Below are 72,089 nucleotides of genomic sequence, written 5' to 3'. Positions count from 1 at the left end.
TGACCTTGGGCAGTATTACAGGACAACCACGGGGTTGGGTCCAGCTGTTCAAGAAATGACTGGACGTGGCACTTAGCACTGTGGTTTAGTTGGCAAGGTGTTTGGTCAAAAGTTGAACTCAGAGGATGATCTTGGAGATCTTTTCCAGCCTTAATGATTCTATAATTAGGAGTTGTCAAGAAATTTCTTTTACCTAATAAAAATGTAACGACATTGAATGTCTTATGAAGGAAATAATTTGTGATACTGAAAAGTACCCAAATTCAATACATACACATCAGTAGAGTATGTTTTTCATCAGAAGAGTCCCTCAACATAATTTGTCACACTGTAGTAAAAGCACAACCTGAAAAGAATGAAATAACTGCTGAATCCAAGAATATTTGTAGAGTTAATTAAGTTAACATCATTATTAAATTCAAGGAAATCAGAGTAGCATTAGATGCTGTTGAAAATAATACAGAAGAAAATATATTCTGCTTATACTGTTGTCAATAGGAGTTTTTTTCCCTTTTCTGAGCAGGTTCTAAATTTCATTTTCATATTTCCAGTTTGTTTAATTATCACTGAGGTCCTAATTCTTCTTACCATGGAGTTTCCTTAATTCACATCTATGCATCTGTGAAGAATAAATCTCCAGATATACAAAATAGTTATGCTTTGAGGGCGGAAAGTATTGTGATTCATGCTCTGACTTGGATTAAAAGAGATCATGTGGTTCCTCCTTGAATCAAACACAAAGGCATACTCCTTTGTATGAAGTATGTGTATGAAGGCATACTTCTTTGAATCATCTTGAATCGAATGAAGTAAATTTCCACATAAAATTAAAAAACTGAGAAGAAAACACATTTTATAAAATAGGCAGACCACTCATCTATGAACATCTATTTGACATGTGTAAGACTTCAAAAGGACTTTTCATGTCTGAAGTAAGAAAATAATAGCACCATGCAGGACCTTTTATTAATAATTTAAGGTTCTAATTTTCCAACAATATTTATTAAATAACCTGAAGGTCTGTCCTATATCTGTTTTTATAACAAATCTTTATTGGTCAGAAGTGTGTGTTTTCACCTCCATTATGGAATTGGGATACTCCATGATGGAACTATCATAATGATTCCTTCTCCTTTGTGATGTGGGTTATCACCTAAGATGGTTTTTTCATAAACAAGACCACTTTATGCTAGATAACGAATAAATACAGAACAAAAAGACAATGCTTATCCCTCAGTATTGCACTCCAAGCATGGCAGGTTCACTAACTCCTCTCTCCTGTAATTAAATGTGGGCATCCAGCTGTCACGCTTGCCTGATCCTGGTACATCAGCAGCTGCCCTGCAAAAGCTCTGATGTACGGTCACGGCATTTTCAGAGTAGGGTGCTGCTCCCTGCAGCCCTGCATAGCTCCCTTCTTCAAAGTTTGTTTAAGCAAGGTGAGAGGATTCAAATCTAAATACCAGCTGTGTTTTATTTGTAATGAGTGTACTTCACAATGGAAATGTAAATCTGCAACCAAGGTCAGAATGCACTCTGTAGGACAACTTGTTCTTTCATAACCCAGACTTCATGATTTTTGCTGAAAAGCTTTTTAATGTAAAGGTGGAAGCATGATAAATGTTTTTCCATGACAATTACAGCTCTGATAAACTGTATAAAACAGGATAGTTGATTGGTGTTCTGATTAGACAGCTGGAATCATAGCCATGAACAAATCTAGTCACAATGTTCTTAAATTCTGCATTCCATATGAATTCAAATTCCTTCAGTAATGCAAGTACAAAGTGTTGAAATTCTATTGTGGTGTAATTGGGGACTGCAAGGACTGTTCTGTGGCTGACCTAAAACTATTATCTGTGATTTATAAATAAAGTGTAATGATTCCTATTTTTAATAATCATGTTTGTTTCTTCTATTAACCATGATAGTATGAACACATTCATGCTTGTTCATTAGATAACAAATAAAACAGAAATATAAAAGGAAGATGGCTAAGAAAGAACTTTGCATACTATTCACAGTGCTGTATCTTTCTAAAATTTGTTGTGCCTCTGATTCTGTGAGCTCTTGCAAGCACGTTTAACTTAGAACAGAAGCAAGGGACAGAGGATGACTGATGGTTATGAAAATAACCCTGTGACTAAGATCCCTTGATTTTGCAAAGACAGCAAAGACACAAGCGGAGAGAGGTATCTACACTTCATATCACCTTTGGGCACCCTACATAGTCTCATTTTTCTTATACTAGAAAACACTAAATTAAAAAATATCCTGAACCAAGATGGTTTTTGGAGCACCAAATGTGTTTGCTTTTCCAACCTCAATGAGTTTCAGTGAACTTTTTCAAGGAGTCTAGAGCTTCCCATTAAACAGTAAAAACCTCTTAATGTCATATTTCTTAATATGAGTATTTCTGAAATACAGTTCTTGTCATAGATTATTGCATGAGACAAAGGATTTTTCTTCACCTGCCCCCTCATTTGCTTCTTTCATGGCTAGAATGACCTGCATAATAAATTAAACCTGCAAATGCTAGGAAACATTTAAACATTTATTTTTAAATACTACACTGATAGTGGTCTGTAGTATATTCCTAACTGGCTAAACATTTAGAAAGCTTGCCTAGATGGATTAGGTTATTACCCACCTCAGAGGGAATTTTATTTCTATGGCAAATTTTAGGATTTTTACAGACAGTCTATTTAGTATAACATTTTTATTTGTTCCTTGTTTTTTGTTGTTTCTAATGAGAGAGAGGAATTTTTGATCTACTATGAATTTCCAGATTTTAGCCATCATGATTTAAACCATGTCCAACTGAACCAGTTTTGAGTGAAGCTGCATCTTAACATTGCTATAAGCCTCAACTGAGTTCAGAGTTTTCTATAAAGCTGAAATTCAGCCTTACATATATGAAACTCAGCATGTCTTCCCCACATGTTTAGCACTTTAAAATTCTGAATTATTTTTTTCAGAATTTACATATAAAGAATTAAATTGAATAATGGATTGTAAGGAACTAAAAATGAGTCAGAATTTTGGCATCTGTGTAAGCAAGTTCTTTGTCGAGAATAATCCAAACAATGGGACAAAGTAATCCTTTAAGGGTCATTACAAAAACTATTTGAGATTTTGTATCCCAGCTGTATTTGAAGACACTGTTAGAGTTGCTGTACCTTTTTAATTGGAAAGACTGGAAGAGGTAAACAACTCAGATGGCTTTTAAAAGGAGCTGTGGGACCAGGCTAAATAATGGCGATTCGTCCTAGAAGAGTGAGAAAGTCCTGCCGGTTTTTGTGATGGGAGATAAGGATGCGACCAGACAGCCAAGCTACCTGGCTATCAGATTTCATGTTACATCCCTGCCTGTGCTAAAGCTCCCGTGGCTGCAGACCAGCTCTTGTTTCTGACGGACACCGGGGGGCAGCAGCAGATTGCTTCTGAGCTGGTTAAGCCTAAGTGCTTTTCTTTAGTACGGCGTTACATTTATTAAACGTTCAGAATTGTTCAATTTGCAACTAGACCCTAACAGACTCAATCACATCCCACCCTGTTAGCTTTGTTTCCTGTACATACGTGGCTATGTAACACATAATTACACCAAAAGGCCTTAGCAGAATCTTCAACATGTGATGAGAAAATGTGAGCTTGGATGAGAAAATTGGTCAGTCAGTATTTCCACACAGTTTTTGGCTTCTGCAACAAGACTGTTAAGAAAAGTGTTTTTTGTCTGCTGAGAAAAGAACAGAAACCCTCAAATATGTTTGTTCCCCATAATTGTGTTATAAAACACACTGTGGCCATTGCTAACATGAGACAGGAAAGCAGAAGTGTAAGTCTGATATTCTATGTCAACTTGTCTAATCTTGCCATTTTCCTGCAAGCTAACACATTGTAAAGAAAGGAAAAGCAAAATAAAAGTTTATTTGGGTGGACAGCAGCTTATAGATTGTTCAGTGTTTGATTTTGATTTTGAATCTTTGGACAAACTACATAAAGAAACAAGTTTTAAGAAAACTGTTAGCATCCCCACACCCAGACCCTCAAACCATAGTAAATCTGCCTATTTCTGCCTTCAGAAACTGAGGTGAAGGTAAATATGTTCCCATGCCACCCTAGTTGCAAAGTCAGAAAATAAATGGGACTAATTTATCACTCTTGAGTGCATACTTTGATGTAGTCTGTAATTTCATGTTTGTGTACTTTTTTCTTCTCAATATCTTTGCTTTTTTCAGTGCACAGAATAAACATTACACATCTCACAGTGAAGGAAAACAATGGGAAACCAGAAATACCATTGTACAAAACCATAACATCTTCTATTGAGGTAATAAGAAACTTCTCTGTACAGACCTTCATGCTGGAATTAATGGAGTAATGCTGTGATATTTTGCCAGCCTGTTTGGACAAACCTTAAAGGAAGTCACTCCCGTGGCTTTTAGTGTCAAGTAAATAACAAGCCTGCAGAAACAGGCTTGCTTTGAGGTGCCTTTCTCCTTCATGACTCAAAATGTTGTGAAGAGGGAGACTAAGAACACAGATAAATTAGATAAACCTTAAATCATGGAATAATTCGTATGGGAAAAGACTCAAGATAATTAAGTCAAATTGTAAACCTAACCATGCCAAGTCCACCCCTAAACCATGTGCCTAAGTGTCACATCTACACATGATTTAAATACCCCTAGGGATGGTGACTCAACCACACCTCTGGTGAGCCTGTTCCAACGTTTTACAAGCCTTATGGTGAAGACATCTTTCCTGTTATCCTATCAAAACCTCTCCTGGCCTATCTTGAGGCCATTTCCCCATGTCTTATTGCTTGTCACTGGGACTGGAGGCTGACCCCCGCCTGGCTATAATCTGCTTTCAAGCCGTTGTAGGGAGCAATAAAATCACGCCTGAGCTCCTTTTCTCCAGACTAAACAAACTCAGCTCTCTCAGCTGCTCCTCATATGACTTGTGCTCCAGACCTTTCACCAGCTCCCATTTCCCTTCTCTGGACTCGCTCCAGCACCTCAATGTCCTTTCCTGAACCGCACACAGGATTTAAACTGCAGCAGTTGCTTGGTGCAGCCCCACCACAGCCAGGTTCAGGGGGACAATCCCTGCCCTGCTCCTGCTGGCCACACCATTGCTGGTACAGGCCAGGGTGCCATTGGCCTTCTTGGGCACAGCTGGCTCATGTTCACCATCTCAACCTGGACTTGCAGGTTCTTTCCCACTGGGCACCTTTCCAGGCACTCTACCTGAAGCCTGTAGTTTTCCATGGGGTTTTTGTCACCCAAGGACAGGGCTCTTTGCAAAATTTCCAGCTATGTCCCAAACCTAAGCCTTCTAAAGAGAATGTTTGCCAGAAGGTTGTAGAATTTTGAAGCTTGGACAAAACACTATAGCCTGCATCAGTGGAGAGACATATTACTTGTAAAACTGAAGTTACAATGTTTTCCTTTGTTAGAATTGTAAGACATGTTACAGTGAGAAGTAATAATTGATCTAACACTACTAGATCTGCCTGAAATATTTATGCGTGTGTGTTTGCAAATGTTCATTGAAAGAAGCAAACATTTCAGATACTGTAGATTTAATCATCATGATGATTTTTAACTTGTTTCTATATAGCTACAATCCTCAAGTGACAGGTCAAGACCTTCAAGCAAGTCATGAGGTGCAAGGGTATAGAGGACAGAAGGCAGCAGAAGGAACAGTTCATGTGCCTGTGAGGTGTCCAGAAACTCAGCTTTTTTGAGGTGGGAAAGTGAGAAAAGACCATAGTGATCGATAGCTAGCATTTGTCAGCCAAGGACCTGACTTTCATTACTGGCAATACCTCAATTATTCCCTTTTTCATGGCTGGCAATCACTCCCTGACAGTCATCCACCCTTTCACAGCACAGTGCTCTGGACAAGCCAGGTTCCTAGCATGACTTCATAGATTGTGCCACGGACAGAGCTTGCAAAGAGTTTAACCACTAATGGAACACACTGACCCATATTAATATCCCAAAACTGCCCATACTAAAAAAAAAAAAAAAGAGAAAATGACATTACTTTCGAATTCCCAAATTCCATTAAACAAAGCTTAGAAGACTTATGTCTGGTGACACTTTAAAAATTGTTGTAATATATGTTTCTACATTTATTGGCACACCAAGAGACTCAGACAAAAATTCAAAAGATCGTGATGTGGCTTTTGAAAAGACACTAACAAAAACTGCAAATTCCATGTTATATCAAATTTACTTTAGAGTTTGAAGAATCTTACTCTGCTCTTCAAACATTTTCCCATGGCAGTAGGTGATAAAAGAGTTTTTCCAGCCTTTCACCAACAGAACGGTAGGTGTACATATTTTTGACATGTTTAACAGCATTTAATCTTAACTTTAAATTATATAAAAGATCTCACTCTGAAAGTAAACTAACAATGATACTGTTTGAGGAACGAATGAAGACTTTTATCCTTTGAAGCACCAAATACAGTAACCTTTAATTTGTCGTTTCATGTTTTGTTGTACTATTGCTTTCAATGGTTGTTACATTAACTGCACATTTAATACTTACATATTTCTTATGCCAAAAAGCCTATTGAAGGACGATAATGTTAAAAATATTATATCTTATTCTATGAGAATAAAAATTCTGCAGCATTTCAAAGTAATATATATTACCATCCTTATGGAGGCAGCACAGATTTACATTTAAAGCAGTACTAAAAATTTCTTCTATCAGAGTTCTGACTTTAACTTTTTTTTTTGGAGGACAATGAAATATTTTCTGTTACTTGAATAAATACTTGCAGAAGATTATTTTCCTTATGTCAGGTCTTATGTACCAGTGTAATAACTCTCTTGAAGAAATTGTTTTGTCTTCAATTTGTTTCATCCCATTGTCTGGAGTACAAACTGCTCAAGCCAGTTAACTGACTTTTCAAAGAAAAATAATTTTAAAATCACAGCTGTATCCTACTTGTTTCCAAAGAAATGCTTCTTAATTGTGCATCTCACAGTATTGTGTCTCAGCCCAAAAATAAGAATGGATTATTTATGGAGGTTTACATGCTAAAAAAGTTACATTTTCCAGGGATAACGTTGAAGAAAGTATAAAAATATGCATTCTGCTCAGTGCTTGAATTTGAACTTGAAGCTGAATTAATTGGTAAATCCTTCATTCATGAGCTCACTTTACTTCAAATTTTTGAATCAAATAATTCTTGAGTCTCAATTATGATAGTCTTAAAAAAAAATCATCATTTATCTGCTATCATGTGCTGAACTAGCGCTTTTAGCAGAGGTCTAATTAAAAGATTGTGATAGACAGTGTGGAAATTTAAACGGGAAGTCATAGTAACATCAGGGTAATTGATTATTACTCGTACCTTCTCTGAAGGATGAAAACTCTGTATAATGGTACAGAAAGGATCTCAAAGACCCTAGAGGTGTTGTCATTCATTATTTCATTAGCCTTAAGAAAGCAATATACAATATAATCCCTTATTTTGCCAAGACCAAAAAATGTACCCAAAGTTATCCAGCTGTATTAGTCATCTTTTTATACTTCATGATAGCAAAAATATTTCCATCCAACTAAATGTAACCTGTGAGTGTCCCCTACACTTGGAGCTAGGTTATTTTCTTAGGGGCAAAAATATATGTTTTAGTAAAGAACATGAGCAGAAAAATAGTATGTTAGATGTAGGCCCTTAAGTTTTATGTTGATCTCAGAGGAAACAGTAAGAAACCCATCGAGTAATTCAGGTTTATATAATATATGCATGAAGGTTACTAAGCCTAGTTTTTAAAATTATTTTTTGTCCAATGCAATGCTGCAAGTGCAAACAGAGCTTTCCACTTTCTAGTCACAATTTTCCTTGAAACTTCACAGACTTTGAAACTCATATATATTATTTTGAATTGTGAGATGTTTCCTAATCACAGAGACTGTTTAGGGTGTTATTTTTATTTGACTGAAATAATGCACATCAGCCACCACTTTCATCGTAATTCAGATCATGATACACAGAGATATTTTCTGCTACCACAGCTGAGTTGTGTCTTGAGTGCCTGAGGTGCGATGCTAATAACATGTTTATCTTATGGTGTGTTGGGGAAAAAATACCAAAAGAAAATAAGGCAGGAAGTAGATGAGAATGTCATGTGGTCAACAGAGTCTGTGGGATGAACAGATCAGAGCAGCCCTGTGAGAAGGACTTGGGATTGCTGTGAGAGAGGCTGGACATGACCCAGCCATGGGCACTCCCAGCCCAGAGAGCCAAACGTGTCCTGGGCTGCAACCAAAGCAGTGTGGGCAGCAGGGGAGGGAGGGGATTCTGCCCCTCTGATCTGCTCTGTGAGACCCCACCTGGAACCCTGCATCCAGCTCTGGGGTCCCAGCACAGGAAGGACATGGAACTGCTGGAGGGAGTCCAGAGGAGGGAGCCCAGAGGCCACCAAGAGGATTTATTAGAGGTGGTGTACTTCTCCCGTAAGGAAAGGCTGAGAAAATTTGGATTGTTCAGCCTGGAAAACAGAAGGCTTCAGGTTGACCTTGCTGTAGCCTTTTGGTCACTTTTGAAGGGAGCTCCAAGAAAGATGGAGAGAGACTATTTACAAAACCATGCAGTGCTCTTAAACAGTGCAGTCAGTAAGCTTCCCATATGCTTACCATTAATTTTTAAATCTCATCGTTAATAAAAAAAAATCAGAATTAATTTTTATTTCATCACACACAAACAACAGGCAGAACCATTTCATCAGACACAAAATAAAATAGAAATAAAATAGAAAATAAATAGAAAATAGAAATATAAAGATGACTCTGTATTCCATCTGGCCAGGCAGAGTGCAAGGCATTTGCACAAGAATGGCATTTTTGGAATCCCAGCAAAAGACTGACTTTTCTATCTTTCCTTCTCCAGAAATGTGTGTTTTAAAACATATGCCTAAAGAGTCTGAGACATGAATTCAATCCCATATTTCTTCTCAATAAACAACGGAAATGATGTACCATGCATCAAATTTATTGAACTTAATTTTATGTCACCTCTTTGGAAATTATAGGTTTGATACTGTTGTTTTCGTCTCAGAATTACGATAAATTTAATAAATCAAGGACAACATAGCAAGGGATATAAACAAAAATCTGCAAAATATCACCTTGCATGAACAAAGCTGATGAAATTCTTATTCTCAAACTGATGTAAAAATGTGAAAGCAGTTATTGCTTAAGTAGTAAGAAGAAAATGCAAGTCCCAAAATTTACATGTATGTTCTACCTCCTCATTCCCCTCAAAAGTGAAGCGAGCCAATGCATTCTCTCTCATCACTCTGAAGCACCAATTCTAATCTGGCTCACAATTAGAGAAAACAAAATTTAGAACTAGTTCCAGCTGACCCAAGTAAGTTGCTGGCTGAACACTCTATGGGTCGTTCATCCCACTAGAAATCACAAACATGGTGAGCAAAAAAGTTTGCATAGCCCTTTCACAGTATCAGAAGCTTCTACGTTGCATTCACAGTATCAAAAAATCAGCCAATGTCTGAAAGGTTTTCTGTCAGCCTAGGCACCCATGCTGTTATTTTGCTGAAAAATGCATTCTCACATTGCTCATGTAATGTAAAATAAATGCCATGGGAAAATGGAAAATTTTAATGCTGCTCATGATCAGGGGAGTAAACAACCACTGTAATAGCCATGGTTACAGGAAGCAACCTAGACTTAGTAGGTCCTTAGTAGGTCTTAGCCTGATAAGTGTAATAATAAGTCATTAATCTTTTAAGAAAGAAGGAAAGTTGAAAAGGGTTCTTTTAGGGGTTAGCCTTAGATTTGCTTCAAAGTTCCCGTGCTTCACCCCATTCACTTACAAAAGCTATCATATAGCAGTCCTGGTTTTGCCCTCTGGCCCTTCTCTTGCCATTTCTTCTTCACAGTTGCCTGAGTGGTGACCATCCCTCTGCCTGTCTTGTGACTACCCACTCAGCAACATCCATCTGCAGTGACCTTTCTCTTCCTGTCTCAAGCCAGACCCGTGGGGGCCACTGAAGCATTGCTGGAACCTGGATTTTACCCACAATTGCTTCACGGGTGCAGCAGTCCAAAACATACACACATCTTTTCAGATAAGAAGTTATCTGATTCAGTGACACTTTGTATGTTGGAATTTTACGTTTCTGTTTCCTACTATATAAGGAAATACAAAAAAGTGTCAGGGGTTTTTTTGTGTTTGGTTTGCATGTGCCATTCTCATACAGATCTCTAGGATGGATCTAGGATAAATCTCAATCTTTCCTACCAGAGTTGTTCCATTTACAGTAACTGACCTAAACTTACACAGAGAGAATTAGAGAAAGAGGGAATAAATAGCCTAGTTTGTGGGTGGTTACCTCAGTTATGGATCACATACTTTTTCTCCCAGAGTACCCATGGAAATAAATATCCTGTCCCATGTTCTGAGTTCCTCAGGTGGTTGGGTATTTTTTCAGGGGATCTGATGGAGGTAAGGGAAACTTCAAAATATATTATTTCCCCTGATGCTGAGGCAATACTTTGGAAATTATTAACATATTTCTTCTACCAATGTCTACACACAGTGTCTGGAAACACTTTTCAATGTGTATTTATTAAAGTTTCTATTTTTATATGACCACTGAGAATGATATGTTAAAGAAAATGTGTTGAGCCTGCATTTTACTCACTGTTTTAATCTATGCTCCTCTATGGAGCTAAGCTGCCTTCAGAGAATGAAGCAGGAGATACGAAAAAGGGGCATTCCTAAGTATGACACATTCCAGGTAGGTCTCTGTACTTCTTGAGAAATAAACTCTAGCAGCAGCTACACTTGTAAAGAAAGCTAATCTGTTAGGATATCCATCTACACGCAATTATAACACAAGAAACACGTTATCTCTGTAGATCTGTCTAAAGTCTGATAGCAAACTTGCCTGAAAGCATTTTTGTCATGGAAAAAAAATTTCTGCAACTGCCATATTTTCAGAACCCAAAATGGATTTTTTTAAGTTTTCATATTTGTAAAGCAATGATATTCTAAGGAAATGGGTTGTCTTTTTTTTTTTTTTTTTGCCATGCAGTTTAACATGCATTGTAACTATTTAATATTTTGTTTTATATAGAATAAGATGTACCAATATAATAGTCATGATATACCTTTGATGAGTGTGGAGGTGATAAGGATATAGGGAGTTCTATTGGGGGAATAGATGACAGTCACAGTCTGACAAGCTGAACAGATGGCAGTCTTCATCACCAGCTTACATTACAAAATCACTTACATTACAAAAGATACTTTTGTAAAAAACAAAAAAAAGAGGTTCACCCTTTCCATTTGACATTACATTTGTTAAATAGTCTTCACTTTGAACTTTTCTTTGCTAAGATCATAGCTGTGGATTCCTGACAACCCTCACCATCCTGCACTGCACAATCTGCAAACAAATGTAACTTTTCTTCTACTACACTGGAATGTAAAATAAGGATTGAATGACTCCAGCCAACTCCCCCCAGCTGATGTACTGGGCATGGTGTTCTATGGTATGGAATATCCCTTCCAACAGTCTTTGACCCACCTTGGAGAAGGACTATACTCCATGGAAAGAACCACTTCTTGTAACAAGAAAAGAAAATGGTGAGAAAGAAGTGGCAGAGACAAATTGTAAAGAGCAGACTACAGCCCTTGTTCCCCATTCTCTCCAAGGTTTTTGTGTGTGTGCATACGTAGGAGTAGAGCAGTCAGGAATGACAAAATGGAGATGAGCCCCCAAAGAAGAGGAAGGTGGGGGGAAGGTGCCTGTAGTCTTGTATTTCTTGTTATCCTACTCTTAATTGGCAATACATTAAATTAATTTTCAGCAAGTTGATATAGTTTTGGCCATGCTGGTAACTGATGACTGATCTCCCTGTCCTTATGTCAACCCATGGTCTATTTCTTGATGTTTCGTTCATCTGTCTTGTCAAATAGGGGGAGTGGGAGACAAGTGGGTAGGAGGTTGGAATGACTGATTAATGCTGTAGTTCCTGTGTCAGTAAGTAGAATATCTATAAAATCCAGAATGTTTTCAGATTTGTTCTTTATAGCAAGTAAAATATGTAGAACATATATTGGATTCAGGCATAATTATCTGATGAAAACTGGAACTCTAACATTGCATGAATCTAAAGCTTCAGTTTTCTCTTAATTATTTTAAGAGAACCTCAAATAATTTTACAAATTTTGGAAGTTTTGCAGAAAAGTAATTAGTTTGGTTTTTTATAACTAAATTGCATTTTAACTCTTTATTGAGTAACTAAAAAGAAAGTGTTGTTTTGAAACATCTTTAAACAACATGCATCCCCAGTGCACACATGACAGTGTCTGTAATGAAAGACACAAAGTGCATTTTCTTGTCAAGTTTCCAAAAAAGCACTACAAAAAATAAAAAGTATTTCTAAGTCAAGGAAAGTAGAAGTAGTGCATCTTATCTCAAAAACTATAAATCTGTCAGTGTATTTAAAGAAAATTAACATAGATTAGAAACCTGGGAAGCATAGTAATTGATGCAAGCTCTTTTCCCACCAATTGATCACTGCTGTTGAAATACAACTGTGTCATTTTTCCTTTATTTTAAAAAATATGGAGATTTCAATTCTATCTGTATTTTCTCAGATTTTGTTCTAGTTTAATTTTTATATTGATTTAAACCTTTTTTATTTTTGAATGGATACCTCTTTGAATGTTTTACACCATCTTCCAGGCACCAAGATCTTATATTTGGTGCTTTGGAGCAATCAATACATTCAATCAATACAGTAAGCTTTCAGTAAGCTTTTCTTGCTTTGGAAATTTATGCTACTCTTCTATGTTACATATCACACATACCTAAGCATTGGATACTTTCTTCTGATTAAACGTTGGACACTTCCATATAGGTATCTTGTTAAAAAAAATGCATATGTCATTTCAATATACAAATGTTAATATTCAAAATTTGAATATTATATGTAGTATAATATTTGATACAGTTTTCTAACTAAAGCACCCATCTCTAAAACAATGATGCACTAATAGAGAGACCAAAAATCCAGGTAATTACTACTTTTGAGAATAGAAGTTTTAATCTATGAGAGTAATCTCATACGTCTTTCCTATCCCCAGTAGAAATCTGAAGTGTTTGCGAGGAATGGAATTCTTAATGACTACTGCTACAGGCCAAGTAGGTCTCTGGTATAGTGATTATATGAATTATAAATATGTGCTTCAGAAAGACATGATTTCAAAATAGAGTAATATCAGTTTTCTTCCTGACAGTCCTTTTGTATGTCTCTCATGGCTAAGGCTTCCTCGTCATGAAACCTTTTGTCTCTCAAGTTTTTCATTTGTTTTTGTGGCTGCACCACATGAAATCAATTCCAAGCAACAGAATAAAATATTTTTGAAAGCAGAAAACAGTCATGAGTTTTATTCTTATTACTTTTATTTTTAAGTATTCTTATTACAACTCTGCTATTTACAAGAAAGTATATTACAATGACAAATAAATGCCAAGTACAGTAGAGAGTTCTGAGAATCAAGGGTCAAAGCTTCTGGGCCTTATATAATCATAAACTTTTCAAAACTCTACAGCAGTTTTTTTTCTCACTCTTCTCATCATTTAAAGGGAGGTAATACTAAGCAACTTCATAGGAATGCTGCAAGTTTTGGTTACCTGATATGCTAAAGAGTTTTAGTATTATTAGAAATGACAAAATGTTGTTATTTCTTAAAAGATTAAGACTTCTACTTTTTTCTTTAAGAATGTATGTCTCTCCAGTAGACTAACTGGCTCCATATGTGAAAAGCCTGTGCAAGAGGCTCTGAAGACAATAGCATAAATCAAGCGTAATGCTAAGGACCATTACAAATAATTCCAAAATTGTTAAGAAATGTGATCTTTTGCTAAGAGGTATTTTCTGTGGTGTGTTTCCACTTAGCACACAGATTGTGTACTACACCCAGACATGCAGCTCTCTTGATGTGCTTTTCCTAAGAAGCCCAGTGCTGAGAGCAGAGCTTTGTTTAGCTAATAGTTGCACCAGTAAATGCTCCACTTCACCTTATGTGGTACATTGCACTAGAAATTTGCTCAGGAATGCATCAACTTGATTTTACAAGAGCAACTCTCTCTAACTTCTTCATAGCTGGAACCTTACACCACATCAGCTATCTTTTATTTCCTTACACCGTTGTTCTTCAGCATTTTTAACTGGTAGATCACCTAACCTTACGTAGCTGCGTGTCTCTACTCTCATGCAGCAAGCAAAAGACCTGAGCACTGCTTGGTGTCATGCATGTAAACAAAGTGTTATTATTGTACTAAAGTGCATTTTATCTCAAAACTAAGAACAAACGAGTGTACAATTCAACAACAACAACAAAACAAACAAACAAAGGTGACAGTTGGTCTGGTATGCAAGGGGATACCCACAGCAATCATTATACCCAACTTTCCTTCAGGGCCCTTGCTGTTTCTCTGATTGCAATATTTTTACAGATTATCTCCTCCTGCCTTATTATTAATCTTTGATTTATAGAAATGGGATAAATAACACTGCACATGTACTAAAGAGCTTCCCATGACGGAAAGAAAATACAGACAGCATCTGGAATCAGGTGGGATCGGGGACAGGGATTTAAGCCTGTTGGAGGGATGGGGGCAAGGGTGACAATTATAAACAATATGAGTTTGCTTAAGAGAAGTCCATACTGGTGTTCTGCAGTCATTGAGTTGTTCAGCTGACAGGACTAAGCCTCCATAGTTTTCAGGACATGTTGGCTTTTGCTTCCACCAAGAGGAAGAATTAGTGTCCTCAGGGGATTTGTAGGCTGAGGTTGCAGACTCTAAATCATATTATAGTTTATACAAAATGCCAGGTTCAGTTCTTGGGATTCTTGAGGACCTTGGAGGAAAGTCAGGTCTCCTGTGACATTAAGTGTACATTGTGACATACAGCATACATCTACTGCGTTAGCAGAGAGAGCAAACATTTGAAATGTCTATGTGGAAAGGGGATCCTTTGAAATTATTTGTGCCAAATGGGTACCAGACTCCCTGATTCTATTTATAGAAGCAACTTGTGTAATTTTGTTCCCTTTTTGCATCCTTTTTTGGAAGGAAAGAAGTCATAAGTGCTATCACTTTGGGTATTGACTACTTCTTCATTTGGTTGAAAAGGGTTACAAATTCCTGGTTTGTTTGCTCCTCTGCATTTCTTGTTGTGGAGGAATGTGAAGAAGAATATTTTGGAAAAAACCCTTGAAAAAGCAGTTTTATTCCTGGAAAAAAGCATTACCATTATTCATTTGTTATTTGAAGATGAAGCAACGTGGAGAAAAGCTGAACTGCTGCGGCATTTATTACATGACGCTCTGTGAAGTGCAAATGGGAAAGGGGAACACGTGCAAAATGTCTGCTCTTTCCTTCTCTTTCATTATATCTGAACAAAATTAGAGAGGACTCAAATTCTATGCAGAAGGGAAAATGCTTCTGAACTGATTCTAAAATACAGACATACTTAAGCAGTTCTAGAACTGCTTTTGTTTTAGTCCTTTCTGAAGCTCAGAAGGCAAGATCCAAGACTGTATATTCAAAGTAACAAAAAACCTCCAAAAGAATGTGAAAGAGAAACAAATATTCATACAAGCGGGAATTCTGAGATTTGATAAAGGTGTAAATACAGCTGCCAGGAAAATAAATGACTCCACTAAATCTTAACATCTTCTATACTGGAGGCATGCATTCTCAACAAAGGTTTTCAGAAAGTGCCATACATAATAGTTTACACCACTAGAATTCACGATTTCCCTGTACATGGAACTTACATAGCTAAACTTACTATGTGTGCTATGAATTTACCCATCAATTTTCATTAATTGCATTGACTCTTTAAAATGCTACTCTGTTAATCACTATCTACTAGTGATAATTTTTGTCTGGTGAGTATTTTAAGAGCTATTTTCTTCCAAGTGAAAGAGAGGTTTCAAAATAATCAGTAATTTAAAGAATAGTATTAAAATTCCTGGGGGAGAAAAAAAGCTGAAGATGTAGTCTTGCAAGGTGTTTATATGTTCATGCACTAGAAAGTGAAAACTGGAGCCAGTTATTTTCTGAATGGGACATTGCCAGGGAAATTGGACTCAAAGGGTGAGCAGTAGTAGCTACTATGACCATTCCTGTTGTGGAAAGCTACCAAACACTGCTTTACAGTGCCTGGGGATAATCTAAATCTGTCATTCAAAGTGAAGTGCTGTAAATGCTTCAACCTGTAGGCCTCTTCAAAGAAATTAAATGTCTGTTATAGTTAGTATTTAATTATTTTAGTAAAAAGGATAAAAGGTGAGAATATAATTCTTCTTATTAATTGGTGACATATGCAATGTGAAGGGTCAGGGACATAGACAAGTCAAAGCCTTAAGAATGGCTTTTCTACTAAATATGAGTTGAAGAAACTTTTGCTTCACACCAGAAAGGCAGAGGAACATTAGTATCATAAAAAGATCTAGTTAAGTGGTTAAGGGTAATGCCAGCTGAAATTTCAATAGAAAAAATATCTGGTACACAGCTGTATACACTGGAATTTTTATATTCACATTTTCTGTTTCTTGAACAAATTCAGGCTTAAGTATTTTTTGCCACCTTGGCATTTTTCGTGCACTTCAAATTGACTGTCCTATATTCTTTAGTTTATCTTTTGCATTGTGTAAGCTTCTGAAAACCATTAAACTGCAGCTATTTGGGGTTGAATGATTGTTATAATATAAAGCAAGCAACACCCACTACAGTTATTGTTGAGCTTTGACTTCCAACCGCCACATGTAGCCAGCAAATTAATCTTAAATGATTTAACTCAGCTTAAATGTTGTAGAATCTATGTTGATAAAGGTCAAGCACCATCTCACTATCTCTGTTTAAGTTTGAAGCACTGCATTTGAGTTTTTAGCACTGGCACCATAACTAACCTGCAGTTTTCTGCTGACAAGGATTCTTCAGCATTTTTTAATAATTTATTTCTTCTACTGAATGTCATAACACAGGGGAGAAGCATACATGTATTTAGTAGAGATACTTTCAAAATATAGAACAATGAAAACTAAAAATGTTCCATAATTGTTGTAAACTGGATCTCACTTGATGAAGCCATGTTTTAATAATGTGGTAATTTTCATTACAATTCTTGTCCTTTGACTACCAACTGATCCCAAGATATAAATCCTAGCACACTGATAAATGAGTGCCTTTGAAATATGGCATCGGTCGACCTCACTTCATTCTGGAGCATCACTGAATGTGTTTTTCCTTTGCAGAGTAAGCAGAGAAACAAGAGCCTAGAAAAACTTTCTTCTAACTCCTTTCTCATCAGAAATCAGTTGAATGACCTTATGTACCTCTAAATAGTGGCTCAATTTTTTTAAGTACAGCTGTGAACCAGCAAGATTTCCCATGTGACCCCTGTCTGCACTGTCCTTGATGCCAACATCCCTCTTCAGACTGAAAGCATATACCATTTTGACATACAATTGGATTCCTGGTACCCTTAATCCCCCTCATTGATTAGTCTGAGACTACTATAATGGGCTAATTTTCAATATTGTCCCATAGACTTGGTACACTGCATATTATTATCTGAATCAATCTTATTCATTTATTGGATCTGTTCATTAATAATAGGAATATTCAGCTAATCCTTGCATTTTATGATTAAATGAATTATTTGTGCCTTTGCAGGAAGTAACCATTATTTTAATTAAATCAATAAAAGGATGGTTGGAATTATTAATATTTTAATAGGATAATGTCTCCACCAGTGACAAAGACAGGAGCATCAAGTACATCCTCAGCAAATTTGCAGATGACAGTGAGTTGTGTGGTGCAATTGCCACTCCTGAGGAATGGGATGCCCTGAAGAGGGACCTGGAGAAGCTCAAGTAGCAAGTCCATGAGAATCTCACAAGGTTTGACAAGACAAGTTTCAAGGTGCTTCCCCTGGGCTGGGGCAAACCCCAGTACCAACACAGGCTGTGGGATGAACAGATGGAGAGAAACCTTGGGGAGAATGACTTGGGAGTGCTGGTGGGTGAGAGGCTGACATGACCCAGCCATGTGATACTTACCTAAATTTGAATAAATTAGTTCAAATGGTTTAATGTACTTAAAAATCAAAAAAAGAAGTAAAGAAGATCCCAAGACTACTTTGAGCAGAAAACATAAATTAATGTCTGTTCCTTGGTGTACTGCTATAAAAATGGAGTAGTAAGTGCAAATCACCATCTCCATTTCACAAAAAATAAAACCTTGATCTTGAATGACAACTGGCTATCACATTTTCATACTTGAAAAGTATTGACAGAAATGATGGAGAGCACATCTTCATAATTGCACTGATAAATCTGAAGCAAATCCATTACAAACCTATGAAATACTCTTGCATCACTCTTACGGCTGTATACAAACTAAACACTTACAAATTTGAAATTTGTTTCCAAAACTGCTAGCAAAAAGGAAGAAATTACCAATATGCTGCAGCCAGAAAATTATCCTTAGCGTCAACCACTCTTGATGAAGATGCCATTTTACATGTCTTTAATTCCATTCTTTCATTCCTCTGCCACTGAGTAGTACAGTTGACAATAACTTACAGGACAGATAAACAGGCACCAACCCCTACCCTGTAGTACTCTCACAGGGTGCTGAAGCTCTCTAAATCCTGGGGCAGAAAGACCTCTGTATCTTTCTTTCACTGAGTGCTCTGGGGCTGAGCTGCTGGCATGACCCCTAGGGAGGTAGTGGTCGTGTCAGAGTGGGTGGAATGCTGGTGGCGGCCAGCACAGTGCTCTCAAGATTGGTGTCTCTTGGTTATCATGTAGGCATGAAATGGATGGCTTTGGTGCAAGGCTGGGAGAGCCATGGGCACAGTGGGAGGGGCTGCTGGCAGCAGCAGAGCGTGGTTGCTTCATTCAGTTGCTCTCCTGTCTTTGACAGCTGAAGCCCTAGACAGGAACACGAGCAGATTTTCCTTCGCTACTCAGCTGAGGTGTGTTGCAATTTTCTGAAGAGATATTTACCTAATTATAAAGAAACATTCTCTCCCATGCCGCTACATCTTACCCAGTATCCTGTGACAGATAGCATCATGGTCCTACAGGCAGCTGGAGCGTCCCCCAGCTGTGAACAGAAGCAACCCTCCAGCATTCACACTGTTCTTTCACAGAGTGAAAATGCTTTTAAACATAGGTTTTCTGACTCAGTAAGGAAACTTAGTTTCCCTGAAGGCTAGTACAGTAGTTTCACGAATACAAGCCGCACGGATTATAAGCCGCACTTCCGGTGCCTCGACAATGTTGCTGTCTTTGTCAATAGATAAGCCGCACCCCGAATATTAGCCGCACTTTCGTTCGTCGCGAGAATCCGTGCGCAGCTTTCACAAATTGGCCAATTAGTAACAGGATCGCGGCATAGCGGGCTTTACTGGCTCGGGGCGGGGCCAGGAAGGCTCGGCCCGCTCATGGTTGCCGATGGGGCCGGGTAGCCCAGCTCAGCGCCACGGCTCGGCGGGGCTGGCCGGGTGGTGCTGCCGCCGCCGCCGCCGGGCTCGCTGGCCCCCCTCTCCTGTCAGCACCGCCCCGCTGCCGCGTTCCCTAGCCCTGCCGGCGGGCTGCCGCCGCCGGGCTCGCTGGCCCCCCTCTCCCGTCAGCACCGCCCCGCTGCCGCGTTCCCTAGCCCTGCCGGCGGCCTGCCGCCGCCCGGCTCACTGGCCGCGCCGCGTTCCCTAGCCCTGCTGGCGGCCTGCCGCCACCCGGTTCGCTGGCCGCGCCGTGTTCCCTAGCCCTGCCGGCGGCCTGCCGCCACCCGGTTCGCTGGCCGCGCCGTGTTCCCTAGCCCTGCCGGCGGGCTGCCGCCGCTGCCGCCTGGCTCGGCGGCCACGCCGCGCCGTGTTCCCTAGCCCTGCCGGCGGCCTGCCGCCGCCGCCGTCCGGCTCGCTGGCCGTGCCGCGTTCCCTAGCCCTGCCGGCGGCCTGCCGCCGCCCGGCTCGCTGGCCGCGCCGCGTTCCCTAGCCCTGCCGGCGGGCCAGCCACTGCCGCCGCTGGCAGGCATGCCGGCCGCGTCGCCGCTGCGTTGTTTACGTAGTCGCCCTGCCGGCGGGCCAGGCACTGCCGCCGCTGGCAGGCATGCCGGCCGCGTCCCCGCTGCGTTGTTTACGTAGTCGCCCTGCCGGCGGGCCAGGCACTGCCGCCGCTGGCAGGCATGCCGGCCGCGTCGCCGCTGCGTTGTTTACGTAGTCGCCCTGCCGGCGGGCCAGGCACTGCCACCGCTGGCAGGCATGCCGGCCGCGTCGCCGCTGCGTTGTTTACGTAGTCGCCCTGCCGGCGGGCCAGGCACTGCCGCCGCTGGCAGGCATGCCGGCCGCCTCGCCGCTGCGTTGTTTACGTAGTCGCCCTGCCGGCGGGCCAGGCACTGCCGCCGCTGCCAGGCATGCCGGCCGCCTCGCCGCTGCGTTGTTTACGTAGTCGCCCTGCCGGCGGGCCAGGCACTGCCGCCGCTGGCAGGCATGCTGGCCGCCTTGCCGCTGCGTTGTTTACGTAGTCGCCCTGCCGGCGGGCCAGGCACTGCCGCCGCTGCCAGGCTCGCCGGCCGCCCCCTCCCATCTGCACCGCCGCCGCGTTTCCTCGCCCTGGCCGGCACTGCATGCCCACGCACCGCCGGACTCCCCCACGCTGCTGGCCCCGATTCTGCTGGGCTTCCCCCGCTGCCAGGCAGCCCCACCCGTCGGCCTTCCTGCTTCTGCCATGCTCCCCTGCACTGCTAGCCCCAGTTCTCCCAGGCTCCCCCGCCCTGCTGGCTCAGGCTCAGCCGCCCGCCCCCCACACTGCAGGCCCCGCCTCTGCCAGGCTTTCCCGCCTCTGCCAGGCTTTCCCACCTCTGCCGGGGCCGGCCGGGCTCCAGCTTGGCTTGGGGCTGCCGCGGGCTCTCACTTCCGTGTTGGCAGCTTTTAGAATTTTGTTAATAGATTAGCCGCCCCGGAATATTAGCCGCACTTCCGGGTTTCCACCAAAATTTTGGTCAAATTGGTGCGGCTTGTATTCGTGAAATTACTGTAAATCTATTCTCCAGCGACCAATAAAGTAAAATGGTATGTGGCTATGGGATTCTTCATTCAAAAAAGACAGAAATCACCATACAAACACCTGGATGTGTGTATATACACATTTCATGATGGAAGCAAAACTGAGTAAGAGTAAGAGCAGGTAAATTTTTGGATACAAAATTAGATTTTGAACAATCCACAATGCTAAACTCCTTAATTGTGTTATAACTGTACTAAATGCATGATCTAAAAAAAAAAAAAAAAATCTGCAAAAGTGATTTATGGTTAATTCTAAGATTAAAGCACAGAGAAGAAAAATATCTTATGTATAAGCAAAAGCTGAATTTTTTATTTATGAGTTAAGTAAATTAGCAGCACAAACAGAAGTTTCATCAGAGCTGAATTACAGTGTACTGCACACATGAAATTGGAAGATATCTGGCAAGTATCATATAAATTAACATAATGTATCTTAGCATTCAACAATCTCTACTCTCCCATAACACTGTTTCCAGTAACTAATGTCATCTTTGAATAATCTGGGGAAAAAAGTATTTTTAAATTAATCAAGTATGTTCAGAATGGTATTAATGAATTCAACTATCTCACCTAAAGAACTTGGAAGACAACAAGTTATCACTGTATATTTATTATGCTCTTTTTGATTTCATACAGTAAATGACAATACTCCTGACAACTTAACTCCCAAGCTAAAAATCTCTTTTGCTGGAGAAAAAGATAAAGTTCAAATATTGAGAGTCACTGAGCCAAAAGTGAAGTAAAAACACCCCACACTTTGTTATATTTTCTTTTCCTTCATCCTAGGCTTTTCACCTGCTGCATCCATTGTTTACACTCCTATTGTAATGACTGACTAACTACAGGTTCAATATAAAGTCAGAAATTCCATTCTCAGAATTTGAACTAAATTAAAACTCTTAATATGGCTAGGGAAGGGAGATGTTAAATCACTTTCAATATCAGAGTTTAGATAAGTTTTAGATAATTTAAAAAGATGCTTGATTTTCTAATATCTCTTACTGGAATTCTCAACATCTGATATCAGAAATAAGTTACTCTTAATTTTCCCTGCATTCCTGTCCTTGGCCAGTTCTCCCCATCCCCTTTTCTGTTTTCTTCCAGTGTCTTTAAAAGATAAATTTCATTTGTTGTCTTTTGTATCAAAAATTGTAGATGGAAATGATTTAATACTAATCTAATTCAATTAAATTCATTAGAACAAGGGTGACCCTTGAGATTCCTATAATCATTCTTAGAGTGTAAAATGGAAGGCATTCTTATAAATATTAATTTAACTGATGTAGGAATTAAAGTGTTCTAAGCATAACAACAACAAATATATGGTACAAGAATATTAATGTACAGTAATTTCACGATTATAAGCCGCACCATTTTCACTAAAATTTTGGTCCGAACCCAAAGTGCGGCTTATAATCAGGTGCGGCTTATATATGGACAAAGAACGAAAAGTTGCTATTTTAGTTTGGAGGACAGGTGTCTGCTGAGAAAGGCAGGAACTTCTCTTTGAAATGGAGAATGTAAACCCCCTCTCTCCAAATTATTATAATTTGGAAATCAAGGGGCTTTCAGGCAAAAATATGGAAATTAGGAATAACAGTTCTTTTCTAGGGAAATCAAAATAGAAATACAGTACTACAAAGAAACAAACTCCAAACCCTGACAAAGTCAGAGTACAACCTGACATCCCACCAGCCAGGGTGTTGGTAGCAGTCCCATTAAATGGTGGCTGCATCCTCCTGCAGTGACAGATGTGATTCAGTTGGAGCAGTGGTCCTGTACAAGGTGCAGTTTCCCTCCGGAGGTCCAGTGGTGATGTGGAGAAATCCGGTTTTCCACTGGAGTCCAGTGGAGAAAGGGGCTCCCTTAGTGTCCCAAAACCTCTGTTTTTATCTTGGTAAGAAATGTTGGGCTCTTCCCCCTGGCTGGAGCAACTTCCAACGGAATGCAGTAATTTTATCAGTCCCACAGTGGGACTCAATGGGCCATTAGCAGACAATAACTCCCTGGAAGAAGGATGGGGTGTGAAAAGATAAAGAACAATGCCTTGCCTGGTTTCAATGGATGGCCCATTAGCAGAATATCTGCCATTGAGATAAGGATCACTGTCCCCACCCTCAACAGATGGTGATAGAACAGATACCTTTTATCACACTCTATATTGTAACATGCGGCTTATAATCAGGTGCGGCTTATGTGTGGACAAAAAACCAAAAAGTTGCTGAAACCCAGAAGTGCGGCTTATACTCAGTGCGGCTTATAATCGTGAAATTACTGTAAGTTTTAAAATAATCACAAACCAGACAACATCAAAAATTAATTTTGTTTTTTTTACTCCCGGTTTGTTTTCACTGGATTTTCGTGCATGCATTTTTTCTTCTGGTTATTGCTATATTTAATAAATTCTCATTTGAGAAACTTCTTTTAAAACTGAATATTAACAAGGATCTAAGAACAACTATTAGAATAATTATTACTTATATTCAATGCAATCATTTAGTATTGACTTCAGGAGAATTCAAACCCAGTTATACCCAGCATCTCTGTGCTAACCAGTTTTCTTTCACAACCTCTGTTCCAAACAGTTCAAACAAAACCTCTTTTCCACACAGTTCATAGATTATGGCACCAATGATATTACTAATTTTTTTCTTCTGTAACTGCTGTATGGTAGCATATAAAATGGTAATGAAGTAGTGCTAGGGACAGCAAAGAAAATAACATTTCAGCCACTTAAATCTATGAACAGGGGCAACACTGCCCGAAACACATCAATAATTTATTCAGATAAACTTACAATAGTTTGCACTGAATGTAGAAATGGTCAAAAAAATCTACAGGTGAACTGAAAACAAAAAGACAATATATTCTAACTTCACAGGATTAAGTTGCTGATTTGAACAAATAAGAAGAAAAAAAAGCTTTTCCTCAAACCAGATGAGAAAATAGTCTTCCTTTGAAACTATATCCCCATCTAGTGGGACTTCGTTTTAATAGTTGATAGGCTTTGACCTTTTCATTACTCTGAGTATTTTTTGTTAGCAAAGACTATCAAAGGAAAGTGGGAGATTCCCAGGTTTTGTCTACACTAGATTTCTCCTTAAAGAATTCTGTCTTTGCTACTTTTATGATTGCCTCATCAATTACAAAGGGTTGGCACGGGAAGGAAGCTATCTACAGTATTACCTGGATGAGCTCTAAAAAAACCTTAGTGCAATGGTGTGTAAAAACATGGTTTATGAGATATTTAGATATTTGATTATAAGTAGAAAAGTAAAATGTAGAAATAATGTTGGTCAATGGTCCTCAGAGTACCTTCAGAATTTCCTTGTCTTCCCTTACTGAAATTAATAAATCACAAGGCGACTCAAGAACATAAAAGAACACCATTGTACTGTAGTGAACATTGGGGACTAGGGTATGATGAATTTGAGCAAAACAGTAATGAATTCTTGCAGTGTTCAGAGTCAAATTGCAGTAGGAACATATTCCACTGGTTGTGCTCTTTGTCTTTAATAACACAAAGAAATTGAAGAGTAAGATGGCTCATTGGTTCTAAACTCTTCTCACTGGGAACTATGACGCATAGGGAAAGGAGAGAGTGAAGGGTGTTTCTGGTCCTTAGTTCTTATAGTTTATCACATTACTGTAACATATAGCTCAGACTCAAGGCAGAAACCATGGCAAGTGCATGGGCTGCAGAATGAGCTGGTCCACCTCTTGCACACACTATTGTGCCATTGACAGAAGCCTTCCTCATGTTTTATTGACCTCTCACTGAGTAAGGCTATCTTAATCAGAGCCCTGCCAAGACAGAGCACTCTCACAAGCTGCAGAGATCACTTTCACAAACTCTGTTGACCCAAACAACATAATCTTCTGCATTCAAATGATTCTGTAGTCTTTGGCATTTATTTGATCAGTAATTATGGTATCGGCATTGACATACAATTTATCACCAATTTTCAAAAGAGCACATCCAGTGAAACTGGATGGGGCAGTTCCACTTTTTTCAGACCAGCCACTGCATGCTTGGAAAGTTGGCCAGATGGTGCGATTGTGGTTTTGTTTCAAAGGCTCTGAGTCTGTAAGACTGTTAAGACTTTAGACTCAAAGCTGAAGAGCAGGTATGCACCAAACTTTCACCTATCCTTGTTCAGAGACAGCATATAAGTATGAAAATAGTGGAAAACACAATCAACCACAGAGGCACTCCTGACAAACACCCCCTTTGTGCAGTCACCAGCTTGGGAGACTTTGTACTGGTTACAAGTCTTAATAGAGTTTTATTCCATAAACTTGTGTAATTATCTTTTAATTCACTTGTAGTTTTTAAACCAAAATATCCTGTAGAAATGAGTTTAATGATTCAGTTAATCAGAGCAGACCTCAATGACCACTGAATTAAGACTTGAGCATGTGTGATAGACAGAACCTCTTCCCCCTCTCATGCTTATGAGGAACTGACAATTACTCCTACTAATGAGGAACTGAAAGCTACTCCTACCTTTGCTTCTTGTGCAAATAAGGTACTAAATAAGGTACTGCATAAAAATTACTCAGGGACTGAGTCAGGGGTTGAGTACCCAGCACCAGAAGAAGCTCAGGGCATTGAATGACTCATTTATTATCCCACATTGAGGGTGGTAGCTTTCTTCCACTTGCACTATCTCTCTTCTCCTTTTCTCCTTCTCTATGTCTTTTTTTATACAAGCAATTTTGCAAAATAAAGCCTGTACTGTTGAACTAGTGATGTTGCACATTCAGTCTCCTTTGCACCTTAATTTGGGCAGAGGACTTCAACATCCATTGAATCATAACACCTGTTGGCCACACTCTTCCTGATGCACCCCAGGATACCCTTGGTCAAATGTAATTTCCCCTTGGTGAATGCAGTTCTTAGGTTTCTAATAACACAACTGTGAGTCGGTATATTTATGACTATTCTGCAATATATAAAAAAATGGAAAAAAATGTACCTGAAAAAGACACACAGACATGTCAGCTTCCAACCTGCAAGAGTTCACTGGCTGTGCCCTTGCTGACTATAAGATCATCTTATACAGGACAACCCAAATGGCAGTAAGAACCATCCAAAGCCTCCTGGGATGAGATGAGATGGGATGGGATGGGATGGGATGGGTTGGGATGGCATGGGATGGCATGGGATGGGATGAATCAGTAGCTCTGAAGCAGCACAGCTCACCCAGCTGTCATAGCACCATCGCCTCACTCACCCACTTGAGTTTCCCAGTGATACCGAAATTGGCCAGATAAAAGCTTTCTAATGCAGTTTTGAGTGCTAGAAAGCAAGAATTTTTTATTGCAGCATGTTGCTCACCTGGGGGATCCTTCATCCATTCATACACACTGATTACATGTTCATTAGCTATCCCCACCTCCTTGACTTTATTTGACATAGTCACACCTGTTATTGGAAGTTCTTAGATGATTATCTGGGATCTGTCTTCAAGATTCAGTGTCCTTTTTAGGTGGCTGTTCCTCTACCCACTGCTTTTAAGGACATTATCTTTGTTTTGCATAACTTCTACTTTGTCAGACTTACAGAGCTGAGCTAGCATCCTTGCTAGCATTTTGCATGACTTCTTTTTCCCTAAGTTACATCCTTTATTTATTTCTCCAAAGCTGAGCAGTTATGTTCTGGGGTTCTTGATAAGAGTAAAGGTTGTTCCCTTCCTATTGAGTGAGTAAAATGCTGTTCTACTGTCCTTATCAGGAGGGGAGAGGTCAATCTGACCTGGTGCTTGTGCTGCCCTTGCTTTATTCTCTCTGTCCCTGCTAGGACATTCCACAGGTTGAAGGCACCAACTTTATTTTGATCCCTGTGTAACACCATAAGCTCTCTGGAACCAGAAGATAAGATGTTGCAGGCACTTTCCTTTATAAATATGAAAACTGAATTGGAAGGGAGATTTCTGTCTCTTTTCTGTATTAAAATAAGACGAAAGATGTGTGACAACAAGCAAATGTCCAAATACAGGTACTGAACTTCTGTAACGTCTTCCATGAATATTATATATGCCAGGACACCAATGAAATTTTAGAAACATATAATTAAAATAATAAAAAATCATATTTCTTTTTACATATAAAGCATTGTGCTCTACATGGCAGTTACCAATTTCTACCTCCAAAAAATACTAATTTCAAGTTCAGAATATTTGAATCTCCTTTTAACCTCACTAAACCAATAGCAGTGAATCCAATCACAGTGCAACTGTACGTCTGCCTACCCCAGGCACATAGTTCCCACTGAATGCCATAGGAGTTGGACATGCTCAGAGACATGCCATACGCAGCTACTTCAACTTGGCTATGACCACAGTTTTACTGTGTATCTCAAACAAGCATGAAAATCCTTGAGACAGCAAGGCTTCTTTTACATGGGCTCTAATGTCCATTAGTCACAGGAAAATCAGCTTTCCTGTCTTTCTTTAAAAAGTGCAAGGTCTGTAGATTTCTATTTCTTGACTACTTACTTGTGTGAGTAACACATATGTGAATTTTTTTCTGAAACCAAAACCATTCAGTGCCTAAAACTAAGGTTGTTAATGATTAATACACGTAAGAGTGCAGGCTTTCATTACAAAAAAGTCCAACCTTTTTAAAAGGTGCTCCAAATAAGATTGGTAAAACCCCTCCATAAAGTAAGATAGCAGCAGCCAAATTTCCCAACAGCCAAGTTGCACAGCTGCTGTACCGCACTGCATAAGGTCATGCTCATCTTGACCCTCTGTACTTCTAAAAGTAGCTGGTAGCATGATTTCCTATCCATGACAGCGTTATCTCCCATACTATGAAAATGACAAATGATGGATTAGGTGCTGTGGTAACTGTTATCCAACACTGTGTCTGGGGTTTAGTCCATGGAGCATCTGCATTGGGAGTGGCTGCTGAGCTCTCTAATGCCCAGAGACCACTGTGATACTCTAGGGCTTGTGAGAGCATTGAAGGAACACTGAGCCACGGGATGCCCGCTCTTGGCAGAGCAGGTCCTTCAGGAGTCAGCATCTTCCCTGGATGGCCCTGGCAGCAGCACATGCCAAAGACAGCAATGGAGATTCTTTTGAAGAACACCAGTTTTCAGCCTCCCAGAAGGCTGCTGAGCCTGTGGATGAAGGCTCTGCAGAGGAGTGGCTGGGCCTGGCCCAGGCAGAGGGCTCAGTGGAGCAAAGTTACCCTGTAGTGGCAGCAGAACAGTCTGGAGAAGGAGAAGCTCCTGCAGCAGAAGGGTGAGAACCAGCCTGCGTCCCTGACATGGTCATGCAGCTCAATGACAAACCCAGCAGGTGAGTACCAAGGACATGATGGGATGGCATGGGAAAGGGGAGCGAGCCTTTCACTTCCTGGGACAGCTGCAGTGCCACATGGCTGCAGTCCCATCATCTCCTGTCACAGCTGCCACCACTGCCAGGTCCCCAGCAGACATTTGCTGGTGGGAGCTAGGCAAACCATACAAATCACGGAATCACAGAACAGTTGGAAACGACCTCTGGAGGTCATTTAGTCTAACTGCCCTGCAAAGTCAGGATCACTTAGAGAAGGTTCCAGAGGAATGTGTACAAATGGATTTGGACTGTCTCCTGAGAGGGAGACTCAATGATCTCTCTGGGCAGTCTGTTCCAAATGCTCTTCCAACCTCAATGTAAAGGACTATTCAAGAATTCCTTCCTATCTCCTTCCTCATCTACCAGGTAGCCAGAGCTGACAGGCCTGGGGGGACAGAGGGCATCCAGAAAATGCAGAAGGTGATGGAGCACACTGAAGCCCATGTCTCTCATGAGCCGGGGACTGTGGCTGAGGAGGAGGAAGACTAGGAATGAAATATTAACAAAGAGCTGTCCTGTGAGATGTCTGAAGAGAACCAAAAATGTCCAGTGCCCTTGAAGAGGTGGGAAAACTACAGCAAAAGCCAGATGTCCTGAGATGTGTTGGAAGACCACAGGCCAGGATCTGGTTCAACATGAAGATGGTGAGGGCACAGCAGCGTTAGGGGAGAGCTAGAAGTGCTACAGAAGGCAAGGGTAAACCAAATTCTTGTTAGAAGATCCCTTGGGGTGAAACACCACTGAATAATCAGTGTTTGTAAATATACACATGTAGGGTTTATAACAGAAAAATTTGGTTGCAAAAGAAAACAGGTATGTAGCAGTTTTGGTTAGTATTATCTCTATTAATATTACAACAACGAAGCATTGCAACATGAAAATGCAACAACATCACCCAAGAACATACCCAGAGGAAAAGAAAGAGAAAGCATAAGAGTGAGAAAAGCAAAAGAAAAAAAAAAAAAGTGTGAAGTTCTCCTTACCCATAGGCCCTTCACCAAGACTTGGTTGCTAGCAATCTCAATCAAAGTGGTGGCGGCAGAGCTGATCTGTTGGGTAGTGGGAGAAGTACCTAAGAACTGGTGAGACTAAATCCTCAGGAAAGTCAACACAAAATCTATTTGGTTTATAGTCAGGTTCAGGTGCGAGCGCCTGAGAAAACACAGCTGCCCAACGCAACAGGGGGGGCCAGTGGCTCGCAGTACCGCCCCTGCCAGGTACAGGCAGGCCCGGGGGCCAATGGCTGCCGGGTTGAGGCGGGGCCTCAGCCAGTAACCGCACAGGGTGAGCTGGGGGCGGAGCCTCGCTGCAAAAAAAAAGTGCCCCTTATAGTCCGGTGCGGCGGTCGTGAAATTACTGTATTTATTCCTTTGCTTTGTTTCCACTTATTTGGATAACAAGCTCCTAATAAGAATTATATATGTAGCTCAGCATGTGAACAAAACTGTTCTAACTTTAAATTCTGTATGCAACAAGGACATAAAACAGTGGTCCGTTGAGTCCAAATCAATAGCTATTACAGCTGATAATTTGATATTAGTTTGTATATGAAGTGGGTTAAATACTTCAGTGAAATATGTAAATATTTCAATGGTGAAATTTTCAAAATACAACGATGAATTAAAGTAATATATTCTACATGAACCTCATGTGGCAGACAGGTTATAAATTCATACCTTTCTGACTGAGGAATCTGTTTGAATTTTTAAAAATCTCATCCTTTGGAAGCCTGTTAATAAAAAACCCAAAACAACCAACAACAAAACCCTACACTGAAAACTGTACAGGTTAAAGTCCCTTGCCTTTCAAGTCAGTACAAAAATTATGAGTCCTGAAAAGAGCAAAAATACCACTATATTTCATTGTGACAATTTTTGAAGAAATGAAACATTTTGTTGTTTCTAGGCTACTAGAAGAAGAAAAAAAAAATCAAACTGGAAAGCAAGCATGAAATTCTGCACCCAACTGGCTTGGGCTGGCAAGGAAATGTAAATATATACTGATTTACTAATCCTTGCATAATAAGAAAAATAATTTGGTGTATCCATCTAGTTCACGGTAACCAGTATTCTTAAAATGGTGATGTGTTTAAATAAAATAGTGCTTTAAAAGGAGTTCATATAAAGAAAAGCTTATATGCACACTACTTCAATAGAAAAGAATATTTATTAAATTACTGGATAATGAATCGTAGAAGACAAATTTCACAACGCACTATATTTAGGAGGTATATAATTCGTTAAACACTGACAAAACACTGTATTTTAAATTAACTTTTATTGTTCCAGCAAGCTGAAAATTTTCATCCTGTAACCAGCTTGGTGCTTAGCAGAGAACAGTTGAGGAACCAGCTGAGGAAAAGAGCAGCTTGACTCCAGAAGCATATCCAGATGGAAGGATGTGCTACTGCAAATCTGTCTGCAGGATATGGTGCTAGCCACGTGGAGGTGTTTTGAGCTCTCTGGTGAAGAGCTTATTCCAGATGGGCAGCTGATTGGCTGTATTGATGTTCCAGGGTCTGTCAGAAGCTACAGCCTTTACTGCCAGCACCATGCTGCCTCAAAGCACCCTGTTTGTGCACACCTGGTGCACTGGGAGACAACCAGATCTGGTTCTAGTGATGAACCTGGGGCGCTGCTAACAACAACCTGCTGGCCAGCAGTACTTCAGTGAGAGAAAACTGAGCTTGCCTTTATATCTGCCCAGTGACAAAGGTCCAAGGGCTTCAGAAAGGTTTGACTGAGGCACACATAATGCTGGTTTGGAAGACATTCACCTTGTGGATCAGCAGTAGCATGTCCAGCAGGACACAGGGCAATGACTGTCCCATGTACTCAGCACTGGTAATCACACTTGAATCCTGTGTCCATATCTGGGCAGATCAATTCAAGGACACTGAGGTGCTGTAGCATGTCCAGAGAAGGACAATGGAGCTGGTGGGGGGTCTGGAGCACAAGTCCTGTGAGGAGAGGCTGAGGGAGCTGGGGATGCTTAGGGAAAAGGAAGCTCAGGGTGAACCTTGTCCCTCTCTACAGCTACCCGAAAGGAGCCTGTAGCCAGGTGGGGGTCGGCCTCTTTCCCAGGCAATCAGAGAGTGACAAGAGGACACAGGCTCAGGCTGTACCGGGAAAAGTTTAGGTTGGAAATTAGGAAAAATTTTTCACAGAAAGGGTGACTAGACATTGGAATGGGCTGCCCAGGGAAGTGGTGGAGTCGCTGACCCTCAACGTGTTTGAAGAAAGACTGTATGTGGCACTCAGAGCCATGGTGTAGGTGACAATGCCCATTCGGTCGTAGGCTGGAGTCGACGACCTCAGGAGCCCGTTCCCACCTCAAGAATGCCCGATTCCCAGAGGGAAGCCGCCGCCGCGCGCGCCTCCTCTCGAGCCCGCCTTAGGGCGGGGCGGTTCGGCGCCGGGGGGCGGGGCCGCGTTACGTCAGCCCGGCGGGGGCGGCCGCTGCAGCCGCCTCCAGCCCGGCCCGGCCCGGCCCGGCCGCTCCGGGAGGGGCCATGGTGGGAGCGACATGAACCCCGAGCCGGAGCCAGAGCCGGAGCCGCCGCCAGCCAGGGACCGGGCGGCAAAGGAGGAGGAGCCGCCGCCGCCGCCGTCGTCGTCGCAGCCGTCGTGGGCGGGCGGCGGCGGCGCCAGGTGGGGCGGCTGCATCATGCTGGTGAAGAGGGTCGGCCTGACGGCGGGCGGCTGCGGCGCGGTGAGTGCAGGGTGGGAGCGGGGGCTCCGCGGAGCTGGCGGCGGCTGCTTGCGGACGCTGCCGGCCCTGAGCGCGGCCGTGCGCTGCGGGCTGGGCCGGGCGGCCCGTGGGTATCAGCGCCCGGCCCGCCCGTGAGGGGAGGCTCCCCCTCCGCTGCCCGCCGAGGCGTTTCGTGGAGCGTCCTGCCCCTGGATGCCTTATGGAGGTCAGGGTGCGGCGGGTTCTCCGGGTCGGCCCTGCCCTGCCCTGCCCGTCCCTGACAGCCCCGGTACATTCGTAACGAGTTTGTCTCGGGCGGAGTAACCTGAGTAGCCGCACCTGTGAGCAGATGGCTGTAAATAAGTTGTCTTTTAAAATACATGAATCCACGGTGCCAGGAAGGTAAAGCTTCATTTTTCCTTAGGAGCTCTTGGAGGTGGTCCGCGTTGAACCTAACCCACGGGGTTACCGTATGCAGTTTTTAGAAGCCGCTGTGCTTTCTGTTTCGTCTCTCCATACAAAGCACTGAGATCTTGTGCAAAAGAAGGAGCTGGAAGGAAGTGATTCGTGAGCTCGCTGCAAAGTTTGTAAATGTGGTAGCGGTGCATAATTGCTTTCCGAAGAAAAAGGCTTAAGCCTTTGAGTACGTCAGTGTGCTCTCAAGGCGCCTTAAAACCAGATCAGAGGTCACATCCCTTGAGCTTTCTGTAGTAGATGACAGGTGACTTGTTTCGGTAGGATGGTACTGGCTGAGGCGATATAACCCATCCTGTTTTGTTGGAGTTAGCCCAGAGGTCAACGTGGAGTAGAAGAACCCAGGGGAAGACACAAAGTAATAAAACAGGTGATCCCGGCACTGACAGTTTTTGAAGGGGTACAGGTGCAAAACAAGGCAATGCCTTACCATGCCAAGTCTTTTCTAGCGAGTTGAAATCGCGTAATTTTTTGTGCGTCTGAATTGGAAGCTGTTAATAACTTTTCTTGGGGTATATTTATTTTCATCTGTACCTGAATAATTTAGTATAACTTTGCTCACAAAGTTGAGTATGCTGAAGGCATTGCATATGCCAGAAGTTTTAAAGCAGTGCTAAGTTTGTGTCAGGGAGCCAGCATCTCCTTTGTGTGTTACCTGTTCTCCCAAAGATAAGCATCTCTGCTATCAGAGATAGTGTGCTGTTTTATTTGAAGGTGGAGAAGTAATGTTAGCTGAACATTAACAGTGTAGCATGTGATATCGTGGCTAGAGCTGAAGAACATTAAGAAAAAACATCTTGAGACCGTCTGTTTGATGCACTTACATTCTTTCTACCTTACTTGCATTTGATGAAGGTTTTAAGGTACTGTTAGTAGATGATTAAAACAGAGAAAAGGTGAAGAAAGATGTTTTTCTATGGAATTCACGAGTAAAGTAATTTCTTTTGTGTAAGTTAATTCCAAAATAACTGCTTCACCCTTCTTACAGTGTATCACTTTTGCACTTGAGTCTTTCAGTTGTCTTTTAGAAGTGGTTATGCCCTTTAAAAGGTAGGCTGGACTCTTCAAGAAGTGCAGCTGATGTTGTATGGCAGAATTGCTGTTCCAGGTTTATGTACAGCAGCTCCCCTTAAAGACTCCAGTTTATACGGGATGCAGTAACCCAATCTGAAGTCAGACTACAGAAATATCTCTGAAAGAGTTTTGAAAGGGTAATGTTTTAGTTAAGAAACAGAAGGTTTCTGTTTTATGAGCTCAGAAGGTGTGGTTAAAGAAACAGAGGATTGATCTCACTATATAGAAGAAAAACTAGTTTTTGGTATATGAACAGAGGCTAGGAAATTTTTTAATATATGAACAGAGGCTAGGAAATGGAAGGTACAGATAGGGAAAATTTAAAAAGAAATCAAAGAACTGATTTCTTTCTCTAGTTTTTGAAAGTAAAAGTCAAATGGAGGTTAAATCCATAACTGACAAAGACGCAACCCCCCCTTTATTATTAATGGATGGAATGTTTGGTAAAGCTGAATTAAATGTTAAAAAATACTTTTGAGTACTTAATATATGCCCTTCTGTAAGTTTGAAAATTCAACTTCAAAGTCACATAAATACTTAATTCTATAAAATGATCTGTGGTTTGGTTTTCTGAATGTATTTTTTGTCCCTTCTCTCTTAGTTGTGCTCTTGGAGGACTTTGTGTTCCTCCAAAGCATCTTGCACAAGACAGAATGGCATGGGGCTCTAGGTCTCAGTGGAGCAGTTATATCATGTTAGGATCTGCATCTGTTCCTGATGGAACAGTCTGCTTTGTAATTGCAGTTCCTGCACCTTCCTGTGATTCTCACGTGGTTGTCATATTGCTACAACTCTCTCTGCCTAGACTTTACTGAAAGAGCTTATTCACAACAAAGTATGAGGCGCCAGATCATGGCTTTAGATGTAGTTGCAGAGGTCTGTCTGATATCAGTGGGAGTGCATTTGGAAGAGAAAGATTGCTGCTTGTACTGCTGCTGAAGAAATAAATGCAGAAGTGATTTTTTTGTGAGCTGCTGCTTCTTGGTCTCTGAAGAGTGTCTTAATTTTTAATTTTTTATTTTTTTTTAATAGTATGACCAAGTTTGTCAGGTTGTGCAAGGCTTTCTCCTTTTGCCCCTCAAGCTTGGGTGTAAGAAGCTTCTGTTTTTTGGTGTGATGATTCACCTTGTTGAATGCATTGGCTTCACTGAATTGAAGAACTGGAATACAAATGCTGAACAAATCACTTCTTATGAATTGAGTGAATACCTCAAAATTAATAAGAACAATAGTATGTTTAGCTAAATTCCGATGGAATTAAATAATTTTCTTGGCCGTATTACTGTGACTTTAGTGAGCCTCAGAAATTTAAGTAAATGATGCCGTGGGACATTTTGTCAGCTGCTGTGCAGTCTTGTTACATCTGAATTATGAATGCTGGTAGTATAAAACTTAGCATGACATTCCGAATATTTGCAGTATGCACTTCACTTCTGTGCAATGTATTGTCAGTAAAATGTTACACTAAGGAACCTTTTCAGCAAAATGCAGTGTCATACTGTCTAAATAAAGTGTTTTTGTGGGAGAAGTCCTGAACAGGGTATGAAAAGTCACACACACATGTGTACCTCTTTGAGAATTAATCAGATGTTAGTTTCATATTCTTGGACACTGTAAAATGCCTCAGCTACTATGAAGGCCAAGACCTTTATATATTTTGAAAATATAAACTTCCTGAACTATGCACATTGGAAATTTGCCTGCCTTTATTATTTAAGCTATTTTACACAGTGAAGCACAACTGTATGCACCCAAAGAATTACATGTTCTTTCCCTTAATGTTAGCATTTTTCTTTTTTATACTCCATTAAAAATACAGCATAGTAAAACAAAGGCAGCATAATTTAATGTTATGAAACTTTACTGAAACAGGTCTGAATTCATTAAGCTGGTTTCTTAAATTTCTTGCTTGTAGAATTTAAATTGTATTGCTGGTGGTAAAAACATTGTTTATTTGTCAGTTTGGTTGCTTAGTCCTTTGTGGAGCACTGTTTTCTCCCATACAGGCTATTTTTACTGTTAAATATGAATAATTAGATATGAACAATATTGCCTTCTCAAGACTGCCAGTGTCATTCTGAATCTTCCCATCCTGTTAAATTGTCATTAAGTCTGAACAGGAATGTTTAGCTGGTCTGGTTTATATTTTTACTGAGACGGCACTTCTGCTGTTGCAAATCTACTGTTACTGATGCTCTGGGTTCAGTGTGGACGATGCTGTGTTGCAAGAGCAGTACTGTAGGCTACAGTGGTAATAAATTATCAAGTGATGGTTACATAATTAGTTATGAAGATTGAAACCTCGCCTGTTGGACAACGAGTTTGAGAGCTGTCTGCCCCATGGAGAAATATGTGTATTAACTAAGCAGCCAGGGTTTTTCAGAAGAATTTCTCCGTATTGTACATATTTCTAAGCTTTACGAAGAAAATTTAAGCAGCTAAGTTGTCTTCCAGCTTGCTGCAGTGTAATATGCTGATTATATGTTATTTCTGCATGAAGTAGTTTAATTAAGCAATGAGGTACTGCCTAGAATGGGGTGTTCAGAATGTGGCAGGATGTATGGGAATTGTTTTCTTGGCTTGTCTTCCTACCTCAGTGGCTTCAACCATGAAGACTGAACCAGAAAAGGTCTTCATGCTTTACATGCCTTAGAAGATTCCTGCTTCTAAACTTGTCCAGTCTAAACTTAAACAGGAATATGTTCCCAGCAGGAAATACAATATGACAAGACGTTTTAGGCCTCATAAATAGATTGTATGAAGTACCACTTATTTTCCTGTATTTTAGTATACGGAGGTAGTGATAAATTTTTCTTAACACCCTTCATGTCACTCCCAGTTCAATGAATCCCATTTGTATCTTTCTGCAGATATTTTTATTGCAGTTTGGAGGAAGCTGCTTCAGCATTCCTCCACAACTTTGGTAGTGTTATTTTTCTTTCTGTGGGCCTCTTCTTCTTCTGTAAAATAGACTTAAAAAATGCATATTGCTTAAAGCTTCTGAATAAAATAGTCATGGGATAAGAGGAGAATCATTATGTAGAGCTAATAAAAATAGTCAGAACATCAGAAGAAGAAGAAGATGATTAGCAGGGCATGTACATCACATGTTAATGCAGTAATATAGTGATAATATTTTTCCTAACAGGGAGAGTTCTTTTGTATGTGCTTTAGCAAACCACTTTCATTTAACTCTTTTTTTCTAGGATCACATGTTGTAATCATCCTATATGTGGAATTAAAATAGTTTTTTCTTGTTTGTGTTGCTTAACTAATATGCATTAATTTCAAATTGCCATTTAATTTGTTTTATGGATTCCACGAATTTTTGTTCTTCTTTACCACTGCCCCATAACTCTTCCAAAATGAATCGTATTTTGTTAATGAACTTCCTCACTTCACTTTCATCCTTTTTTACAGCTCTCTTCTGAATGTGTTGAACAACATAGGTGCTAGGACAGAGCAGTAGGAGTCATCTGGTAATGTTGCTGTGCTGTATGAACAGATTGCAGTGGGTTTATTTTTTTGAGTTGTCCTGGGGCTTTTTTTGTGGGTTTGTTTTTTTTGTGTGTGTGTGTGTGTGGTTTGTTTCTTCACTTTTTTTCTTTTCAATTCCTGTGTAGAGTTTGCTTGCTTTAAGAGCCTTTAGTGAGCATCTTTGAGTATGTTTACTGAATTTTCAGAAGGCTTATTGGTGTGATCTTCCTTATCTGTACATTTGCTTTTGAGAATTCCATTAACTATTATAAGGCACAATTTCTCTTTGCAAAATCTTCACAGACTTTTTCGTTTTGAATGAATTGTTGTTCTGATACTCTAGACCTATGCAATATGATTCTGTTTGGCTTTCTGTTGAGAAAGTGTGTCATGATCTTCAGTCCAGATTCAGATCTGCTTAACGTGTTTGTTTTGCAACTGAAATACAAGTTTGGACAATGCATAATCTGAATTAGTTATGATTTATATTGCAGCTCACAAGGTACACCTAAAATGCTGTACTGGTTTGGAAAGCACTTTCACTTGTGTTCTATGTATTTTTGCTCTGAATTTTTACCAGTTCAAATAAATAGTACATTTGTGGTAAACAGTTGGAATTAAGGTGGATCGAAATGCTTCTGTTTGAAAATTAAAGAAAATAGTCACTAGAAAAAGATAAACATGCAATATCCCCAGAGAACTACCAGGGTAATATGTGTGGAAGAAAGAGAATCCACCCAGTGAGATGGATTGGATTCAGTTGCATTGGTGGCATAATACTTGTGCAAGAATAAGCTAAAATGGTTAAATAGTCTTTTAATGAGACATACCAGGAAAAGTTTGCATTTGAAGTGGTTGTATTTTGGGGGAAACTAATGAAATAGTAGTGAAACTAAATGTGTAAAAGCGAATGAATTTTATAATTTGTCGTGAACTTCAAGATCTGAATGTTTCATGCATTAAAGCATATTTCGTGGAGTGTTTTATTGATTCTGTTAGTTCAGTTCTTTTTTTCCTTGAAAATACCAGAGTTGACGTAGTGCAGGTGCACTATGGGCTATAGGACTGCAGTGCAGGTGTTAGTATAAAAATGACTATTTGGATCAGTTAATTTTTGTAGGGGAAAATGTTTCTCTAAGCACTTTAAAAAAAAGTAATAAAACTCATACTAATTCATTTGAATGATGTTTTACATATTGTAAGACAGTGAGTGCTCTTTGGAAAGGTATGTCTGTACTGCAGGTAAAACAAGGAACTAGCAGGTTCTCCTGGGAGATCCTCGTGCCTGATGGGAAGGAATTCCCCAGAGGATAATGTCGGGGCACGTTCCTGTAGTTTGTCGGTTCAGAAGTTCAGTTTGGGTTTGGTTGTTCTCTGCCTGAAAGATAATAGGATTATGTGACTGGAAAGGTACTTTAGGGAGATACCTTCTTCTTCAGGTCAGGATCAGCTGTGACACCTGAGCAAGTTGCTTAGGGCTTTTCCTTTTGGATATTCAAACAAACCTGTCATGTCCAGCTCTGCTGCTTCACCCTTATGAGAGGGAAAAAAAGCCTGCTGTATTTATCCAGTTTAATCTTTCGCTTAGTTTGCCTAGTGGTACTATGTGGCCCTCATCAAAATACAGAAAATTTGAAAAGATACTCTGGAGGACTTCAGGATTTGGACAGTGAGAAGTGATTTTGTTCTCAAAGAAGCATATTTCTTCAGAGAAGTAAACAGTTAAGTGTGCTTTAAATTGGTGCAGTAAGTTAAGGTGCTTTTGCAGGCATTCAAACAATTTTAATTATTGCGTTATATTTGAAATAACAGATAAATAGTTACCTAAAAACTGTATGAATAATAAATATTGCCTGTTCTTGGTTTGCTCTGCAGATCTGGGACTGGCTATAAGATTGCATTTTGCTGTGGAGAATTTTAGGGTGAATTGTACTAGCTGTTCTTCAGAATGTCTTAGATAAGATATTCTTACTAGTACTAGAATGTGTTTCTCTACTTCTTTTCTATGAGCAATTATTGCCAGCTGGATTATAATTTTGACATTTTTTCATGGATTTATTAATGTTCAACAGCAGTTTTGCTTTGAAAAAGAAAATTATACTGCCTTCCAGTAGTTACCCTAGTTTCCTTAAAATTAACTTTCGGTTTTATTCTGACTCCAAGAAAGGCAGAAGAAAATATTTATTAGAATTGGATAGTGGAAAGAGGCATCAAAGAAGCAAAACTCTAAAACTGGAGAAATAACAGATGTTTTGTTAGAACTTTTAAGACTTCAGATTTTACAATGATGGCCTCAAACTTGTATTGTTAAGCATTTGAGATTAAGTAATGTTTTACGCATTAAGATTGTGCAAGTATAAAACCTTGACAAACAACTGCATTTGAAGGCAGTTACGATGTTCTGTACATAGTTTCTCAGCCCACACACAGGTCTGTCACATGAAAATGATCCATGTGAGTAAAAAATAAGCCTATAACAATTTTAAGACTTTCCTGAGGGCACTTACTTATAACACCTCCAATTTTGAGGGTACTGAAAGAGGCAAGCAACTTGTATGTTGACTATATCTACACTATTTCTGACATCCTTTTAAAGTCTGTCTAATCATAAGGAAGTCAGTAGGTTGTTCCCATATTATTTACTCAAGAAACCTAGAGATTCCTGTGTTTCAAAGTTTATAATATTTCTTTTTTGCATACTCAAAGTTCTTTGTGTAAATTGCATGGAGTTTTGTTGCAGGGTGTTTTCTCAATACAGAAATGAACCTTACCCAGAAGTTCTGAAACAACTTTATGATGAAGGCAAATTTGAAGTATTTTTAAAAAACCCTTCGATTTTGAACTGAGTAAAGAGTTTTCATTATTTTTTTTTTTTAAATCCGGACCAGGCTGTGTACATGATCAATCATAATCTATTTTGTTTTCTTAAAAAATAGGTTAATGCTTCATTAAAATTTGGAAGCTTCTGTGATGGAGTGTTTGGGAACTACAGTAAAGATGAACATTCAGAAGAAACTGTCTTCATCAGTGCATTTAATAGTGTCAGTGAACTTACCTGGTTTCATGATCGTAGTTTTCCAGTGCGGCCTTTAGCACAAGATTTTTAATTAATCTAGGGATTTAGGATACTGTAAAGAAAACTGAATATCATCAACTACAGTTAATGTGGATCATAGATTGGTAGTGCTACTATATTTGACACTGAATGCTTGTCTTAGTTTTACAGGTGCATGTTCCTTTCAAGATCTGAATTTTAGTTTTCCAGGTCATGGCTTGAATCCAAAGACTGTGTTGTTTTCTCTTTTTTCAGTAGGTCAGTGTAGCTAACTGTAAACTGCATGGTACTACCAGAAATAATTTGCAGAGTATTTTAATCTCCATGCATGTCTTTGAGAAAGTATGTACATCATCTTTCTGCTAAACCATATGAATCTCAGATCAAATTTGTTTGTAATAAAAATATTATTAAAAAACTGGAAACACTCCAGAACTTAATTTTTCATGGCATTAGAAATGTTTCTTAAATGCAGACCAGGTATTTATGATGCAGCAACATGACTAGTGATACAAGGTTGTGAGGGAAGTAGAGACAGGGAAGGTCTTGGTAGTCCCTTACCTACACTACTGTAAAATTTACGTTTTTCAGAGGAAACTGCTGTGGAAGGGGTCTCCAGATTTTAGTGTAGATAATATTAAGTGCTAGTCTGAATTACAGACGTCTTGGCCAAAAAATATTCATAAAATTGTTATCCTATTGCCTTATACAGAAGTACTTAGAGACTTCTTATATAAGGTGGATTTTTTTTTTACCATCATAGCCTTTGGAATATTTGCTATTTGGAAATTAAAAATTGCATGGTAACTTATCCAGAGATAATTTTTGATCTGTGCTATTATATTGTTTCCCAGAAGAAAGAGAACTGTTTTCTTCAAATCTTCATGGTTCGAAGCAAGCTGCAATTTAGAAAATAAATTGAGTCACATTAGCTAGAATACACTGTTGCTACAGGTTTTGATAAACTGAGAGACGTAAAAATACTTACAGATCTATGCATTTGCTGTTTAAACAATAGGAATTTCTTCACAGTTTCTTACTATAGGCAGCTTAAATGGCTGTTGTAATGCAAGCATTTTCAAAACATGGGATTTCTACCAATTTGGGTGAAAGGTTTCAGTACTTTACCTTCGTCATAGGTAGTCTTGACTATTTTAGTGTTTGGTGGGAGGCCCTGAGTTTCTTGCTCACCCTGCCCTCCACTTACTGAAATGAATCAGGTTGGTATTTATCACTGGATAGTGTCCCTTCAACTGAGTTCTGCATTATTAAATTGCACTCTCCTGTTGGAGTGTAATGGCCTTGAATTGGCTGGAAACACTGAAAAACAGTATTCTGCAGGACAGTTATTAGGAGAAAGGCAAAGAGTAATTTTAGAACATAAAAACTATGTAAAACAGTTACTATGCCAAGGGGTAGTCAGAAATGACAACATCACAATGCTTTGGATTGGAAGGAACCTCAAAGATCATCTAATTCTAATCCCTCCACCAGTGGAGAGGATACTACCCACTAGGTAAGTTGCTCAGGGCCCCATCCAGCTAGCCTTTGACACTTCCAAGCATGAAATGTCTACCACTTCTCTAGGCAACTTGATGCAGTTCCTCGTTATTTGTTGAGTAAATAATTTCTTCCTATTATCTAATTTAAATCTCTCCTCTTTTTTTTTTTTGTTTAAAACAATTGTTCTTCTCCTGTCACATTCTGCTCATGTAAAAAGTCACTACTCCTTTTTATAAGTCACTCTTTTTCAAAAGACTCATTCAAGCAGCCTCTAAAGAGGTCTCCCTGGAGCCTTCTCTTTTTTCTTCTTGGACACTGAACAATCCCAGCACTCCTAGCCTAGGAGAGATGCTCTAGCCTTTTGATAACTTTGTGGCCTCCTCTGGACCCACTGCAACAGGTCCATGTCCTTCTTGTGCTGATGGTTCCAGAGCTGGACACAGTGTTACAGGTGGGGTCTCATGAGGGCAGAGTGGAGGGTCAAAAATCCCCCCCATTCACTTGCTGGCTACTCCTCTTTTAATGCAGCCCAAGATGTGGTTTGCTTTCTAGGCTGGGAGTGCACATTGCTGGCTTATGACCAACTTTTCATCCCCAGGAACCCCCATGTCCTCCTTAGGGTTGCTCTCTAATTCTCCTCCCATTCTGTGTTCATTTCTGGGATTGCCCTGACCCAGGTGCTGCACCTTGAATCCAGATCTGTTAGACCTCATGAGATTCTTGTGGATCCTGTTCTCAAGTTTGTCCTGCTCTCTATGGATGGCAGCCTGTCCTTCTGTTGTGTCAGCTGTAGCACACAGCTTTGTGCCATCTGCAGTCTTGCTGAGGTTGCACTTGATCCCACTGTCTGTCATCAGTGAAGATATTGAAGACCACTGGTCCCAGATTAGAGCCCTGAGGGATGCCGCTCATCACCAACCTCCACCTGGACACAGAGCCATTGAGCACAAATCTCTGGCTGCCTCCATCCAGGCAGTTCCTTTTCTACCAAACAGTTCACACTTCAAGTTCATGTGACTCCTCTTTGGAGATAAGAGTGTATTATGGAGCTATGTTGAAGGCTTTACAGAAATCTGGCTAAATTACATCTGTAAGTCTCACCTTGTCAACCCTTGCTGTACCTGCAGTGAAGGTCACTAGATGGTTTAGCACCTCTGTTTAAATCTCTTTTGCAAAGAAAGCAGGCAAGCATGCAGCAGTTCTGGTTAAATATGCCTTTCCCAAGACTTCTGCCTGTTTCAGCTAAATAATAAGGTTTCATTAATCTCATCTAGGATCAAATCCTTTGATCTTGAATGGCAACAGTTTCGCAGAATCAGGAGTATGCTAATTCTTTCTGGAATTACAGTAATTTCATGATTATAGGCTGCACCATTTTGACTAAAATTTATCTCCCAAACCAGAAGTACGGTTTACATTCAGGACTGGCCAATATATGAACAAATTTTGGAAATTTCCCAACACGGAGGTCCGAGCCCGCAGCAGCCCTGAGCCGAACTGGCACCCGCCCAGCCCTGGGGGGCAGGGCAGTGGTGGCACAGCGGCGGCGCTGCCCGGCCCCGGGAGGCGCGGCGGCAGCAACCGGGGACGCCACTCTCCCTCTTCCTGGCTGTAGCGACCGGGGATGCCGCTCTCCCTCTTCCCGGCGGCAGTGGCGAGCGGGGCCAGGGCCGCTCCCTGGCGGCTGCCCCAAGCAGGGCTGAGCCAGTAAACCCCGTGATCCCGTGATTCTGTTACTAATTGGCAATTTTGTGAAAGTTGCACGTGGATCCTTGCTGCGAATGAAAATGCAGCTAATAATCCGGTGTGGTTTATATATGGGCAAAGACCTAAAAGTTACCGACACCTGACGCTGTGGCTTATAAGCAGGTGCGGCTTGTAATCGTGAAATTACTGTACTTGTTGACCAGTAGAATAGTTCCTCAGTCTGCAGTCTGTATTTGCAGACACAAGCATAGAAGCAGTTGGTCAAGCAATCAACAGAAGTTTTACAGATGACATAAGCAGCTCCTTATTTTCTCATACTTTGGCATTTTTAAATGCAAAAATTGTTTCTCTTCTGTTTATGTACATTGTCATAGTTTTGTTGAAACGGTACTGTGATCTTAATAAAGTGGATTTGTCTTGTTGTCACTTGCGGAGGAAGCAGGGAGAGGTATACCTTTTGTCACCCTGTTGTGTAAGGGGTGTGAATAATGCTTGAAGAGGAGAAAACCTAAAGGCCAGCTGAGGGTAAGAGCAGTCAGGAATAGGGCCAGTAATTCTTTTCAGTCAGCAGGTGTTTGAGGGAACAAACTTTTTCAAGTTCCATGGAGATCTTTAATTGTTTTGTAGTACAAAACAATTTCTCCTCCCTTGTTTGGCTTACTGTTACTCCCAAGGGCTTGGTTAGTGGATTGTGTTGAAAAGTGGTTATGCTCAAAACATTTTTGCAAGAGATATTTGCACATGTAATGACCTGGGTATGTACAACCGCTGCACTTATTTTTCTTTCTTAGCAACAGGGTATTGGTCGGCCGAGTGTATACCATGCGGTGGTGGTCATATTTCTAGAATTCTTTGCCTGGGGGCTCTTGACAACTCCAATGCTAACGGTAAGTATCATTCATCAGCTGTAATCTTGGTATTGACATGTTAATTTGCTAATTTCTAGGGATTTGGGGTTTAATTTGCTTTATATTGATTTGTATCTCATTACCTGAATTCCAGAAGTCTTAGCAGCTGAGATCTGGACTGCTGAAAGACTAAGAAGATAAGGAAAAATAAATTTATTCTGCTGTACTGCTCTGTAACTCTTATTTGCCTTTTAGACTTAGTCTATTGATTAAGGTATCTCTGGAAATTTTGGCTTTTTCAAGACTTCATAGTTCAATTAATCTTCCAGTTATAGCAATTGAATAAACTATGCAACTCTTAATTAACTATGTATACTCCTGTGGGCTGATGGTATTGTCAACATGTAACTCAGAGTAAAATGCAAAGGCATTCATGTAAGAAATGGATTTCGTAAGTGTTTAATCTGTTCTGGTTATTTTCCAGATGAACAGATAATTTGAGTGTTTGGTAATAGGATATGAAGCATTTCATTTGAAGACATGGGTCTTGTTCATTTTAAGTGAGGCTTGCCTGTGAGCAATTGCAGGAGGTCTACTAGTCCAGGTTTTCATTGCCTAATACTTGAAACCACTTGGAATACAAGGCAACAAAAGTTTTGTGTGATTGAAAGAGTTAACTTTTTTCCTTCTCCCAACTCCAAGTAAGATAATGTACATAACTCTTGTAATATGTTTGCCTAACATTTCTAAAGACAATCACTGAACTTCTTAACATAACTTAGTAATAAAAAAGTTCACATAAACAGTCAACACATTTCCATAAAGTAATTGTCTCAAAAAATGACTGTCCAGTCATCCTGTCTTGCTGGTATCAAAATATGGGGAAGCTTACTGGGTGGTCTTTTTTATCTTTTCTTTTTCTTTGCTTTTTTTTTCTTAACAGAAGTGCTCAGTTTCAGCTTGCTCAGGTTTTACACTGCTCATTTCAAAGGACAAGTTTACAGATCTACAAACCCCCTCCAATTTTAATAAAACTGTGTATTAGGTTGCCCAGTAGTATACTCCAGTTGGAATTGGTCCATAGTTGAAGGAGATGGACTTTATTTGTCATCAGGTTTGCAAACACTGAATGACTGCTTTTGCGTTTATGTGATTTCAAGTCTGGTTTGATACTTTGCACCTGTCTTGTGATGAACCTGTGGTAGCTTACATTGGCCTGGTTATAAAGCAGCAGTACTAGACATGTTGTAGGGATATCTTATGAGCAAGGTTCAGCCTCTGAACAGCCAACTGCTCACTTCTGCTCAAGCAAGTTGGTCAACTAGGAAGCGCAAAAATGGAAATATCTGACCTGTTGATCAAAGCTCATGGTTGCTCAATTTTCTGTGCGTTTTTTCATGATTCTGTAGGTCGTTGTAAACTTTCAATCTAATTAAAGTGTTGAATGCTGTGAAAATAAATTGTGATAGCTGAGATTATTTAAAGTTCATTTTTTAAATTGCTTTTTCACTTCTTTTGACATCTGTCAGCAGAGCTGCACTGTTTTAAGTGTTTATAAAGCACACAGAGGCTGTTCTAGTCAAAGACTGCCCAAAGTTTATGGACATTTTTTTAAATTTATGGACTCGTAACCAAAGTTAGTAAATCACCATAAGCAATATAATTACTTAATGACATACTCTCATCAATATATATATATATTTAGTATGTATCTATTAGTAGAACTTGAGGAAAACAACTCCCTCTACCAGTTTATCAACTTGCAGTTCTCTTGTCTATAAAGTAACAAATTTATATCAAAAAACTTGAACTTAATATCAGCAGTAGTTGCCTCTCAGGAAAAAATACTAGAAAACAATCCATAGGTAATCAGATTTGACTCTTGAGTTTCCTATTTTTGTTTGTTTGTTTTGTTTATCTTTAACTTAGAAGACATCTACTTTTAGATTGCTAATTTGAGTCCTGACATCTTTTTTCTTCAGTTAATGTCATAAGTGTTATAACAGGTGGAAAACAGTTTTACATACCTAACCAAAAGATTATATGAGAAGGGAAAAGTGAGGTAAATAAGGAGAATTATCACTCAGTAATTAGTAAGAGAACCACCACTTTGATTAAACCTATGAGAACCTCAGTCTTCCTAGAAAAATAATGTTGATACTTTTCAGCGACACTTTTTCAGTATACATGTAAGTATTTTTTGTAATTGGTGGCACTTATCTATAAATATGAGGAGCAAATGAATGTGAATTTTGTTTGAATGCAAATTTTTTGTGCGTATGTGCTTTGAACTTCACAGTAAGTTTTTTTAGTCAACATGGTAGCATCTGTGAGGCCCCTTAACTCTTGCATATTTATGGTAAATCTGTTTAGCATAGATTAACATTCTTGCCCTTGAATTAAGACTGCTGGTAAAGCACTTTACATGAATTTGTAGCTGTATTTAAATGCTCAGAACTCTTGCTGGTATTTATAAGAATCTACTTATTAATTGGAAGTGTTCTACTTATTAATTGGAAGTGTTTATAACTGTATGGCTATTTAATAGCTGCTCTGTGTTCAGTTGTGAATATAACACTGTTTTTCCATGTCAATGTAAGTTAGCTGAATCTCATTTTCACTCTTAAATATTGATTATGTTTAAGTTAACCTTTTTAAGCAACTACCCAGGTAAAAACTGTGTAATTTGTACTGCATGGAGATGGTTTTTGCTTGATACTTTCTTTGAGCAAAATGTCCCTAACCAACTATCTCTGCATTACAGTCTTTACCAGCATAGGAATTTATGCTGATAAATTGATATTAAATTTGTTTACATTTTATTGTGAAGACAAAAATAGATAGAAGCTACTTTCTTTTCTGGTTGTTCTAGGGTTTTGGGTTTTTTTTGTTTGGTTTTTTTTGTTTGGTTTTTTTTTTTTTGTTATTTTTGTTTTTATTTTGGGATAGGATATTTTTTTAAACAAGTTGTCATAGAGCTATCCTGGTTTACAAATAAAATTTAAACTTGGAATCAACTCTTTCCTGTCTCTCCTATTAAAATAGTGCTTTTTTCCCCTGCCATCAGGTCTTACATGAAACATTTCCCGATCATACATTTTTAATTAATGGTCTTATTCAGGGTGTTAAGGTAAGATGTTTTTTGAACTTCTGACCTAAATATTCTGTGTACTCTCATATTTTGACTTGTCTCAACTGCATTTTCTGTAAGAACATATAAAACACTGAGAATGTAGTTAATTCTTAAACCACTTTTTCACTATAGTGGTTGTTTCTTGGGCTGAATTCAAGTTTTACTGTGGAAGTGGCAGCATCTTGAGACAAGTGGAATGTTTCTCAGAAATTTAAATTCCTCTCATTTGAATAGGTATCACTTGTAGCTATTGTAGTTTTGATAAGGATCTGTCTGAGAATAAAGCTAGGTTTTTATTGTCTGCTTCTGCTAAATGATTTATATCAGAAGCAAATTAATGCAGTCATAATGATTCCATTGAGATAGAAAATGAAGCACTTAAATCACTGTGATTTTGTCTTAGTTAGCTCTTATGCCATATTTTTTCATCCGGTTTGTTTTATTTCCTAGTCTTTTTTATTTTAATCAACTCTTGAACATTCTGTGATATTCAAGATATTCAGGGCAGCTTATAGCTTACTTCGACCACTGCATTCACACAGTGGTTATTCTGGATTGTGGCCACAACAAACCTAGCAAGAGTTTTCTAGCATAATTAATGTAAAGTCTTTGATAACTGTTGTACTGAGAGGCTGCAAAGCCCTTACTTATGACTAAGATATTTCATAGCACTCAGAAATTATTTTCTTTATGTTCCGCAACAAATCTAAAGCACTGCTTTTAGTTGCAAGAATGGAACATCTTTAGAACCAGCTTGCTGTCTTGCTGTATTTCACGGTGGATTGGCAGAACACAGTGCACTGGTTTGTCTCAGACTGAAAGAGGAAGTTATCTTCTCATTGTTCTCATAGAAAAACGAAGTTCATGTTCCTCTTCCTGTTTTCTTTTAAGTTTTTCACTCACAGTGCACTGTAACTGTTTATTAAAAGTAGGAAATAGAGTGTTCCCCATAGTTTTTGTACAGAGCGTATCAGTAAAAAAGTGCAGTGATGTAATGAATGTTTGGATTACTCTAACAGGTCTGATAAACGGGGATCAAAGACTAGAGAGGGCTTGCACTTCCCTGTCTTTTTTCTTTAAAATCTTGTTTGTGAAACGTCAGAAGTGTTTTTGACAGCAAAATATGTTAGTTCATGTGACACTGAAATCCGATTCTAAGGAACAGAAACATTAATTTTAACTGAGTAGGATACCTCTTTCTAAGGATCTGATAGTCTGGCTTTACAGCTTTTGCTCTCAATCTGGTTGCTGAAAGTATTGAAAATTGGGTTGGTTTGTAAGGATTTGGCAGAACAGTTACTTAGTACAGCAGTCTGTACACATATGTTGAACTTGTGACTGTATTTGAATAAGAGAGGTAAGCTGAAGTTAGCCAGAGTAGACTTCGAGGGTATTAAGGTGCTTAGAGAATCATGCATTTACTAATGTTTGAACTTAAAACACAATTGGATTGATAAATGAAGAATGTACTAATTAGGAGGAACTGTTCCCCAGTTTACAAAACTGTGAAATCCTTTACTTATTTTAATTCTCCTGTGTAATAAAACGGATTTGAGGCCTAGATTCTAGGACTTAATGAAATTCTGGAAAATCTAATATTTGATCCTTAGTCAGTTTTTTCTGTTTGTACTGTACATGTAAGTCTGACCTTTGCCATGGGAATCTCATTATGATGTCCTGTGATCTCAAGTTGCCAGGCTTGCTCAAAAGATCTTCATAGTTCTTGCACTGTGCAGATGTACTGTATAGGATAACCATGTAGTATAAAGCAGTAAGTATTTAATTTAAACTGTTATATTTGTTTGAGAGAACAGTTATATATATCCCAAAACTCTCTTCTAGGACAGTCCAAATTAGAGGGCAGCTTGGGTTTGAAATCTAGCACTAAGTCTCTTGATAGAGGCTAAGATAATGTCCTTTGTGGAATTAGACTGTATTTGGGAGATTTTAAAGAATATTACATCTATATTGAATCAAATGGACCTTGAAAAAAAGTATTTTTTTTTAAAATTCACTTGGGTTTAATAGATTTGAAACATAAAACATTGGAATTACAGATAACTAGACTGTAGAACAAATAGCGTAAATTTTCAGTTATCTACAACTTCTGTATTTAGTTTCAAACCAATTTTCCATTTTTTTCCTTTCTTATATTGTAGTTAAAGTGAACCTTGGAAATGTAGATACTGCTATATTAATTGGTTTTTTTCTGTCACAGGGTTTTTTGTCATTTCTCAGTGCTCCATTAATAGGTGCTCTCTCAGATGCTTGGGGAAGAAAATCTTTTCTTCTTCTTACAGTTTTCTTCACCTGTGTCCCAATTCCATTAATGCGAATAAGCCCATGGTAAGTGACACAAACTGCAGTTTGCAAGCTTGTCAGGAGAGCAGATATTCAGAGGAGATGTTTGGGAAGATGGGAGAGGGACAATAAGACAAGAAGAAAGCAGCTTTCCATTCAAGACATGACTGCATTATTCTGGAATTTTGCTGTTCAAGATGTATTCAACTGTGTATCCTAAAAGTAGAAATAATAGAATGTGAGCTATATTCATACAAGTAAAGCAGTTCTTGCAAGGATTTGATAATCCTCTCTAACTCTATTTTAAGATCAGCTGTTAATTTTTTCCCTTGATTATTACTGACAGTAATAAGCATGTTTTTAAAGCTAAATGAACCTTAGCATTTATTTGCTAAAGAAAATTATAATTGTTGCAAGTGAGATACTCTACCTTTTTGATTAGGACTTTGAAACCAAGTCAGTACTGCTCAGTTAAGGCTTCAGTTTCATTTGCATTAATTGTGAAACTTGGAAGAATTGCAAAAGAACTTTCACTTAGAATGCATTCAGAGTTCAACTTCCACAGCATTATATGTATGATAGCTTATTCCTTAACTGACTGATGAAATGACTTCTAAGATAATTAATTTTCCATAACTTGAACTCAAGAGTGTAAAAACCTGTAGGTATATATCCTCAAGGAACTTCTTTTAGGCTGAAGTAAAGCAAACAGAAGAATATAAAAAATTAAATGCTGTTTTCCAGTATTTAAGTGAGACAGTTATTGATTCATCTCCAATAAAGTTCTGTGTTAGTTCTCTTAGGTGTAAACACAAACTTGCTTATTGTAAGGTAAAAAGCAAGTGATCTTAGCTCAAACTTTCTAATTGTTGCTTTTAAATTATTAGGTGGTACTTCGCTCTGATTTCAGTATCTGGAGTCTTTTCTGTTACCTTTTCTGTAATATTTGCCTATGTAGCTGATGTAACACAAGAACATCAAAGAACTACAGCCTATGGACTGGTAAGATAGCTTATGTCCTTAGCTTTTGAACTTCTTTTAGGCAGGCATTTAAATGTACTGACAACTTTTTCAGTCAAACCACTTCAAATTCACAATGAAAAAATAAAACAAGGATTTTAGTCTATTTGAAAGTAAGAGCCATTTTCCTTTGAGCCAATCTGATCTTGGAGTGCAAGTCCTGTCTAGTATGGTGTGCTGTTGAGGAGACTGTAGAAGCTGTATTTGGGACCCGTATTTACTGTTGTAAACAGCGTGTGGTTTATTTTACTTTTTTTGTTTGGATTTTTTACTTGAATTTTTACTGGTCTATTTTTTGAATTACACTTCTAGGGAGTGGTGGTGGTGGTGAAGTGACTTCATTTTTCTGTAATGGGAGAATAACCACTTTGATGAGTTTGTAAACTGCTGTTGTGCACAGGTATCTGCCACCTTTGCAGCAAGTTTGGTAACTAGTCCTGCCATTGGAGCGTATCTGTCTGCCAGCTACGGGGATAGTCTGGTTGTACTGGTGGCCACGTTGGTAGCTGTTGTGGACATCTGCTTCATCCTGCTAGCTGTACCAGAATCTCTGCCAGAAAAAATAAGGCCTACTTCGTGGGGATCTTCTATATCGTGGGAACAGGCAGATCCTTTTGCAGTAAGATGCACTTCACTAAGTAATTATTAAATATTTGGTGATTAATAAGTAATAATTATTAGTTGCAGTTTATAAACTTGAGAAGTCTTCAGTCTTACTGGTAGCTTGACTGTTCAGTATACCATAGTCTCTGTTCTCTGCTCTTGCTCATAAAAAACAAAACCAAACCAAATTTTGTGGATTAAATAATTCTAGATTTGAAAATAATGTTTGGTGTGAAATCCAAAGGGACAACACTTTAATTTTTTAATTTAGGTACTCTATGTTATTGCAAAGAGAAATGCTGAATTCTTATGCCTCAAAAGCCAGTATACTAAGGTTTTACATATTGGCTTTATAATTGTACTTTTGGCAGTATCTCTCCCCACTCTTGATTTCCACTTTTGGTTATATGTGATTTCTTTCTAATAGAGAATGGATATATAATGCCTGATTTTTTTTCATAGGTTTATATAGGAAGGGCTAAAACATACTGTGCAGTCTTTGTAGGAACTTGTTCACTTGCTCACTCTGTTAACAATTTTTTTGTTACACCTTGGTATCTTAAGAAAGGAAGAAATAATTTTTCTTCATTAGATCTTCTGGGAACTGGTTGTGAATATTGAGAGATGAATGGCATGCTTGAAAGATTGCAGTTACAGATTAGTTTTACACAATTTAGTTGTTCCTTAAAGCAGTTCATGTAGTTGGTGAACAAGTATAAGTAATGTAAATTATTTGCTAGTATCTTTGAAAACAAGTTATTATTATGGAGATCCACTAGAAGACATTAGGTATTTCCTTAAAATTATGTAACAATGTTTTTGGGGAATAGTTTTGACTTGGCACTGAAAAGTAGCTTTGAAATCTTACTGGAAACTTCAGCAAAGAATTTAGTTCCCCAAACTGTATATAATGAGATTGTTTGTGACTTAAAGTTCAACAGTATCTGTGTGTTACTGTTTTGATGTGTGTGCATGCACAAAAAAAAGGGAATCTACCCTTCTTTCTTTATACTTTGATTAGAGTTTGTACAAATATTTCAATACCTGCTTTGTTCTTTCGTTTTACAGTCTCTGAAGAAAGTTAGAAAAGATCCTACAGTTCTCCCGATCTGCATTACAGTGTTGCTGTCATATCTGCCTGAGGCTGGCCAGTATTCTAGTTTCTTTCTGTACTTGAGACAGGTAAATATTGGTTTCTTCACATCTTACTAAGGATGTTTAATTAACTATGACTACAGTAATTTCACGAATACAAGCCGCACCAATTTGACCAAAAGTTTGGTGGAAACCCGGAAGTGCGGCTAATATTCGAGGGCGGCTAATACATGAACAATATTCTAAAAGCTGCCAACACGGAAGTGAGAGCCCGCGGCAGCCCCAAGCCAAGCTGGAGCCCGGCCGGCCCCGGTTGAGGTGGTAAAGCCTGGCAGAGGTGGGGCCAGCAGTGTGGGTGGCGGGCGGCAGAGCCTGGGCCAGCAGGGCGGGGCAGGGGGGGCGGCAGAGCCCGGGCCAGCAGGGCAGGGGAGCCTGGGAGAACTGGGGCTAGCAGTGCAGGGGAGCATGGCAGAAGCAGGAAGCCCGGTGGGTGGGGCTACCTGGCAACGGGGGAAGCCCAGCAGAATCGGGGCCAGCAGCGTGGGGGAGCCCGGCGGTGCGGGGGCCTGCAGTGCCGGCCAGGGCGAGGAAACGCGGCGGCGGTGCAGACGGGAGGGGGCGGCCGGCGAGCCTGGCGGCGGCAGCAGCCCTGTCGACCGGGCGAGCAAACATGGCGCGGGGCGACCGGCGTGCCTGGCAGCGGCGGCGGCGGCTGGCCCGCCGGCAGGGCGAGTAAACGCAGCAGCGGGGCGGTGCTGACGGGAGAGGGGGGCCAGCGAGCCCGGCGGCGGCGGCAGCCCTCCGGCCGGGCGAGCAAACGCAGCAGCGGGGCGGCCGGCGTGCCTGGCAGCGGCGGCAGCGGCCGGCCCGCCGGCAGGGCGAGTAAACGCAGCAGCGGGGCGGCTGGCGTGCCTGGCAGCGACGGCGGCGGCTGGCCCACCGGCAGGACGAGCAAACGCAGCAGCGGGGCGGTGCTGACGGGAGAGGGGGGCCAGTGAGCCCGGCGGCGGCTGCAGCACCACCCGACCAGCCCCGTCGGCAACCATGAGTGGGCCGAGCCTTCCTGGCCCCGCCCCGAGCCAGTAAACCCCGCTATGCCGCGATCCTGTTACTAATTGGCCAATTTGTGAAAGCTGCGCACGAATTCTCGCTACAAACGAAAGTGCGGCTAATATTCGGGGTGCGGCTTATCTATTGACAAAGACAGCAACATTGTCGAGGCACCGGAAGTGCGGCTTATAATCCGTGCGGCTTGTATTCGTGAAACTACTGTACTTTCTTGTTATAGACTTTGCTCAGAGACCTGCTTTTGGACAAAGTAAAGCTTTAAAATGAAAGGCAGGATGCTTTGCTAGGCCAAGAACTGAGTAACCCTTGACTCCTGATGCACAAAACCTGCAATATCTTAAGTGTATGTTTGCCTTAAGCAGGCTTTTGTTTTCATTCAGTGCGGTAGTTTCTGGGTCTATCTTGAGGTATGATTTTGCCTGTCAGAGAGCTGTTGTGTTTGTGGGAGGGATAGAGAGCTTCAATTTCTAGATCCAAGACTTTGTTTCCATTGTTTAAGGCAGCTTTTCTTTTCCTTTATGTTTTTCTTTGCAAAGAGTCAAGTTAAGGATTATTCTGTAAAGTGGACACTTCCTGTGTGGATCCTGTATATATCTAGTGTATAAGCAGAGATGAGTGTTTTCATTGAGGAAATCCTTGCTGCTAGTAATTGCCCTGGATTGTGTTTGGCATTTGTTTTACACAATTTCTGCTTCTCTGCAGATTATAGGCTTTGGATCTGCTAGCATTGCGGCATTTATAGCTGTGGTGGGCATTCTGTCCATAATAGCTCAGGTAAGCTTTGATCTTTATAGTGCTTATTTTAAGCTTATCTAGAAACTTTTTGCATGCTCTGATATGTTAGTATATCTTGCATTCATGATGCAGACCATTTAAATTTCTTGCTTTGTATCAGGTTTCCTTAGAAATACTGGATCTAGACATCAGAAAAGTAAAATTTGCTGTACTTGAATCAGTAAATTCATTGCAACTCTGACTTAAAATCATTGAAATGATGCAGGAAATTTGTTATCAAATGCAAGGCATTCTGAAAGGGCAGTGCCTTACTTTGAATAGAAGTTGCACTACTTGCATATATTCAATTGGCTTGTGCTATCAAACTTGCATACAAGCAGTCTTTGCAGGGTTACTTAGGCTCAACTTGGAGGCTGAAGAGCTGTGAAGCCTTGATATCTTCTTGTTGTATTTCTTATTTGGCAACTGATGAGCTGATTTTTCAACAAATCTTTTATGTCTTTTGTAAATCAAGGAATTTTTATGCTGTGATATTTGGTATCTTTATGGATACCAGTTTGTCTTCCTGTTCTGGTAACAAGAGGAGTGGCATACGGAGTATATTTGTAGCCTAGCTGCCATTCTTAGTAGAATGAAGGTGTTACTGTTTTGATATAAACAACACATTCATCGATGTTTACCAGTTTTACTGGTGTCAGTTGTGGCCTTCTTTAGCACTTCACGTCATTATTTTGGTCTTTGTGCTGTGGTTTGTTCTGAGGCTATTGTGTGCACTCACATTTGCCTGTCATACCTTTATGCAGACCAGTATTTTTGGTAAAAATCTCTTAAGAGGGCTTTCCTTCTGGTTTGTAATTTTCAGTGTTAAAATGAGGAAAATCTATTGATTTTAGAATACAACTTGCTGAAATAATCTTTTCTTATTGACAAAATCTTTGCTTCATAAATACTGATTTGTGTTGGCATGTTGGGTATCTCCAGAATGAACTGAACACTTGAAAGTAGAATTACTGTACTTTTTTTCTATGTGATATTTAAACTGAAAGTGAGGAACAAGAAAGCTAGGGTGAGCAGTTGTCCTTGGCTGGATGCCAAGTGCAGATCAAGTTGCTCTAGCACTCCCCTTCCCAGCCAGACAGGGAAGAAAAATTAAGGTAAAAAACAACTCTTACGTGGAGATCAGCAGTTTATTAAAGCATAAGCAAAAGTTTAGGCATGCATGAACTAAGAGGGGAAAAAGTTTTCCAGTTCCTGTCAGCTAGCAGTATTGAGCCACTTCCTGGGAAGCAGGGCTTCTGCACACATAACAGTTGCTCTGGAAGGCAAACATCGTAAATAACAAATGCCCCATTCCTCCTCCTTTCCTTAGCTTTTATACCTGACCTGATACCATCTGGGATGAGTTATCGCTTTGGTCAGTTTAGGTCAGCTGGCCAAGTTTTGTCCCCTCCCAGGATCTTTATTACCCATTCCTAGTCTACTGATGTGGTGGGAATGTTGAGAGACAGACCGATGCTCTGCCAGCCCTGCTCAGCAGTCACCAAAGCTCTGGTATGTTAACAACACCTTCCCAGCTACCCACAGACCTTTGAGAGATGCTGTGAGAAAATGAACTCCATCTCAGCCAGACTTCATGCAATCAGGAAGAGAGATAAGACAAGAGAGGAAGTGTATTCTGCTCTGTAGTCCTGGTTCCTTTTCTCTGTATTTCTGCTGAAGCATTGCTGAATTTCTCCTGTTAAAGAAAAAAGTGTGGTGCATTAACTAAGTCAAGTTGTCCATGTGGACTTTGCTTTACTAGGAAGTGCCTGCTTCTTGCTATGAGTATCTTGTTGTATCTGAATTGGGATATCCTTCCTCCTCAGCAGTGATACTTCTAACAAATGCAAATACTGATCTTTGGTTAGAATTAGCTTCCATGTGCAAATGAAAAGGCCCTATCAGTGGTGTAAAGAGTCAGTAGAAAATGTAATTAATGGTGTCTAGGATTTGACCAAATTTTGGTGTCTGTGATGAAGGTGACAAAGCAGCAGGATTTACTTGTAAGTTTAAATGTAAATTTGCAAAATAATTCAACTGACCTAAGGAGTTTACTTTCTTCTGAGCTAACAGTCTTTTTCCTCTAGTATTTGTATATACTGGTAAATTCAAGTCATGTCCAGCCTACACTATCTTTGCTTGGTAACAGTTTTTATTTTGTTGAGGGCTCTATTCTTTAATAAAATAGGTTTGTAGAGGTGAAAATGAAAGTCTGTTTGCTGGAAATAGACACTGTCATCTAGTATGCATTGAGAAGGCAATACGTATGCTTCTTGAGGTCCCGAAGTAATAACCTTTTAAGAATTAAAAATATTTGTACATTAGATGTTGAAATCAGTTACCTATATTTTGGCCTTAATACAGGGAAAGTAAGAGGACAAATGATACTAATTTTCTCATCATTTGAAAGGTCTTCTGAATTACTGTGCATGGGAGAAATTACTTTAGCAAGTCTGACTTTTTAAAACAACTTTTGGTTGAACCAATTTCTCTTGCAGACTGTGTTTCTCAGTATCTTGATGAGATCTATAGGGAACAAAAACACAGTTCTCCTTGGCCTTGGCTTTCAGATCTTTCAGCTGGCTTGGTATGGTTTTGGATCTCAGTCTTGGTAAGCATACATTTTGGTATGTACACACTTCTTAAGGAATTGGAAAGTTTTTTTTTTTCCAAGAAATTCTACTATTTAATTATGTTGTCATGGGTATTTAAGTGTTCCGTGAATTAAGCATTCCCATTTTCATTAAGCATTACACTAGCAAAATTTGGTCTGTATTTTGTATGTAGAAACAATAGAATTTCCTGTACATGCAACATTTTTGAAAAGGGAGTCATTGCAACATTTTGTTCCACTGAGTATTAAGTCTGTGAATGTTGTTAAAACTTTTTCTTAAACTCACAAGCTAATAAGTAGCCGTGTTCTCTCTCTAGTAATGCCACTAGACCTATTTTATCCATTAGGTATTGGACCTATACTTGTTTTTTGTTTTTCTAACATATTCTCTTACTCCAACTATAATTGGCAATATAAACTATCTAGAGTTTCCTCTGTTGGAAAAACTGTCTTTAAGTAGAGATAATTGGAACTGTAAGATAGAACAACTTCTTTACAAAGTGTGTGCTACTGAGAGACATGGGTGCTTGTTGTTTACCAGAGTACTTCCTAGTCAGCTGTAGAAGCTAGAGAATTGCATCACTGGAACACCCTGGGAATTTGTTCCTTTGTACAGTATTTGGAGAGGAAAACCCGCTTCACTCACATTCCTCTCTTTTGCTCTGCTAGGATAGAATCAAGTCAAATATGCTTCTGTTCCAGCAACTTCAGAATAATATGAGATGAGAGCAGGAAAATAACCAGATCATTTCCAGTCTTTAGGAATTTTAATAAGGATATTTTGAAAGGGAATTAAGTATTAAATAAGGGTGCCCTTGTGGTCCTCTTGGGAGCGTGGGGAGTAGTTATAAGGGCAGTCTCATTTTTAATGAATGAAGTATGTATTTAACACAGGATGATGTGGGCAGCAGGAGCTGTGGCAGCGATGTCAAGCATTACATTCCCAGCAATTAGTGCTCTGATTTCACGAAATGCAGAGGCAGATCAACAAGGTGAGTATTGGATCAATTGCTGTTTATGCATCAGACTGCTTTTTTCTGTAGAAAGCAGAAGAGTTTGTAAGTGTAACTTTTCAGGTTATCTTTGTAAATTTTCACTTGGTAGTACCTCTGGAAATCTGCCAGTCTATGTAGACAGGAAGGAAGTGCATAAATTTATCATAATTGCATTGTAAAACAAATAATCTCTGATGAGCTACTTTTTTTGTTTCTTTTTGTAGAAGCACTATGAAGGCAACAAAAATTTCCTTTTTTTAAATTTTCCTTTTATTATATATAGTACTGTCTTAAGTAGACAATGAAGATTAATGTAACAATACTACATTTTTAATTTCACATTTTTCCAGATTGAAATAGATGTAGGAAAGAAGCTTTATTTTTTGTAGAATAGTTTGCCCTGTTTGATACAATAATTCAGATTTTCAAGGAATAGAAAAGGATGCCAAAATAACCAGTTATCTGAGAAAATACAAAATCTACTGGTTTTGATGTGAAAAACAGTGTACAGTCAGAAGTTGCTCCTCTTTTAAAGTGTAATGAGAAGTCATCACAAATTAGAACACTAATGAATAGAACTGAATTTAATATTCTCTTTTAAAAAATGCCGTACATACAAATTTTGAGTATTGGTTATACTTTAGTATTTTACAACATGAAGTTAGGTAAAAGCCATTAATCTGAGAAGTACAAAGGAGATGCTCTTCCAGGAGGTGGATTTCTGTTGAAAGATACCCAAGATAGTATTTTGCATGGGTTTTTATAATTATACCCTTCTCCCCATTTTTTTGGAGACATTTTAAAGATTTTTAAAGACCTAATTTCTGTTTATGTCAGGAAATAACTACACTAATTTCACGAATACAAGCCGCACCAATTTGACCAAAAGTTTGGTGGAAACCCGGAAGTGCGGCTAATATTCCAGGGCGGCTAATACATTAACAAAATTCTAAAAGCTGCCAACACGGAAGTGAGAGCCCGCGGCAGCCCCAAGCCAAGCTGGGGCCCGGCCGGCCCCGGCTGAGGTGGGAAAGCCTGGCAGAGGCGGGGCCAGCAGTGTGGGGGGCGGGCGGCAGAGCCTGAGCCAGCAGGGCGGGGCAGGGGGGCGGCAGAGCCCGGGCCAGCAGGGCGGGGGAGCCCGGGAGAACTGGGGCTAGCAGTGCAGGGGAGCATGGCAGAAGCAGGAAGGCCGGCGGGTGGGGCTGCCTGGCAGCGGGGGAAGCCCAGCAGAATCGGGGCCAGCAGCGTGGGGGAGCCCGGCGGTGCGGGGGCCTGCAGTGCCGGCCAGGGCGAGGAAACACGGCGGTGGTGCAGACGGGAGGGGGCGGCCGGCGAGCCCGGCGGCGGGGCTAGGGAACGCGGCGCGGCCGGCGAGCCCGGCGGCGGGGCTAGGGAACGCGGCACGGCACGGCCGGCGAGCCCGGCGGCGGGGCTAGCGAACGCGGCGCGGCCGGCGAGCCCGGCGGCGGGGCTAGCGAACGCGGCGCGGCGCGGCCGGCGAGCCCGGCGGCGGGGCTAGGGAACGCGGCGCGGCCGGCGAACCCGGCGGCGGGGCTAGTGAACACGGAGCGGCCGGCGAGCCCGGCGGTGGGGCTAGGGAATGCGGCGCGGCCGGCGAGCCGGGCGGCGGCGGGCAGGGCTAGGGAACGCGGCGCAGCCGGCGAACCGGGCGGCGGCAGCCCGCCGGCAGGGCTAGGGAACGCGGCGCGGCTGGCGAGCCGGGCGGCGGCGGGCAGGCCTAGGGAACGCGGCGCGGCGCGGTCGGTGAGCCGGGCGGCGGCGGGCAGGGCTAGGGAACGCGGCGCGGTGCGACCGGCGAGCCGGGCGGCGGCGGCGGCAGCCCGCCGGCAGGGCTAGGGAACGCGGCAGCGGGGCAGTGCTGACGGGAGAGGGGGGCCAGCGAGCCCGGCGGCGGCGGCAGCACCACCCGGCCAGCCCCGCCGAGCCGTGGCGCTGAGCTGGGCCACCCGGCCCCGTCGGCAACCATGAGCGGGCCGAGCCTTCCTGGCTCCGCCCCGAGCCAGTAAAGCTCGCTATGCCGCGATCCTGTTACTAATTGGCCAATTTGTGAAAGCTGCGCACGGATTCTCGCGACGAACGAAAGTGCGGCTAATATTCGGGGTGCGGCTTATCTATTGACAAAGACAGCAGCATTGTCGAGGCACCGGAAGTGCGGCTTATAATCCGTGCGGCTTGTATTCGTGAAACTACTGTAGTTTAGTTAAGCTTACAAAAACTGTTCAGCTTTGATTTTTACATAGAGGAAACTGGTGTTAATAGCTAAGGCTTTCAAGATGGAGGCTTTGCCACCTAGTGGCCTGAAGATTTTAAACATTCCTATCATGAATCTATGAAGTAAAAACTTGGACAGCTGTCTTTTTTGTATGTTTTCTTTTTCTCCCATTTTACAAGTTACTACCTTAAGGACGAAAGAGATTAATATTGTAAAATAGCATTTTTGGACTCTTACTATGTGAAATTAATGCCATCAAAATACTTTTTGCCCTGTTGTCACAATCACTTAATGAAGTCAAAACAGAAATATATCTGTAGCACTCTGATTAATCAAGCTTTAAAATGAATCCAGTGTAAAACTGCAGCCAGTCAAGTATTGTGAATTTACTGCTGTACACTTAACTACCTTAATTACGTTGCTTGGTATTTAAATCAATACTGGTCACAATTTGTGCGTATTTTCCCAATCATAGTTCTTAACATTTAGGAAATTATTCTAAATCTCACTTGAAAATAAATTGAATGGGAACATTTAAACTCTGCTATCTTAACTATCGTCATTGTAGGCTTTGGATGGGAGTGAAAGAACTCTAATTTAAAAAACTAAACCTGCACATAAATTTTTTTATCATCATAATGAAATATTATACAATAATAAATATAGTTTTTCCAGTAACCTGCAATGTAGTGACAGAACTGTGATGATGCAGTGGATAATTTTAATCCAACAGATTTGTTTTCAATGTATTTGTTATGTCTTAGTATACAGTAATAATAATAATATGCTCTATTTTGGACCAATCATTAGAATACCCTGAGAGCTCGTGTCTCTGAGCATTTCTTCCTTGATTAAAAAAAAATCCTACTTTTTTTTCTCCCCTCATTAGGTGTTGTCCAAGGAATAATAACTGGAATAAGAGGACTGTGCAATGGCCTGGGACCAGCACTGTATGGCTTTATTTTCTTTCTCTTCCATGTGGAACTCAATGAATTGCTACCTGATAACACTTCTGAAAAAGAAACAAAGCAGAACCCAAGTTATAAGGTTAGTTCAAAACTTGGTGAGCAGCTTGCTGTGTAGAATTCATAGGCCCAGAAAACTGTCTTTTTCTGTTGATTTAAAATACTCCTATCTTATTCTTAAACTACAGTAATTTCATTACTATAAAGCGCACCCTTTTGATTAAAATTTTGGTCCAAACCCAGAAGTGTGCCTTATAATCCGGTGCACCTTGTATATGGACAAAGTTCAGAAATTTGCCAACCCAGAAGTGGCAACTGTGGCTGCTCCGTGCCGTGGCACCTCCGGTGCCGCAGGAACACCAGGCACTGGGCTCCCGCGGTACCGGGGCTGCTGCAGCTCGGGGTGACCACGGCTCTTGCGGCATGGGGCTCCCATGATGCTGGGGGTTCAGGGTGGCACGGGGCTCCCGGCACCGCGACGTGACTCGGGCTCCTGACACCACAGGGCGGCTCCAGCTGCCAGCATCGCGGTGTGGAGCTCCGGGGCGTGGCTCGGGCCGCTAGCACCGCGGGGTGGCACGGGCTCCTGGCACCGCAGCACGGCTCCGGCTTCTGGCATCACGGTGCAGCTCTGGCTTCTGGCATCGTGGGGCGGCTTGGAGCGCTGGGGCGTGACTCGGGCTGCCAGCATTGCGGCGCGGCTCGGAGCTCCGGGGCGCGGCTCGGGCCCCTGGCACCGTGGGGCGGCACAGGCTCCCGGCACCGCGGGGCGTCACGGGCTCCTGGCATCGCGGCATGGCTCCAGCTTCTGGCATTGTGGCATGACTCCGGCTTCCGGAGCAAAAAAAAAAGTGTGCCTTGTGTATGGACAACGTTTGGAAATTTGCCAACTCCTGAAAGTGCGCCTTATAATCTGGTGCACCTTATAGTTGTGAAATTACTGTACTTAATTCTCACTTTTCAATTTTATAAATTATTAAGATTGCTCATAATTTAAATGTGATAGTAAATATTTAGCTTTACAGTCGTAGCAGCATTAGTTTCAGTATTGCAACAGTATCAGGTAACTTCTTTTGAGGTAAATTTACTGTAACTGTAGTTTGAGTGAGGTTGCATCATTGTGATTATCCACAGGAAGCCCTTACAGCAAGCAGTGGCGTTGTAGGCTGTGTTGGAGAGTAATAATAACATCGGCTATGCAATGACAAAGGGCAGCTTTTGAAAGATTTTTACTCCTCTCAGTGAGACCTCAATCATGTAATATTCAAAAGCTGCTCAGATGAATTAGCTGTTATACTACAAATGAAGGTATATTAATTTGTGAAAGTTCATTTCTTCTTTAAGTATTTGTGTGTGTAGCACCTCTGTTTTTGATATGTTAATATACTTTATATGTACAGACCATCAGGTGAAAATTTAGGCCTCTGTAACAAGAATTGAAGCAAGAGAAATACCCTTTTACTGTATACTTACATTCAGCTACTTTCCCACTTCATTTGAGAATAGCTTCCACATTTCATTTGATAGAATAAATATACACTGGATTGACAAGTTTCATCTTCTGTTTCACCTGGTTTTAGTTTACACAGATACAGAAAAGTTGTTAAAGATTAAAAAAGTAGCTGGATTGTTGACACTTCTTTTGTAGAGGTTTGTCATGAAACTTGACTGACTTAAATTTTAGCTTAAAATCTTTCTGGTGTTTGTTTTTAGCTGGGGCTATGAAATATGGGTAAGTTTTGTTTTTTAAGTTTAAAATAAACTGCTTAGAAGCAAGAGAGAATAGCTCCAAATGCTAATTCATTGTACATGAATAACATGTCTCTGCAATGAGAATGGTTTCACTGTTATTTTGCTCACCCATATATTGTTTTTTTGGGATGCTTGTTTGTTTGGCTAACTTGATTCTAGAGTATCTCACCCATGGAAGTGCGAAGGTAAGATTTCTTGAGTATTTGTACTTCTGGATGTGGAAACCTTATTCTATTAACGTTCAGAGGAGTCTTGTTGATTTAACAGGCATGTTGCCTAAAGCAAAAACAAAGTTACAAAAAGGCATCAAGTTAGCATCTGTTTCATTTGCTAGGCAATCCTACTGTCAGTCAAAAATTTTGTGTGTTTTTCGGTTTTAGATCAGTGTGAAGATCAGGTGAGCAATTTGTGGGGATTTTTGATGCAGAAAATTCACTTTACTGTGCGCACGTGAACCTGTTTGCAAAAATTTTATAGTCCCCATAAATATGTCTCTCATGATCTCCTGCCTTTGTGGTGTAGTTCATAATGCGGAAGTCAATGCCTGAAACATGAAATCTGTATTATGTTTGTTTTCCTGTAGAGATCAATCATTCCTGGTCCCCCCTTCCTGGTTGGAGCGTGCATTGTTCTTCTGGCATTTCTAGTCGCTTTATTTATTCCTGAGAGCAGCAAAGCCAGCAGTACCAAAAAACACAGCAACAGCATCAACAGTAGTCTGAGTAACAACCTAGACCGAAGTAATGAAGAGGACATTGAGCCATTGCTGCAGGATAGCAGTGTATGAAGGCTAAATTCTGAGGGGCCTATGGAACAAATTCATGCACTGAACTGTGCTCTGGAGGCTTGGTGGGAGGTACAGAACATCTTGCCTTTGAGAGGGAAGGCAGCTGTGACAGGAGGTCACTTGCTGTATGATACTTGAGGTTGGTGTCATGCTTGCAGGAGTGGTTTTTAAGAACACCAGATCAAAAACTGGTGTGATTCTACCCAATACTGGTCTGCAAATGCTGTGTTAAATTCCAGTATTGGGTAGAAACCTGAATAGAGAGACATAACTTTTTAAAAGTTTGAATGTTTAGTTTCCAAAATTGCAAGGTAATGCAAAATAAACAGGTTTGCAGCAGAACAACTTCTGCCATCACTATAATAGGTTGTTTTGCATCTCTTAGGCTTTTTTGTTGCATCCATACCACTTGTAGTCTTCATGGTATGGGAGGCACTGATCTCTATGTAGTTTTGCTACCTGAAATAGTGGTTATCAATGCAATTCTCAAATATGATTTACTAACAAGAAGTCCGGTAGTTACCAGAAAGCAGAGATGAAACTGAAATGGCAGAATTATGAATGTGTGTGATCACATGTGACAGTAGTTACCCATAAATGAAGGTCGTACAGAAACCTTAAAACCCACATTATAGAATAATCAGTTTTGTACAGTTAAAGCAAGTCCTGATGGCACCCAAGAACCATGTCCATTAATGTTTTAGTTATAAAAAATAAAGTTTTAATTTTAAAATGAGCAGTGTCAGAAATGCAGACACTTCTGAGTGGGTGCCAGAGTACTTTACATCAAAATATATATGTATGTACTGCATTTTATCACTTTATCTGTCCTAACAACTAATTTTTACTATTAATTCCTTTCACCGCTGCCTTAACTGCTTCTTAGTGTTCAGTTATTATTCATATTCAGCCTTCATATCACTGTATTATCTGCTGAATATCATGGATGTATTAATATAATTTTTTTTCTAAAAGATGCTTCAAAAGGGTTATGAATTGTAACAAATGTGGTGATTTTTAGAAACATTTTATAAAAAGACAGATTTATATGTATTTTGCTGCAGTGTAAATGGACTATTAAACCCAACTTTGATGAAGTACTCCTATGAATGTTTTATATGTATGCATTATATGTAGATATTTGTAAGGAGTTTTAATTTTTCCAGATGGGGTGCTGTGTAAATCATGTATTTATAAATGTAATGAGGGTACAGACAGTTATACAACAGTTACACAGTTTTTAAAAAGGATTGTGTATTGACTGAACAAATTTTAAAGATATATATTTTGAAACTTGTTCCACATTGAGCACATGTAAGAAACCTTTTATACTATGTAGGTTGGTTTTTTAGTTAATATGCTTCCTAATGAATAATAAACATAAGTATTAAGCTTTCTAGGTTTCATGAGTAAGCGTGTGTTCTTCCAAGTTCAGTGTTGTGCCTTCACTGCTTCAGAACAGAAGTGGGTTTACCCTAGTGTTGGATGACTACCTGAATTCCTGTTCTCTTGTGTCTGTGTCATCAAATTGGTGAAAAGCATGCTTTGCTTAGAAATTCCTTTGGTATCTGACATGGTATCCACTGGGGTAGAGAAATGAAGAATGAAAGTACATAAAAAAACATGAGAATAATTTCTGATCTGAACAGTACTGCAGAATTAATATACTTTTTCTGAGTATGCTTAGGTGGCTGTTTTTCTTTGACTTTCTTGCAGTTCAGGTCTGGGTTTTTATGCTGGATGATCTCTTTTTTTCTGCAGGCCAGACTGCAGTTGGGTAAGTTTTGTGTGATTCCAGCTTAGAATGTCTTAAAATTGATATATGGAATAAAATAATTAAAAGTAGCAGTTGTTAAATTTATTACTGCTTGTAGTATCCCAGCAGTGGATCAGATTTTTGAAGCAGAATCGCAGAATCACAGAATGGTTGGAAGGGCCCTTTAAAGATCATGGGACAGAGACATCTTTCACTAGAGCAGGTTGCTCAGCGACATCCTGTCCAACCTGACCTTGAACATTTCCAGGACTTTCAGGAATGGGGCATCCACAGCTTCTCTGGGCAAACTGTGGCAGTACCTCACCACCCTTATTGTAGACATTTTCTTCCCTATGACCAGTCTAAAACCTTTTAATTTTAAAATTCTTAACGCTTTGTCCTGTCACTGCATGCCCTGGGGAAATACTGCCTCCTTTCCTACAAGCCTTTTTAATATAGTGAAGGGCTTCAATATATGAAAAGAGCCTTCTTTTCTGCTGGCTGAACAGCCCTAGTTCTCCCAGCATGTCTTCACAGGAGATGTGCTCCAGTCCTCCAATCACCTCTGTGGCCTCGTCACTCCAGCACATCTATGGTTTCCTGTGTTGGGGAATCCAGAGCTGGATGCAAAAAAAAGTATTTTAAGCATGCACCCTTCCTTGATATAAATTATTATATATACTATTCTACTAATTAAGTACACAATAACAATGTAAAAAGGTAAGATATTGATTAGCTAAATAATTTCCAAATATTTTTATGAGTAGTATAAAGTATTTTTCTGTTCCCAGTAGAAAATGAATAAATGATGCTCAGAAATACCTGATGCCTCATTATTTTTAGAAATTTTCATTCCCCACTGTGGTACAGAGATTCAAATATTTGGTTCTAAGTTCAACTTACCTTGATTTTAAACTTTAATATGTACAGTAATTTCACGAATACAAACCACACCAATTTGACCAAAAGTTTGGTGGAAACCCGGAAGTGCAGCTAATATTCGAGGGCGGCTAATACATGAACAATATTCTAAAAGCTGCCAACACGGAAGTGAGAGCCCGCGGCAGCCCCAAGCCAAGCTGGAGCCCGGCCGGCCCCGGCTGAGGTGGGAAAGCCTGGCAGAGGCGGGGCCTGCAGTGTCGGAGGCGGGCGGCTGAGCCTGAGCCAGCAGGGCGGGGCAGGGGGGGCGGCAGAGCCCGGGCCAGCAGGGCAGGGGAGCCCGGGAGAACTGGGGCTAGCAGTGCAGGGGAGCATGGCAGAAGCAGGAAGGCCGGCGGGTGGGGCTGCCTGGCAGCGGGGGAAGCCCAGCAGAATTGGGGCCAGCAGCGTGGGGGAGCCCAGCGGTGCGGGGGCCTGCAGTGCCGGCCAGGGCGAGGAAACGCGGCGGTGGTGCAGACGGGAGGGGGCGGCCGGCGAGCCTGGCGGTGGCGGCAGCCCTGCCGGCCGGGCGAGCAAACATGGCGCGGGGCGGCCGGCGTGCCTGGCAGCGGCGGCGGCGGCCGGCCCGCCGGCAGGGCGAGTAAACGCAGCAGCGGGGCGGCCGGCGTGCCTCGTAGCGGCGGTGGCGGCCGGCCCACAGGCAGGGTAAGTAAACGCAGCAGCGGGGCGGTGCTGACGGGAGAGGGGGGCCAGTGAGCCCGGCGGCGGCTGCAGCACCACCCGGCCGGCCCCGTCGGCAACCATGAGCGGGCCGAGCCTTCCTGGCCCCGCCCCGAGCCAGTAAAGCCCGCTATGCCGCGATCCTGTTACTAATTGGCCAATTTGTGAAAGCTGCGCACGGATTCTCGCTACGAACGAAAGTGCGGCTAATATTCGGGGTGCGGCTTATCTATTGACAAAGACAGCAACATTGTCGAGGCACTGGAAGTGCGGCTTATACTCCGTGCGGCTTGTATTTGTGAAACTACTGTATTTAATATCTGTTTTTAATATTTGTCATTACTGAAAAAGATAAATCACAAATGGAAAGTGTGTTGAAGGTTGTGCTTACTAAATCATGATGCTCATTTTTCTGTCCTGCCTACTACTTAGGCAAAGGTATATTAATATTCAGGTTAATACTCAAATAGTGAGTTTCCATTTTCCCTAATGTCAGTTAGTTAGTTTCAGTTAGTTTGCAAATTCAGTTGGTTTTGCAAACTAATTGAAAGGTCTTGAATTTTCATGTTGTTAACAAATGGATTGAAAAACTTCCCTCTGGAAGATTTTTTAAATGGGTTTGTTGCCTCACGGATGGAGGCGTGACGACCCAGTTCGAAAGGAAAGACACGTCGGCACACGTACAGGCCTGATGGACAGATCGCACACTTGCACCAATGTGGTGGATGGCGAAATGCGTTTTATTTTCTGCACGTGCATCCTTTTATACCCGTGAAGCGCTTGCGTCACGGCTGTCACGCCACTTGTTACAACGCTATTGGTTAACGCTTTTGGAGAGGGTGGGGACCCTATCTTTCCTGTACACTGTGTGATCTTCCAATCGGCTTGCCTGTCTAACCACGTTTCCCCCCTCTCCATGAACAGAGAACTTTACAACTGTGCTAAACTTGTATTAATGAAATTGCGAACTTGTTAGTAACACTGAAAGTAACTACAACGTGTTAGTAAACGAACTGTTGAGTTAAACTTAGGCTAGTTGCCTTTGCTCTAAGTACATAACATCTATCCTGCTTAAATGGGCTTTAACAAATTGGGCTAACTTATTAAGGAGACTGGGACTGAACATGAGTGCCAACACAACGACTATAACTGGTCCCGCTAAAGTGGATATGAGGGTAGTAACCTATGGGGAATGGTTAAAAAGCGAGTCGAACCAGGTTTGTTGGGAAAATTGCTGCGTTGTTCCAGTCTTTGTTGGAGTTCTGCCAAGGATTGTCTGATTGGTCCGGATTTGTTGGCGTAAAAGCAGCACTTCTCCATTAAGAGCAGCGCATAGACCTCCTTGATGCATTAACAGGAGATCTAGTCGGCGTCTGTTTTGTAACGCTACTTCCGCAAGGGAATCGACTGATTCCTCGAGGTCTGAAACGGTCTTTTGGATCCTGCGTAAGTCCTCATCTACCCTTGTTTGCAGCTGGGCTAAGCCTTGATTTTGAGACACCAACGCAGAGACACCTGTTGCTGCGTCAGTCGCTCCCAGGCCTAAAAGCACTGCGAGGCTAATGGCTGTAATCACCTCTTGTTTTTGCTGTGAAGGATTTTCTTCCAGGTGGTGGAGCACTTTGTCGTCTGAATAGTACAGAATCCTGGGAACGACAACAACCTGAACACAAAAATCGTTAGCCTCGTCAAAATGTCTGATGGAAATGCATGGGGTAACACCTGTGGATTTGCAGATAAATACCTGTAGAGCCATGGGGTAATACCTTTACAGCTATGGGCCTGTAGCTCTCCTTGGTGGTGGGAGGCAAAGTTGATGAGGAGGGTTACCGCGGTAGACCTGCCAAGAGAAACTCACAAGCGGCATTGGTTTTTGTGAGCGCTTTTTGACCACATGGAATGCCGATAAACCCATGAGTTTGGCAAAGGCCTCTGGTATTTTTTCTATATCGGAATCTGAGTCTGGGGTAGAAGGTACCGCTTTGTATCCCATCGCTTTGTATCCCACCGGGGCTGTGAGCGGTAGTGTTCAGGATATCGCGAGTAGCCGTAGTCCTCATCCGACTCGGAGGAGGAAGTTGAATGATGAGGAGTTTCCAGCCTGCGGTGGCTTTTGCTTGGGCTCCACCCTCTCTCTCTCCCTCCCCTTCTCCGCCCCTCTGTAGGGGAGTTCCCTTCCTTAAAGGGGAGTGTTTTGGGGTGAGCTCCCTGATTGGGCCTTGGGCTCTCCTCCCTTTTATCATCTGCACTCTCCTCCCCCTTCCCCTTGGCTTCTCGTTTGCACGTGTCCGTGGCGGGAACCGACTCCTCGCCCCGCCCTTCTCCCTCTCTCCTGGCGCCATGTTGTGGCGCATATGGTGGTGTCCCTCCCCAAACCTCCTCGGGGACCGCACTGTCAAAACCGCTTTCAAACCCGCAAGCATTAACACCTCCTAACTGCTGACCCTGCTCAGTGGTTTGATTGGGAATAGAACCGGAGGAACGAGACTGTGACCGCTCTTTAACTTTAGACCGCAAATCCGAATCCGCAGGGCAATTGCCGAACGCCATCTGCGTAGCGGCTCCCACCCCCACTTTCGGAATCACTTTTAAGCAGCTCCGAGCTGCGCTCCACCCCTCTTGCTCAGGCAATGCTTTCTGCAATGCTCGCGTAACTCTCCCCCAGCTTTTCAGACACTTACTCAATCCTGAAAGCATCACGTCATGCGTGAGTGCTTTAGTGCACCTATCCCAGCACTCTGAGTGCAGCACGTCCACAGGACGGTCGATCGCACCCAACTTTATCAGCAGTGTAATCACACACTCAAAATCCTTTCTTTTACAGTTGATCCCCCATTGATTATATAATTCCGAAACTACCTTGTCGAGCACTTCCATCTCGACGGTACCGGGAGCGTCCTCCCTCGCCCAAGTCAGTCTCGCTGCTTCGGCCGTCTCTCCTCAACCGGCGAGACTCCCGTCACCTGGTCGCCTGTGCCCGCATGTATCGGGGGGCTATCCGCCCATGCCCGTTCGTCAGGGGACTATCCGCCCCTGCCCGTGGATCGGGGGACGACTTTCCCTCACCCGAACGTCGACAGGCGACTTTGCCTCACCCGCACACCGGGGGGCGACTTTCCTTTTCTCCCGGGTTTCGGCACCACTATGTTGCCTCACGGATGGAGGCGTGACGACCCAGTTCGAAGGAGAGACACATCGGCACACGTACAGGCCTGACGGACCGATCGCACACTTGCACCAATGTGGTGGATGGCGAAATGCGTTTTATTTTCTGCGCATGCATCCTTTTATACCCGTGAAGCGCTTGCGTCACGGCTGTCACGCCACTTGTTACAACGCTATTGGTTAACGCTTTTGGAGAGGGTGGGGACCCTATCTTTCCCGTACACTGTGTGATCTTCCAATCGGCTTGCCTGTCTAACCACATGGGTTAGAAAGTTAATTCCCTGTACAAGTGTACAGGTAGTAGAGATTTTTATGAGTGACACTTCTGTACTTCTTTTTGCAATGAAATTGCGTGATGATAGAAACATTTTCAAACTTCTGTTTTCAAAATACTCTCTCCTTACGGTGACTTTATTTTAAACATAAAAATGTTCTTGCTCATTGTTATAGAACAGCATCTTTATATTGAAGAGACATGTTAAATTATTGTTCAAAAATTTTAACATGGTACTGGCAGGCCCTTTTCATCATAGAAAAGGTCAGGAGATGTGGAACAATTGCTTTTCTCTTTGTGAAAGAAAAACATTAAGTTTGACATGGGATAACCAGTGAACCCTCATAGTATAAAAGACTTCCATGATAACTCCACATCTATTTCCAAAATATTGTGAAGATTCTAAATATTGAAAGGTCTTGTTTTTTATGCAATTAACCACATTGATACATTGATAACAATGTAGGACATTGTGTGCTTTTGTCTCCAGTTTATTTGCTGCACTAGCTTGCCTATGAGTGATCCAATGAATAAACCTCACTCTTGCTATAATCTTATCCTTAGATCCCTTTTTTATTCTATTCAAAGCAGCCACTTCATCAGTTTTTTCACAAAACATTATTTTTAATAACAAAAAAGTTCACTGTTGAGCAACTACCTTTCCCATTGCATCTTTTTGTTAGGGATTGAAAGAAAAATTGCTCTTCATATACTTTGTCATGTAAAAAATCTAGCGAGTACCATAAATTGAGACAGGTTAGGAGCACTTGAAATCTCCCACAACACATGGCTTGTTCTAAGATTTGTTTCTTCAAACCTTCAGCAATGTTTTCTGTAAAATTTGTGAAGTACTGGTTGACTATCACAGGACTTCAAACATTGCTGAAAAACTTACATAGGTTCTTCATGTCCTGGATGGCTAGTCTGTAAATGCCCTGTTAATCCTTGTAGCTCCATCCTATGGTTAGCTAATGCCTGAAGATACAATATACACTCAAAAATAGTTCATTGTTTCTAACACTTGTAAATTTGTATTTCAAATACTTACCTTGATAGTTTTCAATTTGTTTGGCCAACTTTTTCTCAAATTTGACTACATTTTCAATGATATTACCATGCAAAGTGGTTAATGAAGGACTTGGACTAGGAGCAGAAGCATCACCTCTGTGACTTGTCTGCCCTTGTATCTTCAATCGGCAGGGTTTTTTCCTGGAACCTTTTTGAGAGACTGGATTAATTTAGTTGCAAATAGGTAATGTAGTTTACAGATCTGCTTAGCTGGGCACATGTAAATGTCAATATGTCAATACACTGAAAGAATGAATGAAGGTGTCACTGTCAGCTCCCTTCTGCATTGTGAAGCACCACTCTTCCTCAAGGATACCTTGTGTGCTGTCTACTTTAAATGTGACCGTACATACCAGATGAGTGTGCAGTGTCAAGACATGTATTAGTAAAGTTGTAATTATTTCTTAATACTTTCAGGTGGTAAATAAAATACTTTTATTTTAGGTAAAAAATCAACAATAATTAATACTTTCCTCCTTATACCCCTGAGATGCTTAACCTCCAGGTAGGAGACCATTGCTCCAGAGCATGTTTTACTGCAATGTAAGAATGTGCAGAAA

General features: G+C 40.9%; 1 protein-coding gene across 1 annotated transcript; it reads left to right on the top strand.

Annotated features, from left to right (window-relative positions):
• Positions 1–31,973: 31,973 nt before the first annotated feature.
• Positions 31,974–65,066, top strand: LOC117010823 (hippocampus abundant transcript-like protein 1). The gene is made up of 12 exons (XM_033085818.2): positions 31,974–32,210; positions 44,271–44,366; positions 47,395–47,457; positions 49,679–49,806; positions 50,649–50,763; positions 51,182–51,400; positions 52,453–52,566; positions 54,250–54,321; positions 56,820–56,932; positions 57,830–57,927; positions 61,053–61,210; positions 63,464–65,066. The coding sequence occupies exons 1-12, from the start codon at positions 32,025–32,027 to the stop codon at positions 63,665–63,667; spliced, it is 1,566 nt and encodes a 521-aa protein (XP_032941709.1). The 5' UTR covers positions 31,974–32,024; the 3' UTR covers positions 63,668–65,066.
• The last annotated feature ends 7,023 nt before the right edge of the window (positions 65,067–72,089 follow it).

This window comes from Catharus ustulatus, chromosome Z (assembly GCF_009819885.2).
Source record: "Catharus ustulatus isolate bCatUst1 chromosome Z, bCatUst1.pri.v2, whole genome shotgun sequence".
Classification (NCBI taxonomy): Eukaryota; Metazoa; Chordata; class Aves; order Passeriformes; family Turdidae; genus Catharus; species Catharus ustulatus.
Note: the sequence above shows the minus strand (reverse complement) of the source record. Positions and strands in the feature narration are given on the sequence as shown.

Excerpts from the sequence above, each read along its gene's own strand:
- LOC117010823 (XM_033085818.2), top strand. The coding sequence starts at position 32,025 with ATGAACCCCGAGCCGGAGCCAGAGCCGGAGCCGCCGCCAGCCAGGGAC. Across the intron at positions 44,367-47,394 it reads TGACAACTCCAATGCTAACG|GTCTTACATGAAACATTTCC; the intron begins GTAAGTATCATT and ends CCCTGCCATCAG. Across the intron at positions 57,928-61,052 it reads TGCAGAGGCAGATCAACAAG|GTGTTGTCCAAGGAATAATA; the intron begins GTGAGTATTGGA and ends TCCCCTCATTAG.